Source organism: Gopherus evgoodei, chromosome 7 (genome assembly GCF_007399415.2).
Source record: "Gopherus evgoodei ecotype Sinaloan lineage chromosome 7, rGopEvg1_v1.p, whole genome shotgun sequence".
Lineage (NCBI taxonomy): Eukaryota > Metazoa > Chordata > Testudines > Testudinidae > Gopherus > Gopherus evgoodei.
Genome location: NC_044328.1, coordinates 97,912,125 through 97,981,099, shown reverse-complemented (window position 1 = coordinate 97,981,099; position 68,975 = coordinate 97,912,125). Strand labels below are relative to the sequence as shown.

The 68,975-nt window shown below is 56.6% G+C and overlaps 3 protein-coding genes across 29 annotated transcripts in view; all 3 read right to left on the bottom strand.

The window, feature by feature from the left end:
* NRXN2 (neurexin 2) overlaps positions 1-18,828 on the bottom strand; it is a 339,529-nt gene extending 320,701 nt beyond the window's left edge. For 24 of the 25 annotated variants that reach the window (XM_030569274.1, XM_030569293.1, XM_030569286.1 and 21 more), the window contains exon 1: positions 13,392-13,536. The gene's annotated coding sequence lies outside the window, so the exon portion shown is untranslated. Of the gene's footprint in view, positions 1-13,391; positions 13,537-18,740 lie in introns of those variants that run through there. The other variant, XM_030569276.1, reaches the window with a different exon arrangement.
* Positions 18,829-29,576: 10,748 nt separating this feature from the next.
* Positions 29,577-49,415, bottom strand: RASGRP2 (RAS guanyl releasing protein 2). Of its 3 annotated transcripts, none has more exons than XM_030569558.1 (17): positions 49,280-49,415; positions 46,111-46,314; positions 44,060-44,162; positions 41,145-41,207; positions 40,723-40,854; positions 38,150-38,300; positions 37,732-37,905; positions 37,425-37,541; positions 35,723-36,004; positions 35,350-35,427; positions 34,843-34,965; positions 34,353-34,468; positions 33,165-33,306; positions 32,119-32,155; positions 31,412-31,570; positions 30,591-30,659; positions 29,577-30,216 (listed from the first exon to the last, which is right to left on the bottom strand). In XM_030569558.1, exons 2-16 carry the CDS (start codon positions 46,181-46,183, stop codon positions 30,601-30,603), a joined length of 1,809 nt encoding a protein of 602 aa, XP_030425418.1. In that variant the 5' UTR covers positions 46,184-46,314; positions 49,280-49,415; the 3' UTR covers positions 29,577-30,216; positions 30,591-30,600. The 3 variants fall into 3 exon arrangements, with proteins under 3 accessions (XP_030425418.1, XP_030425417.1, XP_030425419.1); XM_030569557.1 differs by having other exon boundaries at positions 35,338-35,427; positions 49,280-49,414; XM_030569559.1 differs by lacking the exons at positions 41,145-41,207; positions 44,060-44,162; positions 46,111-46,314; positions 49,280-49,415 and having other exon boundaries at positions 35,338-35,427; positions 40,710-40,787.
* Positions 49,416-52,226: 2,811 nt separating this feature from the next.
* On the bottom strand, positions 52,227-66,972 carry PYGM (glycogen phosphorylase, muscle associated). The gene is made up of 20 exons (XM_030569920.1): positions 66,552-66,972; positions 63,753-63,854; positions 63,535-63,613; positions 62,561-62,664; positions 62,047-62,178; positions 61,316-61,427; positions 60,867-60,949; positions 60,149-60,292; positions 59,826-59,918; positions 59,554-59,700; positions 58,941-59,104; positions 58,076-58,190; positions 57,449-57,550; positions 57,178-57,325; positions 56,652-56,710; positions 56,407-56,548; positions 55,593-55,800; positions 54,963-55,097; positions 54,392-54,458; positions 52,227-53,677 (listed from the first exon to the last, which is right to left on the bottom strand). The coding sequence occupies exons 1-20, from the start codon at positions 66,792-66,794 to the stop codon at positions 53,525-53,527; spliced, it is 2,532 nt and encodes an 843-aa protein (XP_030425780.1). The 5' UTR covers positions 66,795-66,972; the 3' UTR covers positions 52,227-53,524.
* Positions 66,973-68,975: the final 2,003 nt, after the last annotated feature.

The following is a 68,975-nucleotide window of genomic DNA, read 5'->3' as shown; positions in this document are numbered from 1 at the left end:
TGCTGTTAATTTTAACTAACCTCAAATTATGTTTATGTCAGTAATAGAATTGCCTCCCTCAGCCCCACCCACGACTAGACTCTGAGCCCAGGTGATTCCGAAATCCAAATCCTGAACTCGGTAGCACTTGAACTGCATGAAAATGTAATGACCTGGAGTCCTGGCTCCCAGCCCCCTGGCTCCAACCCGCTAGACCCCACCCCCCTCCCAGAGCCAGGGATAGAACCCAGTAGTCCTAAGCCCTAAGTAAAGAACGGAAGTGGGAGCTAGGACTCCTGGGTTCTGTCTCCAGCTCTGGGACGCAGGTGGGGTCAAGGGGGATAAGGGGGAGGCAGGGTTGGAGCCAGGATTTCTGGGTTCTATACCTGGCTCTGGGAGGAGAGTGGGATCTAATGGGATAGAGCAGGAGCAAAGCGGAGAGTCAGGACTCCTGTGTCTTGGGGGATGTTGGTGAGGTGCACGGTCCTTGGGCTGCCCTAGTACTGGGTGTGAAATTCACCCCATCTATGCAGAGAAGGCATTAAACAGTCTGGCACCCCTGTGGGCTGCATCTGGCCATGAGCCCAGCCACCCAAGTTCAAAGCTACTGCCCCTCAGGGGACTCAAAACTGAGAGCTGGTATGTGCCCATGGAGGGGGGCTGTATGGTTGTCCAAGTGTGGGTGGGCACTGAGGTACCCCTCCCTGCTCCACGATACCTCCTCAGAGTTCTGGGCAAAGCCTAGGCCCATGGCGCAGCCAGGCTGGGGAACGGAAGCCAGGGAGCTTGAGGTCGGCAGCTTGAATTGATCCTGCCATGCGGCACCAGAATTAGCAGTGCAGCCAGGGCACGCGGTGGCAGACTGGCACCGGGGAAAGGGGGGATCCAGCAGCTCTGCAACCTTGGGGTGACTTCTAGCAGACAGAGCCCTGCGCCAGGAGTAGAATCCAGGAGTCCTGACCCCACCATGCTCTAACCACTAAACCCCACTCCCTTCCCAGAGCTGGTTTCCAAACAGGGAGCTGACTGCTTTTGACTCTCACAGACAGAGCTTGCAGCAAAGGCAGAAAATATAAATACTAATCAGTGCAGTCCCTTGGGGGAGCAGGCACAGCGGGGGGAGCAGCTTTGGGCGATCAATCAGCAGCTGTCATCGCTCCCATCACAGGCCAAGACACCAGCCTACGCAGCATGCACGGGCCACCGCACCAAGGGCAGGGGGGAAAAGCTAGTGTTCTCCCCAGCAGTCAGTGCCGGCCCCAATGCCCCAGCACAGCATTAGGGGGTGCTGTGCTGCAGAGTAGAGGGCTCTCTCCCCTCACAATCAGTGCTGATGCAGCGTGGCATTAGGGGGTGCTGTGCTGCAGGGAGTGGTGTCAGGGGCTCAGTAAGGGGCACTCTCCCCTGACAGGCCCTTAAAATTCCTCCATACAATGTGGCTGTTAGAAACCTGCTGAGTCACACCCCAGAGATGGCTGCATTTTATGGAAGATCTTGTGAGTACATGACAGACCTCAGAACAGAACCCAGGAGCCCTGCCTCCCAGTCCCTCCCCCGCTCTTACCCACTAGACCCCTCTCCCCTCCCACTCCAGGAAATCTGATATGTGTCACAATAATTCAGGAGATTAAAGGATTGGCTGTGAAAAGTCCATCCTTGCCTGGGGTCACTAGGATATGGCATTTCCACCCCAGATCAAAAAAACCCTGTCTCAGCTATTTCCCACCCCCGATCTCTCCCTAGTGCTCCCCCATCTTCCAATCTGCTCCCCCCAGTTAAGAGCCCCATACTTTAGCCCTCTCCAGCCTGGGACTCACAACCCCCTGCACCTCCCTCCCTGGCACCTGCCCTCCACTCACACCTCAGCTGGTCCATGTTTCTAGCCCCTCCCAGGCACTGCACCCAAGCAGGGAGAGTCAGCAGTGGGGGAGACAGAAGAAAAAGTGGAAGGAAGGGGGGGCTGGCTCACCCCCCCATCTCATTCCTGTGCCCTGGCATGGGGGTGTGGGGAGAGTCACACCCCTTCCCCCGGCGTACAGCTCATTTGGTGGGCAAACACAGAGCAGTCAGGTCCGGGTGCAACTGAGAGGCACCAAATCTCATTTCAGGGAACAAGGAACAGTGCCACCCCACAAAAGCATATTACCACCAGCCTGGCCATGCTGGGCCCAGAACAGACTTGGGGTGTTGCTAGGCCACCTTCCCATGCAAGCACACACACACTCCTCATATACACACACTCTTCACACCCCCTCCTTTCTCTCTCTCACACACACACACACACACACACACACACTCTGCCCTCTGCCCCCAAATGCCCTGCGTTCACCAAGAGAGAATTGTCCAGCCAATCTTCCAGAGCCTCAGAACTGACCCTGACCCATTCCCCATCCATGAGACAAGTTTGCTGGGTCTCAGCCTGGTCGGTCCCTAGCAGGACAGGGCCCACGAGTCCCCCATCACAGCAGCCCTCTGCACTCCCATCCCCCTGTTACACCACCTCCACCCCTCCCACCTTACTATTTGTGGATCTCAGCAGCAGGACTGAGTCAGCCACAGAGACAGCGCTTCCCAGTCCTCCCTGGGGGGATCCAGGGTTTAGGACTGACTCAGCCGTGTGGGGGGAGCTGTGTGTGCACGCACGTATGTGTCCCTGTCCAGGGGGGCCTCCCCCTGCCATTCCCCCCCCGGGGACACACACACAGAAATCAGGCTGCGTGACAAGTGCACAGACCAAGATTGTCCCCCTTAACACAGACCCCTTCCCACCCCCCAACCGTGGCCACCCCCTCAGCACAGACCTCTTCCCACCCCCTGACCGAGGCCACCCCCCAGGCATAGACCCCTTCTCCCCACCAACCAAGATTGTCTCCCTCAACACAGACCCCTTCCCACCCCGACTGAGACCACCCCCCCAGCACAGACCCCTTCTCCCCACCGACCGAGATCGTCCCCCTCAACACAGACCCCTTCCCACCCCCTGACCGAGACCACCCCCCCAGCACAGACCCCTTCCCCCCCGAATGAGACTGCCCCCCCCAGCAAAAACCCCTTCCCACTGCCCGACCGAGATCACCCCTGTGGTCCCAGCACAGACCCCTTCCCAGCCCCCGACCAAGATCCAGACCTCTCCCCTTCCCCAGTCCCAGCACAGACACCTTCCTCCCACTGACCGAGATCAGGTCCCCCATCCCAGCACAGACCCCTTCCCACCCCCCAACCAAGATCCGGACACACACATCCCCGGTCCCAGCACTGACCCTTCCCCCCAACCCAGATTGCTCCCCCATCCCAGCACATACTCCTTCCCCCCCAACCAATATCGGGCCTCTCCCATCCCAGCGCAGACCCCTTCCCCACACCGACCAAGATGGGGCCCCCTCCCCCCTCTCAGCACAGACCCCTTCCTCCAACTGACTGAGGTCGGGCCTCCTCCCCCTTCTCAGTACAGACCCTGTCTCTCCAACCCAAGATCACCCCCTTTGTGCCACACTGATCCCCCCTGCCTGAGATTGGGGCCCCCCTTGCACTATACAGACCGACCCCTCCCAACTGAGATTGCAACACAAGCAGGTGCCCACAGACCCCGCCCCCAACTGAAACTGGGGCCCTCTCTTACACTATACAGGCCCCCACACCAATCAGGATCAGGGTCCCCATTGTTCTGAGCACTACACACCCCCCGAGTGACTGAGCTGGGACCTTCACCACACCAGGCACAGCACGGATCCACAGTGAGGGACAGCCCCTGCCCCAAGAGCTCCCAGTCTGAACAGACAACGCTGGGGAGTGGGAAAGGACTTGAGCCAGGAATAGAACCCAGGAGTCCTGCACCTAGGGTGACCAGACAGCAAGTGTGAAAAATCAGGAGATGGAGTGGGGGGTAATAGGAGCCTATATAAGAAAAAAGACCCAAAAATCGGGACTGTCCCTATAAAATCGGGACATCTGGTCACCCTACCTGCACCCTACTTCCCTGCCCACCCCGCTGTGCCACGCTGCCTTTAAACCAATTCCTCATCTCTTATGCCCTTATAAAAGGCCTGAAGCAAGGGGTCCCCGCACACACACCCCTGCGCTGCCCGGCCAGCTCCTGGGCGTGGAAGCAGGAGACGCCTTTTTTTATATTTACACACACGAGGCTCTCTCAATAATTCAGCTGCAGTCAGCTCAGATTAGGGCTTAGCTTGTCCTGCCGGGATCAGTAATAAATAAAATATCACTGGTTAGCGCAGACGTATGGGAGCAGAGGGGAAGGTATCAGGGGTGAGGACGTTCTTAATGAAAGGCCTTTAAATCCAGCCCCGAGCTCCCCCAGCAATTGCAGATGAGACAGACGGGCCCTCAGGGTAACGAGATCAGTCCAGATCGGCCCCCAGGGTGAGGAAAGGGAGGCACGTCTTAACTGCTTCCCGTTTGATGGTAGTGCCTACAAGCCACAGCAGGAATTGGTGGGCCCATCCCACCAAGCACTGCACGGACCCCAACCAAGGTCGGGCCCCTGTTGTGCCAGGTGCTGCACAGACCCTGACCAAGGTTGAGGTCCCTGTCGGACCAGGCATCATACAGGCCCCTGTGACTGCTATCAGGGCCCCCATCGTGCCAGGGGTTGCACAGACCCCTTCAACTGAGATTGTGGCCCCCGTCATTCTGGGCACTGCACAGCTACACACACACCTGATCAAAGTCAGGGTCCCCACTGGGCATGGAGGGTGGCTAGACCCATTTCCTGGATTATGGGAGGGTTAAAAGTTTGCTACCCACATTGCATGGCAACCTTAACTCTGCCACTGCTGCTGGCAGCGGAACTGGGACACACCTTGCCCTCATCCAGCACAAGTCTATGCGTCCTGATGGCTGTATTGCCCAGGATCCTATTGCACCACGGGCTGTACAGACTCAGCCTCAAACAGCTTTGCGCCCTCCTCCCACTCCCTGCACTAGGCCTTCCAACCACACTGCCCCACCCACTGGGGCCAAGCTCCCTGCTGCATCCACTAAGCCACCTCTTGAGCCACGGTGGCTACACAAGACTTGACCACGGTGAGGCTGCTGGCGTGCAGAGATCACGGCCTGTCGCATCACACTGCCCTGTCCAGCTGTCTCCACCTGTTTTCTCTGGACTTACACTTAGGCCAGGTCCACCCTAGAAGTGCCATGCCAAGAGCGCCGCCTCAGTATGGTACCGGCAAAGCCCTTCCAGCGTGGACCCAGCTTAGCCCGAACACAATGGTGTATCCCAGCCCGTGTGGAACAAGCTGGAGCGGTAAAAGCTTGGCTCCGCCAGCCTAGCTGCCTCTGCACTAAGGGCGTTTGCTGGCACAAACGTGTCGGCTGGAGATCATGCTTATTCCACAGACATTTGTAGCATAGGCCAGGCCTCGGACTGCAGGCTCCCTAGGCCAGGGACCGTCTGTTAGTTCAGTACAGCACCTAGCGCGGTCCGGAGCAGTGGCCAGCAGGAGATGCAGCCAAGCTGGTCCTCAGTGCCCATCGCTGCCCAGTTTTGTGTTAGTGCCCACAGTGCGCTGGCCCCACAACAGCGTCATCAGCCCGAGCTCTGCACCTTTCATCCCTAGATCTTGAAATGTTTTACAAAGGAGGTCAGCCTCATTATCCCCATTGTACGGGGGGGAACTGAGGCACAAAGCGGCGGCATGACTCATCCCAGGTCACCCAGCAGGCCATGGCTGAGCTGGGAGTAGAGCCCTGTCCATCAGGCCACAAAAGGCAGCCCCTGAGGCAGGCACTGGGGCAAAGGGAAGTCCCAGTGCAAGGAGGACCGAATGGGGTTTAAGACCAAGTGACTGGTCTGGAGCTCCAAAGAGGCAGCACAGGCTGCTGGTTCAGCCCTTGACTGGTATGTGAGTCAGGGCGAGGGCATACCGTGAGCATGCCCTCTTCACACGGCCCTCAGGTCCCCAGCGGGGACAGGGAGATGGCAGAGAAAGCGCCACCATCGCTCTGCATTCGCTGCTGTCACCAAGTTTTTGAGTGGTGAATTTCCCTTGTTGAGGGGGAAGGGGGATGGTGGGGAGGGCACAGCAAGGGCACCCATGGGTGACATGAAGGGGCACGCTCTACCACTGCTCCCTTACCAGCTGGGCCTCCTCTGTGACCCTGATGGGACCCAGGAGAGGAGCGGAGCCGCAGAGCCCGGGCACTGAGCATGCCTGGTCTCCCCAGGGTGGGCCCATGCCAGGCACCGAGTGTGCCCAGTCTTCACTCCCCACCCCATCTCCAAGCTGCCCCGTGCAATCATTACTGGAGAACCGCCAACGCATCAGCTGTGTCTGAGCAGCAAGCAGGAGCTCTTCCATCCACGCAGTGTGTGTAATTAACCGCCTTGAAATAACTCGGAGCCCAGCAACTGCTCTGTTGCAGGCAGCAGATGGAATTCGTGGGGATTCCCCACACATGGCCCCCCGTACTCCTCCCTACAACTGCCCCCAATACAGCATCCGACTCTGCCTCCCCCTCCCCCTTCATTCCACACAAGCAGAAGCCATCCTTACCACCGCTGCAGTTGCCTTCCATGCTCCCAACAACCCTGAGATTCGGGTGCTGAAATGCAGCTGCCTCTGGGGTACAGCAGGGGGACTGTTCATACAGGGTTCCTCCACCCAGTGCTGAGATTCAGCCACGTTTGGGGTGGTTGGGCATGGGGGCTGTTTATACAGGGATCCCTTCGTCTGGGCTGAAATGCAGCCACCTCTGGGGTGGAGCGCAGGGGGGCTGTTTAACACACTGGCTTTACACAGCACTGTAAATCGACACAGATATTATAGGAAGTAAAGAGACATGCACTGCCCCCAAGAGGTCACAGTCTAAGGCCCTGATCCCTAACACTTACAGGAAGGATAACATGACTTTGCCAGAGCAGCCCCTGGTGCATGACTGAGCACTAGGATGGGGGGAGGGGGGAAATGCCTCTACATCAAACCTTCCAGGGAGGGAAGTGAGGTCTAGTGGGTTAGAGTAGAGAGCGCTAGGAGTCAGGATGCCTGGGTTCTATCCCCAACTCGGGAAGAATAGTGGGTTAGAGGTGGGGGGCTGGAAGCCAGGACTCCTGGGTTCTACAGAGGTCAGACTATGACTTAAAAAGTTGCTTTTTGGGGAACTCCTTAAAATAAACCCTGACCTCTGACCCCCTTGGGTCACAGCTCCAAGGACCCACCCCACTAGGATCAAAGATGGGTTATTAACCCATGTTAACCAGCAGCTTTTAACCCCAGGTCTTCGCAGGAGCCACTGCATTTGCACCCCCATTAGCCGGGCAAGACAAATCCAAGGGGGCCATGTTGGCTTCTCTATGCCCAGCCTTGACAGACAGAGGAGAGAGATACTCTGTGATCTTTTGTATTCATCCACTCCTGGGGTCTCTGCTAGTCCCCTTCCCCTTTGTTCTGCCCCACTGCACCCCCACCCCAACAGCATTCAGTCTGCTCCCTCCCGACAGGACTATCTCTTCTGGTGACACAAAATTCCCATGCTCCAGGAGGATTATAATCCCACACACACTGCAGCCCCATTTCAGTGCCCACTTCAATGCCAGGGGATTATAATCCCACACACGCTGCAGCTCCATTCCACTGCAATGATGCGGAATTATACCTCCACTCACACACACTGCAATGCCTTGCAAGCGCTCCATGCATCCCCCATTCAGATGTAGTATCTTCACTGCAGTGATATTCCAGTAAGAGTAGAGATCTCAGGGAGATTATACTCCTCCAGATGGGGCAGTTCCAAAGCCCCATGAACCTCCCCATTAGTGAAATAGGTAGCTTCTTGTAGTGCCATTCCAGTGCTATGATGCCCTTTCCAGTGTCAGCTGCCATTCCAGTGCCATAACTCCACCCTTGCAGTGCCCTTCCTCCTCATGGCATTGCTCTACCACTGCCAGACAAACCCAGCAACAAAATCTCGCTCATACCCTTTCAGTTACCAATTCTCCCTTCCCACACTGCGTGGTGGGCCAGGTTCTACCCACATGTTGTCCTCCGCACTCCTGCCACGAGGTGCCAGAGCGGAGGGTGCAGCCCATGCAGCTCCCCCTAATCACCCATCAATCCAGCCAGCCTGCCCTGCAACAGCCCCCCATGCCATCTGGAACAGCCAGGGCACGAGACACCCAAGACCCACTCTCCCATCGGTGCAGCCACAGGATAGACCCTAGGACAATTCGCCGAGCCCTGCCCACAATGCCTGCTGCCCCCTCAGCCACCAGGATGGGCGCAGACAGGCGCCACATTCTGCCAGTGTCATACACATGGGCAGAAATGGTCGCACAGCTCTAAGTTGGTCCTTAAGTGACTCTGCCAAGGTCTTGGAGAATCAAAGCAGCTGAGTCCCTCTCCTTTGCAGGAGATGAGGGCAGAGCCAGGCACTCGCTGGGGCATCAGCCAGCTGACGCCACTAGCAGTCATTAAATTAACTCCAGCCACAGCTCTGCAGAACCCCCTGAAGCCAGAGGTCTGAGGGGACTCCAAAGATGGGGTTCAAGCCCTGGTTCTCAGAGGGGATTGGAGTTTGATGGGTTAGAGCAGGGGAGGCTGGGAGTCAGGACTCCTGGGTTCTGTTCCTGGCTCTGCCACCGACATTGGGTAAGTCCAGGGCCGCCCAGAGGATTCAGGGGGCCTGGGGTCTTCAGCGGCGGGAATCCCCTGCCACCGAATTGCCACCAAAGACCCAGCACTTCAATGGCGGGTCCCAGAGCGGAAGGACCCCCTCCCGCCGAATTGCCGCCGAAGAACTGGAGCGGAAGATGCTCCGGGGGCCCAGAGCGAGTGAAGAACCCCACTCCAGGGGCCCCAAAAAACTCTCATGGGGGCCCCTGCGGGGCCCGGGGATAAATTGCCCCACTTGTCCCCCCCCTCTGGGTGGCCCTGGGTAAGTCCATCTTCATGCCTCTGTTTCCCTTCCCACTTTTTGTCTAAATAGACTGTAAGCTCCTGGGAACAGGGACAGTCTCTCGCTGTGGGTCTGTGCAGCACCTGGCATGACAGGGCCCCAATCTTGGTCAAAGCATCTGCATGCCACTGTCATATAAATACCAGGGTTTTTTGGCAGTAAGCCTTGCACACAGGAAAGCAATCACGCTGGATTACAAGGCTGCGTACAACTGGGAAGGTTTGGGGGGTGGGTTACAAATAAAGGATCACTTTTTAAGCCAGTTTGCAAAATCAGGTTCAAATCCATACTTGCAGAAACTACTGTAAATTAAATCTGGTGCTTTGGGGAGGGAGGGGGGAGCACACTATTGAATTAAGGCCAGAAAGGGTCTTTGGGATTTGTTTTTTTTGCTCCTTCTTTTGGCTGCAGGGAAAGAAATTATCCATCACATTTATCTGGGCCACCACTTTAAAGAAAGGAAAATTATAAAGAAATTACAAACCCGTTAACTACAAGGCGAGAGATTGCACAAGATGTGGGGGAAGGAGGGGTTTTCTTCCCTTCTATGCAACATTGAAATGTATCAATTAGTCACAGCCCTGGCTTTTGTTTTATAATTGGAGGAAAGGGGCAGCAGAAGGAAATTTAAAAGGAGAAAAAGCAATAGCCAAGCGAGCAGGTTTATAAACATGCAGGCACACGCGCCAGAATTTGGAGCAAATTAAAGAAAGTTGAACTCCTGGGTGGAACGTTGTAGCAAGACGATAAGGAAAAGCAACAGAAGGAGAATGCTCTCCAGGGCTTTTGTGGGGCTGTTTTATCTGAAGTGATAAAACTCCTCGAGTGAAATATTCCAAGGAGAACTCTTCTCAACTATTCACCGCAAGAGGGAGGGAGAGGAAATCAACCTTTCAGTAGGTTCTCTTCTCTGTCTCACTGGCGCTGTGTCTGGGCCCAATCGCACACCAGTTTGCACCTGGATGTCCAGGCGGAGTTCAGTTTTGTTTAGGCCAGTCGGGAATGAGTTTAGGCTACGCTGAAGCAAAGGCGCTAACGCCGAGGAAGGCAGCACAAGAATGGTTGGAAGCAGAAAGCCAGACACGTCCTAATTTAAAACAAGGCTCCAGTTTTTAAAAGGGAGGGGGATTAACCACTGGAACAAACCCCCAAGGGCAGGGGTAGGTTCTCATCTCCAGGCCAGATGGCTGCCATTCTGGAAGATGCTTTAGACCAATGGTTCTCAACCAGGGCTGCACGTACCCTTGGGGGTACACTGAGGTCTTCCAGGGGGTACATCAACTCATCTAGATATCTGGCTAGTTTTACAACAGGCTACACAAAAAGCATTAGCGAAGTCAGAGCACACTAACATTTCATACAGACAAAATGCGAAAGGAAGCAGTTTCTCAGTAACAGTGAGCTATGACACTTCTGTATTTTTGTCTGATTTGGTAAGCAAGTCATTTTTAAGTGAGGTGAAGCTTGGGGATACGTGAGACAAATCAGACTCCTGCAAGGGGGCCAGTCATCTGGAAAGGCTGATACCACGGCTTTAGATAAACACAAGGCCTTGAGCTCAGAGCAGGGGTGAGGTTCTCTGGCCTGTTGCGCAGAAGGGCAGATGAGAATATCTAACAGTCCTTTCTGGCCTTTCAGTCTATGAATCCAGGCCTATGAATCCCGTAGGCCCTGAGAAATCAGTGTTTGGGGGCTGGATTGCGTTGGTTCGAGACCAGCAGCAGCCAGCTTCATCCAGTTTTAAGCCAGTGCCGATATGCCCCATGCAACATTGAAACCACCCAATCTTTGCCTCCACAGGCACCAGGCTGAGAGCCCCCAGCTCTTTGCATCCAGCGATTGCCAAGCGCTCTCCAAAGCAGGCCTGTGTCACCAACTCCCTTCTACAGAGGGGAAACTGAGGCACAGGGAAAACAGTGACTTGTCCCACATAACCCAGTAGGCCCGCGGCAGGGCTCAGCATCCCGAGTGCCACAGCCGGGATCTAGCCTCTAGGCCAGGCTGCATTTGGGGTGTAAAACACTGCCAGTGGGACAGAGTGTGTGGGGAAGCCTCATCTGGCCCAGGTTCCATCCTTCCTGTACTTCGCATGGTTGCTAAGCCTCAGTTCAACCCCAGTGGGGCAAGAAGGGGTGAGGCTGTGGGTCTGGATCCACCCAACTTGATTTCATATGAATATTTCCAGCGCCCTGTCTCCAAAAATCATTTGGCAGGACAGAGCCAGCCCCCAAGCGAGTGAACATGCTGGAGAAAGGGCCTGGGTGCTGCAGGGGGTCGGACAAATCTACTGACCTACAACCCCGCTGCAACACCTGGCTTCTGCATCCAGACAGAGACAACTGCTCAAGTGGGCAAAGGGCCACACTAAAAATCTGCTTGGATTCCCCTCCATCCCCCAGAGCGAGTGCTGGGCGTGTGGCTGAGGCCAGAATGAAAAGACAGCTATAAAATAGACTCGCTGCATATTTGTATCCGATCCTGGAGTCCATTCCCTGGGGTGAAAGACCATGGCAGGTGTCTGTAAATCAAAGCCAAACACCTGAGACATAATAAGTGTGGGATGTAAATACATGGCTACATGAGATGGATAGACACAGACGCATTTCCCTCAGAACCGTATTCATCATTCCCTCTCGCCCTGACAGTCCAGTTCTGGGCTGAGCAGGCACAACAGAACTGGGCCATTCACACTGGGAAATTTGCCGTTGGTTTCCTAATAAAATTAATTACAATAGTTGAACTGAGTAGATACCATATACACACACATACACACGCACGGTGCTCTTGTCGGGTGGGGGCTTATTTTCAGGGTAGAAATCAGACATTCATTTCATTTGGTGGGAGAAAGGCCCTTGGGCGCCAGCCACATACAAAATCGTGGAAACGGAGATGCTATTGTTTGATTTATCTAGGAAAAATTCCTCCCTCTTCCAAAGGCAGCGGTACGTTGCCCCTGATGCTGCGATAGTGTCTGACAGAGGGTTGGAAAAGCGATAAGGTGGTGGGCTGGAGTAATCGAACGCACAAAATTAATAATATAAATGTTTGCAACATGCCAGCAGAGATATCTAACAGCCAGCCTGCGCTAACTAACAGCCCCTACTGCGAAACGCAAGCCAGGAGCTCGGCAACTGACTCCTATTTCCATGGCGGGGGGGTTAATTTTCTTTAAAATCCTATTTTATACAGGGCTTCACATACCACCACTTGTTTCCAAGGATGCCTTTCATTTCTGCTGGAAACCCTCCACTCATTTCCAATATAATTATTCTCCTCTCGTTCTCCAGACAAACTCCCCTTAAAGGGCACAACACAGCCTCCCACCCTCACTTTGCTAAGAGAAATGCTCCCCATCCCACGTCAAAATATTTCAAGAGATAGATGCTACAGTTAACTCTGGAAAGAGGGGTTCAGAGCTTTGAGCTAATGCCAGCAACATTTTGTCAGATTGTGCTTTCATCTCCCCCGCCATCCCCCCACCCCACACTGTGTAATTTCATAAGCTTTGGGGTGTTGTGTATTTATGTGAGAAACAACACTACAAAACACACACAAGAGGCACAATTAATGGAAGCCCTTATCTGCTCCAATCCGAATGAAACCATCCCATTAATATTAAATAACATCGTGAATAATAACAACCACCAATCTTCAGCCAGACCCATCTGGAAGCAGAATATTGCTATTTACGAATATGTTAATCCTAGTCTAATCGCAGCAGCAGTGCTGTTCTTCAAACCATGCTGGAATTAAAGAATAATACTAACATACGGCTAATATTCACGCTGCTTTCTTCCCTGCCTTCGTCTGGGCAAGATGTATTTTTTTAACTCAGCATTACAGATGATCTATCCGCCGGCGTTACTCCTAATGCAAAGATATCAACTCCAAATGCCAGTTGCTTGCTTCAGAGAGATAACCTCAACCTTATAGATAAGGTTCACACACGCGCACACACACACACACACACACACACCCCGTGTAAAATAAATATATAAAAGACAGCCCCAGGGAAAAAATATTTTGCCAGGTCCCCACCCCCACTGGAGAGCGCAGAAAAAGCTAATATGTCCTCAGCTCGCCTCGTTACACCCCCCTAATATCTCCTCACCGCCACCCCAATGCAGCAATGACTCCCCTGCTGCCCTCCCATCCACACACCTCAATGCCACCTCTGCCGGCTCTGTGTCAGCAGCGAGGCAACCCTCAGCCCCCACACATAAATCCTTAAAATAGATGTCAGGGTGAGACGGGGGTGCTCCCCACCCCTGAAATGTGCATGGATCGGCTTCAGCTCCACCACACCCCATCCCCTTGTAGTGATGCCCCCCACAACCCATCCTCACCACCTTGCTGCTTTGCAATACTATGGAAACCCCCACGGTTGCCACGGTTGCAAAGGGTGGGGGGGAGGCTAGTGCAAATGGATGCAGCGGTACCCCACCCCCTCCCATCGCCCCCCACCCCCAAGGGCAGTGATGGGCGCAGCATCCCGGTACCTGCTCCGGGGGGGGGGCCTTGTACGTCCAGCTGCTGCAGAGGAAGGCAGGAGACAATAGAAAGGTGGTGGACCCTCCTCCTCCTCCTCTTCTCTCTGCTCCCCCCTCCCTGCCTGGCTCCCTTGCAACAAGAGATGCTGCTGGATGCTGCTCCAGCAATCCGCCTGCAAATATGAGTGGCAGCATCAGCACCACAGCTACAGCGCCGCCCCTCTCTCCCCAGCAGGGGCGGGGGGGTTGTGCAGGGAATTTGGCACTGTGGGGGGGCATGCACAGAGCAAATACAGCCCCAGGCTGAGGAACCAGATTTCTACCACCACTGTCATGCACCAAGACAGGGACCAAGCCATGAAGAGCTAGGCAGCCTTGGCTCGTGGGTGGAGCATGGGGCTGGGAGGCAGGTCTCCATTATTGCAATGCCAGTGCAGCCTGGCCTAGTGGGTGGAGTACAGAGCTGGGACCCAGGACTCCATTATTACAATGCTGGGGCAGCCTGGCCTAGTGGATGGAGTATGGGGCTCGGAGCCGAGATCCCAGTGTTGCAATGCTGGGGCAGCCTTGCCTAGTGGGTGGAGCATGGGGCTAGGAGCCAGGACTCCATTATTGCAATGCTGGGGCAGCCTGGCCTAATGGGTAGGAGCCAGGACCCCAGTTTTGCAATGCCGCATCTGTCCACCATTTGAACAATTCCTCCCCAAACAGATACATGATAAAATGGGGGTGATACATTTGCAAACTCTAGGGGACAGGGACCTAGATTTCCTGTATCCCTCTCAAGTGGGAACGGGAGTGGAGTCAAGGGGTTACAGAAGGGGGTGGCTGAGAGTCAGGACTCCTGGGTTCTGTGGGAAGTCAGATTGGTGACCGTCCCTGCCCCAACAAGCTTACAGTTGAATGGACAGAGAGTGGGAAGGGAAATCGAGGCACCAGTGGGGGAAGGGACTGGTACTAGATGGGCCCATTGGTCTGAGGTGGGACAGGGAGAGAGTGGGAGAGATATTGGGCTGGATGGCCCGTCCAGAGGGGAGGGCCTTGCCCAATGTCAATGGCAGAACCCAGGAACAGAACCCAGGTAGGGTGACCAGACAGGAAATGTGAAAAATCAGGATGGGGGTGGGGGGTAATAGGAGCCTATATTAGAAAAAGACCCAAAAATCAGGACTGTCCCTATAAAATCGGAACATCTGGTCACCCTAAACCCAGGTGTCCTGAGATGCAGTAAATTATCAGACTTTCCTTCCATTCGGCTCATCAACCAGCCTGGGCCCCAGGAGGGAACAGGATTTAAGGGCACAAACAGATACAGTAAATGACAGGTGAGATGCTGCTGCAGCCCTTTGAGAATGTACCAAGTAACATAAAGTGCTGTTACAGTGGGGCTGGCACGGACATGAGGGGAGAGTGCCCCTACTGAGCCCCTAGCCCGCTCCAAGCACCACAGCATCCCCTGCTTCGCCCCCTTCCCACCTCCCTGCAGCACAGCACCTTCTACCAAGCCCATGCCCCCCCCACGGCATAGCGCCCCCTACCGACTCTGTCCCCACTCTGCATACAGCACCCCCTACTGATCCCTCCCTGCTCTCTGCAGCACAGGGCTCCCTGCTGAGCCCCACACCCCACCCTGCAGCACAGCGCCCCTAGTTCCACTCTCCCACCCCCCAGCTACTTCTCCAGCAGCCCACAGACTGAGCTTGCTTTGACCACACAGCTCCGTTCAGCCCCCGTCTGCACCCCCTGCCGTCAGCCCAGACAGATGGACCCCCCTGCTTGTCATTTGCATTACAGCGGCAGGCAGCACTAATGTGCTACTGATGGCCGGGAACCTGGCCAGGAGCTGACACCATCTCAGCTCACCCACTGCAGGCAGGGTGGGGAGCATGGAGGGACAGGGTCACAGCCCATTCACGGGCTGCAATGGAAGCCCCCAAAGGATCTGTACAGTCAGATAAATCTCTGCCCTGCTCCATACACAGAGAGAGCTGCATGGTCCCCCTTAGGGACCCCTGGACACCCTAACCCAGGAGTCCTGACTACCCCCTCCCCCTTCTCTAACCCACTGGACCCCAAGCCCCTCCCGGAGCCAAGAAGAGTACCCAGGAGTCCTGGCTCCAATCTCTTGCTGTCTTCTCGCATGTCTGTAACATGGAAGGGGAGTGGGTCTTGCTATTAGAGCAGGGCTGAGAGTCAGGGCTCCTGGGTTCCCAGCTCCACAAGGAGTGAGGAGGGGAGTCTTGGGAGAGTCTGGAAGTCAGGACCCTGGGACGTGGCGTAGCCAGGTTCTAAGTGTAGGGGGAGCAAACGTAAAAAAGGCGCCCCCCCTTGGCTCCTCCTCTGGCCACACACCCTCAGCTCCTCCAGTTTCCCCCCCAGATTAACCTCAGGGCTGGCTCAGGACTCCTGCAGGCTTCCTGGGGGTGCAAATACCCCCATCCCCTCGCTGTCCCAGGAGAGTCGCTCCTGCCCAGCGCACTCTACAGGTGTCCCCCGCCAGGTTGTGCCGCCCGGTCTCACCTGCAGAGTCCTGTCCCTACTGCCCTGGGTTCTATCCCAAGGCTGGGAGGGGTGGAGATCTAGTTGTTATAGCAGTTGGCTTTATGTCTCATGTGAACCCCCAGCTGCACAGCCCCCTTAGCACCACACTGGGGCATGGACATGAGGGGAGAGTGCCCCTACTGAGTGAGCCCCCAACCCGTTCCCTGCACCACAGCACCCCTGGGGCTGACTGTGAGAGGAAAACACCCCCTGCTGACTCCCCAGCTCCCCTTAGCACCGCGCCCCTTAGCACTGCAGCACTGGGGCCAGCACTGACTGTGAGGGAGACCGCTCCCTACTGACTCCCCAACTCCCCTAGCACCACACAGGGCCAGCACTGACTGCAAAGAGAAAGCGCCCCACACATGCCTTCCTGTAGGTCTCCCATCCCCGCTGCATATGCCTTGGCCAGCCTCTTGGCCCAGGCACCAGGACTGAACCAGGGAACCCCCCAGCTCTAAAAGTGGGAGCTCACACTGGCTGTGGACCCATGCCACACGCCGGACAGTGGGGACAACTGCAGCTGGCTGCGAGCTCAGGGTTACCTGCCCAGGCGCTCTGGTTTGAAGCAAAGGCAGGAGGGGAGGGGGGAGAAAAGATGATTCCCCAGCCCCCAAGAGACCCACCCCCACTCATGCCTCTATTTGCAATTCCTTTTAAGCCATGCTTCAAATTAAAGGAGCAGCCGCTGCGGAGATGGATTCCAAGTGGGGACTCCATCGCTAGCCTTATGGGCAACAAACCCACAGGTGGGCCCTGAGGACTGGTCACTGTCTTGGGAGATTTCAAATGCTCCCTGCCATCATCTCCCCTGCTGCACTCGCTGCTTCATCACTTGCCCCACTCCTCATGGTGCCCCCTACTGGGTGAGGCGGGGAATAGCCGGGAGCTCCCCCTCAGCCACCTCCTGCCCTGCTCCCCACAGCTCTGTGTGGAGTATGTCCTGGGGCCAGGACCGAGGGGCAGCACAGGGCCGGTGGGGGCCGAGGGGGAGGAAAACGCTGACTGTAGGACTAAAAGGGGCCCCTAGCGAGACCTAGGAAGGTCAGAGTGAGCCCATCCCATCCCCCACTTGCCGATAACAACCCAAGACCACAAGCACCTGGTCTCAGCTGAGCCACCCCCAACCAAAGGCCTGTGGGCCAGGGATAGAACGGAAGAGCAGGGGGCATGGGCAGGGAATGGGACACAGATGGGGCCTTTCCCCTCTAGGGGGCGCTGGCTCTGATCCGGCACCAGGGCAGGGGTCCAGCTGGGTCAGGGAACGAAACACGAGCCAGAGCCGGCTCCAATCCAGCCCCATATGCTCTGTTAGCTTCTAGGCTTTATTCCTCTCATACAGTGCAATGTGTTCAGCGTGGGGGGAAGGGTGACAGTGCCAGCTCAGCAGGCCCCACAGGTCCCTCCAGCTTCCCTGCCTCACACACAGCCCCGAACTCTCACAGAGCCTCCCCACCCCTCCACCCCATCACATGAACACAGCCACCCCCTCCCCCAACACTGACCCATCCCCCCACACTGCACTGCTCCTCCCCCCGCCCACAGGGACCTCTCCCTGGGGTCTGTTCACCCCTCGCCTACCATGAATGATGCGAGGGTCGTGGCAGCTGCTAGGCTGAGACCTGACATATTTGTTACACACACAGGGCCCCGAAGGGCTGGGAATGGAGTCACCCCACCCCCATTGCCACAGAAGAAGCATCGTCCTAGAGGATCAGGAGCCCCCACAGCTAATGGCTGAGGGTGGATGGGGATCATTTGTCCTGGGACACCTTCTAGACTAGCTCTCAGATCTGCTGGGAAAAGGGTCTCTGTGGGGAGCCCTGGGGTAACCTTCACCCTGGAATCCAATGAATCAGCAAGCAGGAGCAGAGCATGGGCAGCCCTGAGCCAATGTCCCCCCTTTGCCCCCAGCCAGCTTCTTTGCAAAACCATCACACACCACACACAACAGACTGTCTGCTGAGTAGGAGACCAGGGCTGGGTAGCAGGGGACTGCAGGTCAGGAGCGAAGGGCACCAGCAATGCTGGGGGGATGAGGGGGGGGGGCCCAGGGCTGGGCTAGCAGTGGGCTGCGGGTCAGGACGGGGGGGAAGCCAGCAATGCTGGGAGGGCAGGGCTGAGCTAGCAGGGGACTGCAGGTCAGGAGTGAAGGGCACCAGCAATGTTGGGAGGGGTGAAGGGGGAGCCCAGGACTGGGCTAGCAGGGGGCTGTGGGTCAAGACAGGGGGCACCAGCGATGCTGGGGGGGCGGGGCTGGGCTAGCAGGGGACTGCAGGTCAGGACTGGAGGGCACTAGCAATACTGGGAGGGGGCAGGGCTGGGCTAGCAGGGGACTGTGGGTCAGGACTGGGGGCACTAGCAATGCTGGGGGGCAGGACTGGGCTAGCAGGGGGCTGTGGGTCAGGACGGGGGGGGGCACCAGCAATGCTGGGGGGGCAGGGCTGGGCTAGCAGGGGACTGTGGGTCAGGACTGGGGGCACCAGCAATGCTGGGGGGGCAAGGCTGGGCTAGCAGGAGGATGCAGGTCAGGACTGGGGGCACTAGTAATGCTAGGGGGGCAGGGCTGGGCTAGCAAGGGACTGTGGGTCAGGACTGAGGGGCGCACTAGCAGAACTAGAGGGGGAGCCCAGGGCTGGGCTAGCAGGGGGCTGCGGGTCAGGAGCAAGCAGTCCCGGGAGGGGCACACACAGACCAATCCTTGCAGATACTGTGCAGCTGATGGTCAATGCCTAAGCTGCTAGGGGCTTGTCTGCCCCCCAAGCCACCCACCATCTGCAGGATGTGAGACGAGCACCCAGAGAACCTGTTACTCACCAGACTGACTCATGCCCGGTAGCCCATCCCCAGCAGTGCCAAGGGCTGCATGCCCAGGACCAGCTCACTGTGCAATTCGCTCTGATGGCTCGGAGCAGGAAGGCTGCTCCCCTCCAGGCCCCATTGCAGGCCCCCAGTGATGGGATGGGGGACAGCCCCTGTTGCAGCCCCCAGGATGTGCTGTGCCACCGCCTCACCCCCTCCAGGGCCCACTGCATCCTCCTCAGCAAAGAGGTAGGCCAGGGCACTGTGCTGCTGCCTCCTGTGCCCCACTACAGCCCCCCCAGCATGGCAGAGGAGGGCTGCCTTGTGCTGCCAGCCCCCCTGGCAGGGCATGGAACAGCCACTGGTTGCTTAGCAGCCCTGGAGCACACTCGGCTGCTAGGGGAGGCTGAGGAGGGGGGGGAGGACTGAGCGACCTTTCCTGCCCTTGCATGGCAGAAGCAATTAAATCAGTGAATGCAGAAGTGGGGGGGGAGTGTCTTGACAACAGAGCATGGGCTGCAACTCGGAGCCTCCCCCAGGGCAGAGGGAGAGAATGAGACAGACACAGAGAAGATGGAGGGTGATCCCTGGCCAGAATCCCTCTTTGGACTGGTATGAACTGCCCCAGGCCAGCACCTCCCCAGCTGCTGCCAGCCTGAGACACAGACATCCCTAGGGTGGGGCACGGGAGATCCTAAATGACGCTCCTGCCTCAGTCCCCACAGCGCCCCCTGCTGGGAGAGGCCAGGGCTGGAGTAGCTAGGATTCTCCCCACACAGCCATGCTCCCTGGAACATCTCGTTTATGAGTGTAAAGTGATTATTATCCCCTCCCAACCCCCCCACCACCACCACCACATCCTGTGGCTCCTGCTCCCACTGACTCCAATGGCTTTGCTGCTAAACGGATCTGTCCCTCCTGGAAACGCATCCTGTGGGCCAATTCTGAGTAGCCGCCTCCCCTGCTCTCCACTCAGAACTGTGGAGACCCTGCAGAGTCCCCTCACCTCGCAGTCAGGTTTGGGACCCGGGTATCCTGCAAGAGAAAGACATGCCCTGCCGTGCAAGCAAGGACTGTGCAGCAGGGAACAGGGCAGGGCCCCCGTCAGGAGCACTATCCCCTCACAGCCCCTGCCCCAGTGCTTCAGCGCAGTTCTAGAGGGCGCAGTGCTGCAATGGGTGCTGGCTTTTGGATGAGAACTAAAATTGATGATCTAACCCGCCCTAGGCAGTACAATTCCTGGGGCAACCTCCCCTCCCCACAACATTGTGGTTTGAACCCTCGAGTCCTGGGCAGGTGCCAGGGATGCCAGTCTGACTGAATATTCTCTGCTCTTCAGTTGGATGCAAGATACTTCCGGTCTTAAACTGTATAAATAATGACTGATTTACTCGGGAAGCCCAGACTATTGAGCTGAGTCCTGTAAATTAATAAAATTGCAGAAAACATTTTTAAAAAATGACAAAGCAGAAAAGTCTGTGTGTTTGTCAGAGCTGATATCTCAGATCCAGTGTGACAAGCAGGTCAGAGAGTTACAGACAAGACCTCGTTAGGAATCCAAGCCACGGCACGTGTAGGGGGTCCTGCCCTGACCTCACCCCCCACCAGGGCATACCATGTGTGTGTGCCAGGGGATTCGTCCTCAGACTGGTACATTCAGAGAAGTGCATGCATGATAAGAGCCATCTAGTGCCCTTCGCAAGACCCAGGGTGCCCAGCTACCGATCAAGGATGGTGGGAGCACAGGGCTACGGGGTGAGAGGAAAAGCAGCTGTGTGGTTATCATGGGCCTTGTGGGAAGGAGGGAGCGAGACAGAGGAGTGGAGCTGGAATGAGGGGGATGGAATGAAAGCACATGGAGGAACATGGAGGACAGACAGCTAGAAACACGGCCATAGGCAGCTGGAAAGCTAGAAAGCGGAAGGAGAAAACCAGCCTGAAGAATGAGCAAATGGACAGAACACGAAGGCTGAAGAAAGAACGAACAAGCAAACGGATGGAAATGCAGGAGAGCACCGAGGAGAATGAATGAATGAGAATAGGAGAAAACAGCCCAGAGGACACAAGAGCCAAGGAAGGCAGAGCTTGGCCAGGCCAGGCCGTGGGAGGCAGCCCAAGCAGTCGGCCGAGGGGATCTCTTCACACAGCTTCATTCCACGCAGCATCTCTCCCACCCAATGCCCACCACCAGGAATGTGGCACATCCTGTAAGCACGAGCGCTGCCTCCTGCATTTATCCAGCATTCCATCCCCCGGTTCTGAGATGCAGCTGCCTCTAGGGTGGGATGTGACAGGTGTTTATACAGGGATCACTTACTAATGCTATCTATGCCTGCTAATGCTTCTCACTAATACTACAATTACTACTACCCACTAACTACTAATACCACTTACTAACACTGCCCACTGCTTACTCCATTTACTAGTATAGATTGCTAATCCGCCTACTAGGATACGCCTTACAACGCTACCTATTACTAACACCGCTTCCTACAAACATCACCAACACGCTGTCTCCAAGGAAAAATAATCTGGAAAAACTGAAGAGGTGACTATAAATTGGATGAGTTCATCCAATTTAAGCCCCAGTGTGGACACTCTCATTTGGAATACACGTGGCTTGAATTCGGAGTTGTGCTTTTTCAAGGGTAGATAATTAATCTGGCGTCAGGGAGGTGGTGAATTTAAAGCAGATTGGCCATTCCCGATTCACTCCGGGTGTGGATGCTCTAGGTCTGGAGACAGAGATCCACCTATGGAGTTTCATCAGCCACAAATGCATTTGTAAACCAGCCTTAAAGCTAAACCAGAGTCAGGCCATTTTATTCCAAATGAGAGTGTCCGCACAGGGAGTTAATCCGGTATAACTAGACCAGTAAACTAGACAGAAACAGCCTTATTAACGCTACTCCCTCTCCCATAATACCTCTCCCTACTGCTGCAAGCAGTAGTGTTTACTTGTACTGTGCCACAATCACCTACTAATCCTGCATCCCAATACCACTCCCACCTGCTCATGCGAAAGCAATTGCCCACGCAGCTCTGGCCACTGGCTGGCGCACAGACCCCACAACCCAGGGTTCTCTGATTTTTCCAGTCTCTTTCCTGGGGGTGTTGGTGGGCTGCAGACTTGTCTGGCAGGCATTCATTTGTTCATCTTTCGATGCTTCATGTCCCTGTCTGTCTGCCACCCCCTAGCCCCCACTCTGCTGGTTAAATATTAATGGAGCTCTTGTCCCTCGCCTGTGGGCCCCAGGGCTGTGTCTGCCAAGGCCCTGGACATGCTGTCCCGGGCATTGCTCGGCTCTGCACCGCCTCCAAAACAGGAGCATAGCACCCCCTGAAGGGTTCCCCCAGCTCTGCACTGTTACCACACGCGGGGCAGGGGGAATCAGAATTCCCCCCCTCAAATACTGCATGCACAGAAGGAGTTGGAATAGTCCCCCCCTTAGCACCGACCCTCATCTGAGCCTTCCCTGGGCTCCAGCCCACACCCCATCACCCTCACGGGACACTCTGGTAACAGTTTTGTCCGGCACACAGAGGGGGTCCGACTAGCGCCCCCATCAGCATCCCCTGCAGGGGGCTCCACAGCACTGCGCTGTTATCACAGGCACACACACACACACACTCCGCTGTCGGGCGCTGCATTACCAATCCCCCACCACTGCCCCCTGCCCAGGCCCGCGAGCAACAGCAGGCTGCTGGAACACAGCAGCGGTCAAGGGCAAAACAGCAAAATCCATCGCCCTCAGTCGCCAATGGGCAACAGAATGTAAAGAAAAAACCTGTGGGCCTTAATCTCTCCCCTGAATGTCGGTATCAGCCTGATGCCAGCAGACAGCTCTGGGTGTGGGGTCCTCGTCACGCCAGGCACTACTCACACACCCCTGGCTCCCGCATTGCACTGGGTGCCACACACACACACCCCTCCCACAGCACAGACCTCTGCAGCCCCCTCATTGCACCAGGAACTGCTGAGACCCCTCCAGTCCTGACCGTCTCATCACCACAGCCCCCTCATTGTGCCATGCTGTGACCCCTCATCACTCTGGGAGCCTTGCAGACCTTCCCGATCATGCTTGGGTGCCCTGCTGTGCCAAGAACTGCACAGACCCCTGGCCAAGATGGGGCCCCTCACCACCATGCCAGGTGGCGCACAGCCCCCCAACCAGCCAAAATCTGGGGCCTCGCTGGACCAGATGTGGCACAGCTCCCACGACCAAGGTAAGGGCTGTCCCCAGTGCTAGTGCTGCACAGACACACAGCGAAACCTAGGCCTTGCCCAGTCGGCTCACAGGCCAGACGCAGGAAGGGTTCTTCTCCCTGTCTGACTGACAGGGAAACTGAGACACAGAACAATGATGTGACTTGCCCCATGTTTCACAGGGCATCTGCAGCAAAGCCAGGAACTGAACCCCATTGTCCAAGTCCCCCACCAATCCCTTACCCACCAGGCCCCCTACTGCCTCCCCATCACTCACCTCACCTTGCTGGCCTCCACTCCACCCGGCTGGGCCAGTCCTGTCCAGCAGTGACTGGCGCTGTCCCGTTTCAGCCGCTGGTGCCATTCCAGGGGTTGCATCAGCAGGTCCAAAGTTCTCAGCTGGAGTCTACAAGCCCATCCACACGCCCCCCCCACAGACGATGGGGCAAAGCAGGCCCCTGGTGCCAGGGCATCAGCAGCCGCCAATGTCCTTGGCAGAGCCTGTACCCAGCAAGTCCCAGCTGCCCCATCCCAGGCAGACAGCAGCACTCACAGAAGAGTTCCCTACAGACACCTCGCCTAAGCTGCACTACCTCCCTGCCCAGGGGTAACGGAACCCAGGAATCCAGGCTTTCTCCACTCCACCTCACGCCCTAGGAGCAGGGCCTAGGAGTCCTTCCTGGCTCTCTCCACATACACCCCCACCCCAGCCCCTAACCCCCCCTCCCCTAGATGAGAATGGGACCCAGGAGTTCTGATTCCCCTGTTGTAACCCACTAAACAATGCTTAAGGTGGGAGGAGAGATCACAAAGGGCACCAGACCTGCCCCTCCCCCCCAAAATAAAAGATTTAAAAATCAAGCTGGGTTGACCTTTAAGTGCCATTTTACTAAAGCTTCTGCTCCCAAATTTTGATAATTCCCCCCATGCTTCTTTCACCCACTAAGCACTGTCACGCACCCCACCCTGTCTCGAGGGTGAAGCCCAGCAGTCCAGGCATCTCCCTCCCCTGTTCCAACCCACTAGGGCTGGGGCCCAGAGCTGGGAACTGACTCCCACAGGTGCCAAATCTGCCAGTGTTTGCTGATGTGGTGAAGCTCCCAGCTGCTGGAGTCATGAGATAAATGTCTCAGGTTTTGGCTTACAACAAAGAAGCCAGGGCCTAGCCCACAGGGCTGAAGAGAAACCTGGAAAGTGTGATCCCCAAAGAGTCCAAACCAGGAACATGACGTAACAAATCCCAGCTTCCCCCCCTGCACTTTAACCCACTACACCCTACTCTACTCCCAGAGCTGGGCTAGAACCCAGGAGTCCTGATTTCCTGCTCTACCCTACTATAACCACCACACCCTATTCGCCTCCCAGAGTTAAGGGCAGAACCTAGGCATCCTGACTCCCATTCCCCACCTCAGTCTTTTCCACTAGACACACTTGCCACCCACATATGGACTAGGACCCAGGAGTCCTGACTTCAGCCCCCCCACCCTCTAACCACTGGACTCCATATCCAGTCTTGCAATCATACTTCCTTGCTGGGCTTTCATTCTGTGTCTATTAAATGCCTTCCCCCATCTCCGTTCTTGGGCCCTGGGCTCTGCAAGAATGCCACATTTATCAGCCATTACCAAGGTTACAATAATATACGAGTTTGGTGCGAAACCCAGATTGAGTGACTCAAGGACAGGGCCCCAGGGCTGTGAGAGGGGATGGGGAATTGGACATAGTCCCTTTCCCTCGGGGTGGGGAAACAGCTCCGATCTGGCCCCAGGATGTGGGGGCTGGTTGGCTGAAGGGGCGGAGGATGGGACATGGGCGGTACTTAAGGATGAATTATTGTTCGCTCTTAATGCTCATTGGTTTCTAATTTGTATTCGTACTGAATTCTGAGTCCAGCTAGTAGCTGTCGTCTATCTCAGCCCCATCCTGGTAACATGGCAGGACCCTGCCCCCCTTGGGCCTCAGAGCCATTCCACAAGCCAGCCGGCCAACAGGTGCTGCAGGAAGCAATCAGGGGAGGGACTGGGGATCCCATTGTGTACGTCACTAGGGACAAGGATAACAATACCCCTGCAATCCCATAATAGCCCTTCCCCAGCCTGGGTGCAGCAGGCTCAGCCAAGCTGATGCCATGGGAGCGGCCACCAGTTAATTGCTTGGTGGATTCAATACAGGGCAGAGCCGACTCATTCTTTCCATTTCATTGTCTCGTTCCATCGCTACTGGTCCGTCTCCCAGCACAGCACATGAGGGGGGCAGCAGGTGGGCTAGAGAGAGAGTGTTCAGAGGGTTTTATTTCTCTTTCCACAGCTGAGACTCCCAGTACAAACTCAGCCTTTCCCCTGTAGGGAGCGCCAGCCGCAGTCCCCAGGGCAGGAGGACTGGGGGCGTCTGGGGGCAAGGAATGGGTCTTGGGGCCTGTCCACTCTAGGGGACACTGGCTCTTATCTAGCCCCAGGGTTGGGGGGACTGGCTGCCTGTGGGTTGGGGGCGGGAATGGGATATGGGACTTTTTCCCACAAGGAGGGGACACTCCTATCTGGCTCCACTGTGATGCTACTGAGTGTCCCATCCCCTGTAAAACAAGTCTGGGTCTGAGATCAGGGAGCAATGAGGCAGGAGTGTCAACTGGCACTGTTTGGTTTTCCGGGGGCAGCATCACCGCCCAGGGCCAGGGAGAGAACTTTGACTCACAGCCACCAGCTCCCACTCCCTACCCAGAGCAGGGTGAGAGCATTGACAGGGTGCAGTTTAAAGGTCACATCTGATTTCTGTGTCTAATCCGCTTACAGGGGAGGCAGTGGCTCGTGTTTACCTGCCTGGTTAATACCAGACAGCACTTATCTCTCTCTGCAATCCATATTTCCAATCAATGCCTTTCATAATTCAATTTCTGGGCTGCCCCTGATTTGGGGAACAAATCCCCCTCCTTCCTAACTTCTCCACGCCCTTAAATGGAGCAGCCAGGTGCTCCCCCCCACAGCCAGCGCTCCTGCCCCGCTCCCCACAGCACTCCCTGCTGGGAGAGACCATTCTGGTAGTGCCAAAAGACCTCTTTGTACCAGGCTCTGCACAGCCCGATGGAGTGCAAGGCCCCTGGTGCTGCACAGAAGCACAGTGAGAGACAGTCGTTGTCCCCAAGAGCTCAACAGCTACACAGACAAAGGCAGGGAGAACGGCAGAATTACTCTCATTTTACAGATGGAGACGTGCGGGATCCCTCAGTATTGTTAGTTGACACTGCAGGCCCCTCCCCCCATGTTTAGGCTGGTACATTGGCATTCCCTGGTATAGCAAATTAGCCCCTAGAAGTGTTAGTTCCTGCTATTGCTTCACTGGGCCTTTGCAGCTAGTGTATTTTTGTGTTGCTACTTTAGACTAGCCTCGTATTTGTCAGATGACACGGGTGCAGCTTGAATGCTGAGGGATGTATTCCCTCAGCTAGTAATGGTTTGGTTGCTACACTAGAACCGCCTGGTATTTTTGAGTAGCACTGCAGTATACCCTAATAATAGAGGCTGGTACCTGAGTATTTTTGTGGGTTACTCTCTAGCACAACTCCATTTTTCAGCGCTGCGCTAGCATCCCTGACTACAGCTGGTGGCCTTGCAACAGCACCAGCTAATGTAGCAGCGCTACAATTTTTAGCAGGTACTCAAGCACTCATTAGTATTCCTGGATGGTACTGCAGGATCACTAGCATTTTTCCTGGGCCTCTAAACACTATAGTATAGTTACATGATACTGGAGCATCAGCCTTTGGTATTTTTAGGCTGGCTCTGCTTTGGAACTGAGTAGCTTTGACTGCTACTGTAGCAGGTCTTATTTTTCTGTAGCTGATACTCTGGTGATCTGCAGTGTTTTTGTAGCTGCTATTACAATGTCCCCTGCATTTGGGGGCTGGTACGCTACCATCCCTGGGTATATACGGGAAGGTACTGCAGCATCTCCTGGTGTTGTAGGATGGGTCTGCAGCATCCCCCGTGTACCTTTTTGGCAGGTACTGCAGCATCGCCTAGTGGTGTACTCTGGTACTGCGACCCCCTGCATCTGTTCTCCTGGTTCAATGCAGAGGCTGCGAGTGCATCTGGGGAGCAGCCTCTCTCCCACGAGCAGAGGATGAGCTCTACAGGCAGCTGCCACAGGATAAGCTTAGCAGGCAGATGATTTGTGGTAGGCGGCGACCTCAGCCCCCCAACATGTGTGGCAAAGGTGAAGCACCCCCTGTGTACCAAGTGAGGAGGCTGTACTGGGAGCCAGGCTTGAACAGGTTTGAGGGGCAGGAAAGGGAGCAGTGAATTGGCAGCTCACACAACAGTTCAGCAATTGATACCATCTCAGATGCTGGGGAGTGCGGTGGACACCACCCTCGGCATTGCAAGTGGAGAGGAGATACACACACATACACCCCACATGGACCCACACCACTGGGGCCAGAAATGAACAGCGCAAGGAGACAGATCTAACACACACAGTGCTGCCCAAAGCAGCCCCTGCTGGGAGAGGCTGGCGCTCGAGTAGCCGGGATTCTCCCCCTGCAGCCAGGGGGCCCTGGAGCAGCTCACTTATGGATGTAAAGTGATTTTTTAATCCCCGCCCAAGCCTCCCCCGCATCCCGTGGCTCTTGCAGAGAGGACTCCCACTGACTCCAGTGATTTTGCTGCTATATGGATCTGGCCCACCTGGGAACCAGTCCTATTGGCCAACCAATCGCTGCTGCTTCCCCCACCCTCCCTGCTCATCCATCAGCTGTAGCAGGGATATTAATCACTTTCCATAATGCCCCTCGCAGTCAGGTTGGGGACCCAGGTGTCCTTCAGCAGAAAGACATGCCCTGCCATGCAATCAAGGACTGTGCAGCAGGGAGCAGGGCAGGGGCCCCGTCAGGGTCGCTCTCCCCTCACAGCCCCTGCTGACACCAGTGCCTCAGCGCGGTGCTAGAGGTCGCAGTGCTGCAATGGGTGCTGGCTTTTGGATAAGAACTAAAACTGATGGTCTAACTTGCAATAGGCATTACAATTCCTGGGGCAACCGCCCCCTCCCCACAACACTGTGGTTCGAATCCTCGAGTCCTGGGCAGGTGCTAGGGCCAAGGATGACAATCCAATTCATGGCACCCTCAGTGCTCCCAAGCCAGGCGGCACATGCCCCTGGAAATAAATATATAGATAAAGGCAACAAAAATCTATTTGCAGAGACCAGATTGTTCCATTAACGTTGTCTTTGTCAGATGGGGGGAGGGGGAGAATGGTTCTAACATGGCAGGGCGGGGCAGAGGGGAGGTTGTAGCAGCATATTAAGGCCCAGCTCCTAATTTGAGGCCGGTATGACAGCAGCTGTGACATGTGCAATACAGAATGATAAATATAATCTGTCACCGGGGCAAAATCAATATTGGTTTATTTATTTATTTTTTCTGTCTCGCGTGTGATTTGACAAGCAACATTAGGGAAAAAAAATATATAATCATGCTACAGATTTGCTTCCCCCCACCTCTCTTCTGGTGTCTGGGCTCTATATAAAGAGATGCCCCACCCCAGAGGCGGCTGCATCTCAGCACCAGGAGGGGGATCCCTATATAAACAGCCCCCCATGCCAGAGGCAGCTGCATCTCCTGTGTTCAGCATCCTGCTAGCCATTTCTCTGAGGCTGGGCTGGGGCATTACAGAAATGTCTGTCTGCTGGGTGAAGCACTAGTTGGCTGGCGTGGAATGTGCTGACTCCGGGGCGGATTCGGCCAGGATGATCTGTCTGTTATTGATGTATTTATCAGAGCGATTTCCTCTTCCCATGTCACTGGGACACAAATAACCAGGCATGGTAGAAGGGCAGGTGTCTGGGTACAGGCACTGGGGGGATGGGGTGGGGAATGCTCCCACTCTTGCACTGACACACAGCAGGGCTCACCCTGCCAGCAGGGGGCACTGGGGACACACAGCTCCACTGAGCAGGGCTCCTTCCCTCCAGCAGAGAGTGACAGGGACACAGTCTCATTCCTCCACTAGGCACAACAAGGACACACACAGCATAGTCTCACTTCATCCAGCAGGGGCAACAAATACACAGACACGGGCTTCAGCAGAGAGGGAAGGGGACCCAACCCCTGACCCCTCCCTCAGCCAGTAACACATTAAGCCTCCAGCTTTGCAATGGGCTCCCTCCCCTAGAATCTTCCAGGGACAGACAGCAGGTCTCCCTCTCACATCTGGGAATAGAACCCAGGACCTGCAGCCCCCCCACCCACTAGACCCCACCCCACTCCCCTCCCCTCCTACTACTGGGAATAGAACCCAGGAGTCCTGATCCCCAGCCCTGCCCTCTAACCACTAGACCCCATTCCCCTCCCACCCATCCCTCAGCTCCAGAAGGCCTGTCAACACTGGTTCTCCACTTGTGAGGTAACTCCCTTCTCTTCAGCTGTCATTATATAATGCCTGCATCTGTAATTTTCACTCCATGCATCCGAAAAAGTGAGATTTTTTTACCCATGAAAGCTTATGTCCAAATAAATCTTAATCTTTAAAGTGTCACCAAACTCCTTGTTGTTTTTGTGGATACAGGTGAACATGGCTATCCCCTGACAGGGGACAGGAAAGATGCAGAGATGGGGCTGGGAGATGGACAGACAGACCCAGGGAGGGAGCAGATGGGAATTGGGACTACTGGTTTTATTATATTTATTACATCTCTGAATCCTGTTGTTAGGTACAAATATACACAGCAAGGAATCTGTACAGCTGGGCCCACAGGGGAAAGGGGTGTCCTGACTGTGATCCACATCCCACCCTCCTGCTCCCAAACCAACCCCCTTCACTCCCCCTCCATCATCAGCCACATGCATCAGCCCCCAGGCAACCTCCTCTTCCCTGCAGGACAGCGGGGATACCCCAGGCAGCTCCTATCAGAGATGGGGAAGTCCCCCCACAGACCCACGCTGGAGCGCATGAGGATGTGTTTGAGGGATTTCACACCCCCCTCCCCACATTAACTCATGTCTCCATTCCCCATTAATAGAACCCAGGAGTCCTGACATGCAGCCACCTCCCCGCCCCCTCAGCCAGTAAAGAACCCATGCAATTGCCCCCAGAGCAGCTTCTGCACCCACTGGAAGGGCTGTCTCTCCCCCTTGCCCTACGCCGTCTCCTCAGACGCCCCTTTGCCTTGTCTGTGTCACCCCACAGTGGGGGAGCCAGGAAATCAGCTGGCAGATTTGGGGCAGGGGGGACAGGAGATCCCAGCTTGGGAGGAGTGGGAGGAAGAACCACAGCTGGTGAGGAAGAGCGGACCCTAAAACACACAGAGCAGAGAGGTCAGTCTAGCTCTAACCACTACAGCCCACTCCCCTCTCAGAGCCCAGAGCAAAACTCTCAAGCCCTGCCTCTCCCCCCTCTCCCCATTCTACCCACTTGGCCACTTAAACCGGGGTCAGGACCCCTCAGGGGGTCACGAGGTTATTACGTGGGGGGGTCGTGAGCTGTCAGCCTCCACCCCAAACCCCGCTTTGCCTCCAGCATTTAGAATGGTGTTAAATATAAAACTGTGTTTTTAATGTATAAGGAGGGTTGCACTCAGAGGCTTGCTGGGTGAAAGGGGTCACCAGGACAAAAGCTTGAGAACCACTGCACTAGGCCCCCTTCCCTTCCCTGCCCTGCAGCTCTTACGTGCTTGTCTTTATAAATGGACATCGAAAACCCCGTCCTCCACATCCTGGACCTCCTCCTCACGGATCTCTGCAGAGATACACATAGCTCTTTGCCGCTGCAACCCCAACGGAGCAGCCCACACTCCCACCACATGGGAGAGCCACTCAGCTAGGATTAATGATGGCCAGTACTCCCAAGGCACTTTGACAAGCTCGGATCCCTCACACACGCTGAGATGCAGCCTCCTCTGGGGGGGGTTGAGGGGGGCTGTTTGTATAGGGACCTCTCCCAGCACTGAGATGCAGCCTCCTAGGGGTGGGAGTGCTGTTTATACAGGGATCCCTGACCTGGCACTGAGATGTGGCTGGCCCTGGGGTGAGGGCTGTTTATACTGTGGTCCCTCACCCAGCGCTAAGATGCAGCTGCCTCTGGGGTGGGATGTGGGGGCTGTGTAGATAGAAAGCCTGTGCGGAAGCAGGCTGGGATAATACAATGTGTTGGTTGTCAGGGGCCCATGATGGGGGTGTCTCAAAATAGCTGCCAGGGCTCAGAGCACCATTCCGCACCATCTGCAGCAACACAAACAGGAAGCAGCGTGGTGCAGCACTATGGGCCAGCGCCGAGGCCTCGGTGGGGTCAGGAAATCGCATGGAGGAGGTGTTATCGGGCTTGCAAGCTGGCTTCCGGCACAACACCAGGGCCATGGGGAAAGCGGGGGAGGGGCTAGCGTCAGGTCTCCTGGGTTCTCTCCCAGCTCTAGTAGGGGAGTGCTGGAGGGGTAGAGGGGGTGCCCGTGGCTCTGGGCTAGGTGGGTGGGGATGCCCCCCCAGTGGCCATACCTGTGTGGCGCGGGGATCTGCAGGCCGGGCGGGGCAGTGAGAAGCTGAAGGAGCGGGCGGGGATGTGGGCAGGGCTGGCCAGGCTGAAACTCTTGGCCCGTTTGCGGCACTCCAGGGAGAGGTGCTCCCGGCACTGCCTGTGGCAGTTCACACCGCAGCCTGGGGGGAAACAAGGGAGGTCGGGGGGGTGGGCCCTGCAGCTCCCCTGGGTGCAATCCCCCAAGTCCCCACACCTCCCCATATACCCTAATGCAGCCCAGGTGCCTCACACACCTCCCTGGCCCCAGGTGCCCAATTCCCCCTGCACTTCCAGCTCCTCCATGCACCCCCACAGCCCAGCTCCCCAGTTCCCCTGGTGCAGCCCCAGCTCCCCTGGTGCAGCCCCGGAGCCCAGCTCCCCCCCGAACCCCCACAGCCCAGCTCCCCAGTACACCCCCACAGCCCAGCTCCTCCCCTGTACCCCCACAGCCCAGCTCCCCAGTTCCCTGGTGCACCCCATGAGCCAGTGCCCCCAATGCACCGCTCCATCTTCTGCAAAGCACTCCCAGCTCCCCCACAGCTCACGCCTCCCTATATACTCCCAATGCACCCCTATCTCCAGAATACAGCCAGCCACAGCCTCTTTCCCACAGCGCAGCCACAGCTTCCCTCCAGGAACCCATAATTTACCCAGGCAACCCCCTCCCCCTTTTGCCCCCCATACTCACAGCGGCACTTTAACCCCTGTTTGTAGATTCCCAGTATCTGGGGAGAAAGATGCAAAGGGATGGGGTCAGCAAGGTAGGGAAGGGGCATGCTCAGTTACACTCCAGCAGTCGAATTGCTACAGTTGAAATGAGCTAATATCACAAGATTTCATTTCAGCTTTCTGTCCCAATTCAAAGTGTACGGTTCTCGGGATCTCTCATGGAACAGACAAGCCAAGCATCGACCAATGCTGGTGAGGGGGATGAGCTGACACTGGGACCCTTATCCTTGCTGTGATGCAGCTGACTGGGGTGGGGGCTGTTTATACTGCTATCCCTCACCCAGCACTAAGTTGCAGCTGCCTCCGAGGTGGGACACAGGGGCTGTGTATAGAGGGTTCCCTGAGCTGGTGCTGAGATGCAGCTGACTCTGGGGTGGGGGGTAGGGGCTGTTTATACAGAGATCCCTCCCCTGGTGCTAAGATGCAGCTGGCCCTGGGGTAGGGCACATGGGCTGTTTATACAGGGATTCCTTCACCGGGCACTGAGATGCAGCTGTCTCGGGGGGGGGGGGGGGCATGGGGGCTGCTTATACAGCAATCTCTTGCACAGTTCTCCTAGGATAAAGGTGCCTTCCCCCCATAGAATTCATCCTCTGAGAACAGCTAAGTCCTTTACCCCCATCTAACTGGGCCCTCTGTGGGTGAAGGGGGTTCTCCTGTTATAACTAGGCAGAGACAAGGAAAGCTGGAGAGCTGCTGTGTGCTGAGACGGGGTCTGCGTCTCTTCAGTCATCTCCTCTGCCCCTGCCCCAGGGGTCTAACCCCCCTTTTGCCCTCTCTGTGGCAGCAACACACCCCACTAATGAGGGGGTATTTTCCCTTGTGGAATCAACCCCCCCAGTCATTATGGGGGGAAGGGAACGGGGGCACCCATGTGGAACAAGCCCCCCAATCTATGGAGGGTGGCAACTTGGGGGGGTCCTGTGTTCTCATGGGGGGGGCAAAGAGGGCAGCCCCTAGAGCAACCAGCCTCCTGCACCCTCCTGTGGGGGAGCAGTGGCTCACCAGGCTCTTGCAGTGACGGCAGGACACAGGGTGCAGGAAGGTGGTCTCCTGGAAGCTGTGGATGAAGCCCATCTTCCCGTCCACCGCAGCACTGGACTTCATGAAGTACGAGATCATCTCCTCTCGGCTGATGCAGCCATCCCTGGGGGCACAGGGCTTCATAATGGCAGCCAGGGTGCCAGGTCTGCGCTTGGCTTTGGGCGGGGACTCGGGGCCAGGGGAGTAGAGCAGGGGACTGGGAGTCAGAGCGCTTGGGGTCCGTTCCCGGCTCTGGGCAGGGACTGGGGGCCAGGGCATTAGAGCTGGGGGCTGGGAGTCAGAGCGCTTGGGGTCCGTGCCTGGCTCTGGGCAGGGACTAGGGGCCAGGGCATTAGAGTTGGGGGCTGCGAGTCAGAGTGCTTGGGGTCCGTGCCCGGCTCTGGGCAGGGACTGGAGGCCAGGGGGGTAGAGCAGGGGACTGGGATTCAGAGCGCTTGGGGTCCGTGCCCGGCTCTGGGCAGAGACTGGGGGGCCAGGGCATTAGAGCTGGGGGCTGCGAGTCAGAGCGCTTGGGGTCCGTGCCCGGCTCTGGGCAGGGACTGGGGGCCAGGGGGGTAGAGCAGGGGACTGGGAGTCAGAGCGCTTGGGGTCCGTGCCCGGCTCTGGGCAGGGACTGGGGGCCAGGGGGGTAGAGCAGGGGACTGGGAGTCAGAGCGCTTGGGGTCCGTGCCCGGCTCTGGGCAGGGACTGGGGGCCAGGGGGGTAGAGCAGGGGACTGGGAGTCAGAGCGCTTGGGGTCCGTTCCCGGCTCTGGGCAGGGACTGGGGGCCAGGGCATTAGAGTTGGGGGCTGCGAGTCAGAGCGCTTGGGGTCCGTGCCCGGCTCTGGGCAGGGACTGGGGGCCAGGGCATTAGAGCTGGGGGCTGGGAGTCAGAGCGCTTGGGGTCCGTGCCCAGCTCTGGGCAGGGACTGGGGGCCAGGGCATTAGAGCTGGGGCTGGGAGTCAGGATGCCCGGGGTCTGCACCTGGCTCTGGGCGGGGCCTGGAGTCAGGGGGGTAGAGCTGGGGGCTGGGAGTCAGCCCCAGGCTCCAACAAAGCAAGAAAGCATTATGGGGGATGAGGCTTCTAGGAGGAGGCCTGGCCCCAGTACCTCACCCCTCCTTCTGGTGTGAGGGGTCCACGGGGTTCCCCCCTTCCTGTGCACTCACTGGTTCTCATCCAGGTCCCCAAATTTGCAGAGGTAGGGGAAGTTGTTGCGGATTATTTTGAACTCCTCTTGGGAGATGTGGCCGTCTCCATCCACGTCGAAATTCCGGAACACGGACTGAAGGGGGCAGCAGAGAGCGGAGGGAAAGTCAGCCCTAGCAGTACGGCCACCTCCTATACAGCCCCAGGCACAGGAACAAAGAGTACAGGGCGGGGGGAGAGGGTGCTGCAGCGCCCCCGGGCTGCCAGCCCCGCACCTGCATCTTTGCTCCCGGCCTCAGGCCACATGGACTGCAGGGGGCAGCAGAGAGCAGAGGGAGGGGTACGCCACCCTCTATGCAGCCCCAGAGGGCCCCACCACCACACACAGACTGCAGGGGGTAGCAGAGACTACGGGGGGTCAGTTCAAGGTACCCTGCTCTAACACACAGTCTCAGAGCGCCCCCCACCCACAGAAACTCAGAGCATGGTGTCCAAGGCCCCTGCTCTCACCTCTACCATCTTCTCAATGTGTGTGCGCACCAGCGTCTGGTCCGGTTTGGGTTTCACAGCCAAGGCCCACTCATCTATGTCAGCTGGTCGGCTTGGGGGGGAACAGGAAGTGGGGCTGGATGGCTGGATGGACATACAGAGACATATTCTCTGAGTGATCCCCTGGCCAGCTCTGAGATGCAACCAGCTCTGGGGTGGAGCGCAGGGACTGTTCATACCGGAATCCCTTGCCCGGTGTTGCAGCCCCAGGGGCTGGAGATCGAGGGTGTTAGTGAACATGTGGGACCCGGCAGCCCCCTCTCTCTGGACAGGAAGCTCAGCCTCCAGGGAGCAGAGCGGAAAGCAGCTGCGAATGCACCTGGGAACCAGCTGCTGGGGCTGGATGGGACAGAGACGCCATGGCCTGCTGCTCCCCCCCATTCCCCACAGGGGGCAACCGACGGGTCATGGCTCTGGGGGGCACAGGGCACAGGTCACACCGCGTTGTGCACTCACACACGCACTCACGGCCGACTTGCCACGGGGCTCTCTCTGCAGCGACAGCTGGTAGATCTCCTCCTCCGTCTGGTACTGATCCAGCGACACCTGGGGGAGCACAGTCTATCAGACAGTGGGGGTGGGGGGTTCACCAGGAGCTGGCTGACAAGGTTGGCATTGGCCTCAGAAAGCGGTTTAATGGTCCAGGGTGCAGGGAGATACAGCGGGGAAGGGAGCGCACTGCAGGTTGGGACGTAATGAGGGATGCAGTGGCGGGTCTGGGGGCTGGGATGCAATCGGGATGCAATGAGGTTCAGGAGTTGGAGTGCAGGTGGTACTATGGGGGTGCAGTGAGAGGTCCAGCAGTTGGGGTGCAATGGGGGTGCAGGGGGCGGGGTCTCACTGTGAGCAGGTTGATGAGGTCCATGTTGGCCTCAAAGGGCGGTTTGATGCTCTGCACCAGCACCAGCTCGTTGAGGATCCCAAAGAGCTGCTGCATCTTGGTGCCGTTGACTCGGGTGTGGGCCCGGTCCAGCCAGTCAGGCAGTGCAACGTGCACAGCCACCAGGTCCTTGAGGTGCACGCCCAGGATGGGGAAGCGGAAGCCGACGCACTCGGCCAGGCGGCGCCGGTAGCGGCTATAGTTCCCCAGCGAGGTCACCAGCTCCGTCATGGACTCCCACAGCTGGGAAGGATGGGGGGACGGTCAGGGGCTGGGCCCAGAGCAAACCCCCAGCATCACCCCAGAGCTCTCCTGACCCCCCAACCCTGTCCCAGACCCCAGCCTTGCCCCAGAGCTCCCCCGACCCCTCAACCCCGCCCCAGACCCCAACCTTGCCCCAGAGCTCTCCCGACCCCACAACCCCGCCCCAGACCCTGGACTCGCCCCAGAGCTCTCCCAACCCCCCAACCCCGCCCCAGACCCCAGCCCTCCCTGCTCATCCATCAGCTGTAGCAGGGATATTAATCACTTTCCATAATACCCCTCGCAGTCAGGTTGGGGACCCAGGTGGTGTTGGGAGCCTCGCCCCAGAGCTCTCTCGACCCTCCAACCCCGCCCCAGACCCCAGCCTCACCCCAGAGCTCCCCCAACACCACCCCAGAGCTCTCCCGACCCCCCAACCCCGCCCCACACCACAACCTCGCCCCAGAGCTCCCCCAACCCCACCCCAGATCCCAGCCTCACCCTAGAGCTCTCCAAACCCACCAACACTGTCCCAGAGCTTTCCCAACCCCCTCCAGACCCCAACCACGCCCCAGAGTTGTCCCAACTCACCAACACTGCCACAGAGCTCCCCAACCCCGCCTGAGCTCTCCCAACCCACCAACACCGTCCCAGAGCTCTCCCGACCTCATCCCAGAGCTCTCCCGACCCGTCAACAACACCCCAGAGCTCCCTTGACCCCTCAATTCCGCCCCAGGCCCCAACCTCGCCCCACAGCTCCCCCAACCCCCCCAACATCTCCCAGACCCCAACCTCACCAGAGCTCCCCTGAACCTCCAACTCCACCCGAGCTGTCCAGACCCCCCCAACACTGTCCCAGACCCCAACCTTGCCCCAGAGCTCTCCAGAACCCCCAACACCACCCCAAAGCTCCACAGACCCCTCAACCCCACCTAGAGCTCTCCCAGACCCCAACCTTGCCCCAGAGATCTCCCATCACCACCCCAGACCCCAATCTCACCACAGAACTCTGCTGATCCCCCAACCCCAGCCCAGAGCTCCCTTGACCCCTCAACCCCAGCTCAGACCCCAACCCACCCCAGAGCTCCTCTGACCCCACTCCAGAGCTTTCCCAATGCCCCCAACACTGCCACAGATCCCAACCTTGCCCCAGAGCTGTCCCAACTCCCCAACACCACCCCAAAGCTCTCCTGACCTCCCAACAGCACCCCACACACCTACTTCACCCCAGAGCTCTCCCGACCTCCCAACGCCAGACCCAAACCCTGCCCCAGAATGCCCCCAGCCCCCCAACACTGTCCCAGACCCCCCAAGACCCCAACCCCACCCCAACCGCCTGATTGTCATCCCATCTTCCAGCATTGCCCCAGCTTCTCGAGTATCACCCCGGCCCACATCCCCCCAGCCCTGCACCCTGTACCTTGGTGGTCTCAGAGCTGACGTAGCTGTGGGTCTCTTTGAGGCGGGAGATGGAGCTGTGACTTAGCCCTCCCACCACGGCCATCAGCGTGTTGAAATTCTGCAGCTGCAGGAGTCTCTGCAGGGATGGCCAGCCAGAGAGGGATCCAGCCGAGGGACGGTGGAGATGGGTGGGGGAGAGAGAGGTTGGATTAGTTCCAAGGACAGAGGAGTGGGGCTCTGGGGACATTCACACCTGGAGCCCAGCTGGGGCTCAGCATCCAATGGGCCAGCAGGGGGCTGTGGGTCAGGATTGAGGGGCCCCTCACCTGCGCCACCAGGATGAAGCGGGTGATGACCTGCGCCCGCTGCTGGGCGGTTGGCTTGCTCAGCACCATGAGCTGCACCCATTGTGAGACGCTGTTGAAAAGGGTGATGAACCGCTCCAGGATGGGGTTGTTCACAGTGCAGCCGTGCATGACGAAGCTGTGATAGTCCTGGAACTGGGATAGAAACAGGGTGTCAGGGCCTGCCCCACGGGGGGGAGGGGGAACATAGGGGCTGTGGCAGTGCCTGCCCCATGGGGGAGCATGAGGGTTCAGCGCCTGCCCCACGGACATAGAGGATGGGGAAGTGCCTGCCCCATGGGAGGAGACAAGGTCATTCCCAAAGCAGCCCTCCACCCCCAGCAGCCTCTCCAGCCCCTTGGCAGCCCCTCCTGGCTGCCGCAGGGTCTCCACCCCGCACCAGGATCTTGCAGAAGGAGCGGTACTCCAGGTAGGTGAGATGCTCTGCCAGCTCGGAGGACTCCAGGTGGTCAAAGAGCAGTGACATCTTGCGTTTCTTCGGGGCCACTGGGTTGCGTTGGGTCACTTGGCGCTTCCACTTGTAGGTCGGGCTGGGGGAGGCACAGCCACAGGGGGAAGGTCAGAGCCAAGCCAGTCTTTGCACCCAAACTGCTGGCACATGCGCTTCCTGCACATGTATGCACAGCCCAGAGACCCCTGCGAGCTCCCACGCCCCGTGCACATGCACACATGCCATATGCAAACACACACCTTGTGCACTCCTGTCATAAACAGATAGCTAAGGGTTAATGTCTCTTTCACCTGAAGCACCTGACCAGAGGACCAATCAGGAAACCGGATTTTTTCAACTCTGGGTGGAGGGAAGTTTGTGTCTAAGTCTTTGTTGTCTGTCTGCCTGCTTTCTCTGAGCTTTGGAGAAGTAGTTCTGCTTTCTAATCTTCTGTTTCTAAGTGTAAGGACAAAGAGATCAGATAGTAAGTTATATGGTTTCTTTTCTTTGGTATTTGCATGAATATAAGTGCTGGAGTGCTTTAATTTGTATTCTTTTTGAATAAGGCTGTTTATTCAATATTCTTTTAAGCAACTGACCCTGTATTTCGTCACCTTAATACAGAGAGACCATTTGTATGTATTTTTCTTTCTTTTTATATAAAGCTTTCTTTTAAGACCTGTTGGAGTTTTTTTTTACTGGGAAATTTTAGGGAAATTAAGTCTGTACTCACCAGGGAATTGGTGGGAGGAAGAAATCAGGGGGGAGATCTGTGTGTGTTGGATTTACTAGCCTGATTTTGCATTCCCTCTGGGTGAAAAGGAAAGTACTTTTTGTTTCCAGGACTGGGAACGGAGAGGGGGAGTCACTCTGTTTGGATTCACAGAGCTTGTGTCTGTGTATCTCTCCAGGAGCACCTGGAGGGGGGAAGGGAAAAAGGATTATTTCCCTTTGTTGTGAGACTCAAGGGATTTGGGTCTTGGGGTCCCCAGGGAAGGTTTTTCAGGGGGACCAGAGTGCCCCAAAACACTCTAATTTTTTGGGTGGTGGCAGCAAGTACCAGGTCCAAGCTGGTAACTAAGCTTGGAGGTTTTCATGCTAACCCCCAGATTTGGACGCCACCATATCATAACCTTAGTCCCAGATTTGGACCTTAGCATCCAAAATATGGGGGTTAGCATGAAAACCTCCAAGCTTAGTTACCAGCTTGGACCTGGTACTTGCTGCCACCACCCAAAAAATTAGAGTGTTTTGGGGCACTCTGGTCCCCCTGAAAAACCTTCCCTGGGGACCCCAAGACCCAAATCCCTTGAGTCTCACAACAAAGGGAAATAATCCTTTTTCCCTTCCCCCCTCCAGGTGCTCCTGGAGAGATACACAGACACAAGCTCTGTGAATCCAAACAGAGTGACTCCCCCTCTCCGTTCCCAGTCCTGGAAACAAAAAGTACTTTCCTTTTCACCCAGAGGGAATGCAAAATCAGGCTAGTAAATCCAACACACACAGATCTCCCCCCTGATTTCTTCCTCCCACCAATTCCCTGGTGAGTACAGACTTAATTTCCCTAAAATTTCCCAGTAAAAAAAAACTCCAACAGGTCTTAAAAGAAAGCTTTATATAAAAAGAAAGAAAAATACATACAAATGGTCTCTCTGTATTAAGGTGACGAAATACAGGGTCAATTGCTTAAAAGAATATTGAATAAACAGCCTTATTCAAAAAGAATACAAATTAAAGCACTCCAGCACTTATATTCATGCAAATACCAAAGAAAAGAAACCATATAACTTACTATCTGATCTCTTTGTCCTTACACTTAGAAACAGAAGATTAGAAAGCAGAACTACTTCTCCAAAGCTCAGAGAGAGCAGGCAGACAGACAACAAAGACTTAGACACAAACTTCCCTCCACCCAGAGTTGAAAAAATCCGGTTTCCTGATTGGTCCTCTGGTCAGGTGCTTCAGACGAAAGAGACATTAACCCTTAGCTATCTGTTTATGACAACTCCCACACACACACACCATGTGCAAATACATGTTTCATGCACTCCCACATACACACCATGCACACACATGCCTTGTGCACTCCCCCCCCACATCCCATGCTCATGCACACACACCATGTGCAGACACACACCTCGTGCACTCACACACACACCATGTGCACATACATATGTCCTGGGCACTCCGATGTGCATGTCCCGCTCATGCCCACACAAACATGCCCCATGCATTCCCCCACACACATGCACAGTGCACACACACAACAGACACATTCACAAGCGTGCACTGGAACACCCCCGTACACATGCTTGTGCCCCAGCTCACACCCCCTTCTCAGCCCATACAGGCCCCCTGCTCACACACAGGGTGCTGTTGGGGTGACAGTTGCTCTTGGACACCTCACCCCTATCCCTGACCCTCCCATTCCCTCAGCTCCCCACCACCTCAACCCCATCCCCACACTCTCTCAGATCCCCCCCAACTCCTCCACTCCCCGTGCTCCCACCTCCACCACATACACATTCTCAATGTCGATGAGGTTGCTGTGGCGCCGGTTCCCCTCACGGCCCAGAACCTCCTTTAGCTCCTTGATCTGCTCTGCTAGCTCTGGGTTCAAATCAAACTCCGCCGGGAATGCTGAGATCCAGTACCTAGGGGGGGAGGGGTAACGACAGCCAACACGCAGAACACAGCCGCCTCTGGGGTGGGGTGCAGGGACTGTTTGTACAGGGATCCCTCACCCAGCACCGAGATGAAGCCGCCTCTGGGGTGGGGTGCGGGGGCTATTTATACAGGAATCCCTCACCCGGTGAAAAGATGCCCTATGTTGAGTCCCCTGCTGCTCCCTGCAGCAGTGTGCCCTTGAATGCCCCACTGGGGCCAGCTCTGCCCCTGAGGTTTGATAATGCTGCCCAGAAATGTGGGGCTCCTCCAGACTCACCTCACCAGGTGGCAGGTTTTCACCTGCAGGGAGCTGCTTTCTGAGCTACGAGACTCTTGGTAGGTGCAAGGGCAGAGTTAAGGTGAATTCCACATTGCAGGCACAGGAGACTGGGGGAAGGGGGAGGAGTTGGGGGTGGAGCTGGGCCATGGCTTCAAGGCCCTTGGACCAGGCTCAGAGGAGTCAGTGTTCTAGAAACACAGCACAATGAGGGGCTGGAAGGGACCTCCAGAGGTCACCAAGTCCAGCCCCCTGTGCTGAGGCAGGGCCAAGCAAACCCAGAGCATCCCAGACAGGTGTTTGTCCAGGCACTTCTTACCACCTCCAGTGATGGGGAGTCCACAGCCTCCCCCGGAAGCCTGTTCCAGAGCTTAACTAGCCTGAGAAAGTGTTTCCTAAAAGCTAACCTACTTCTCCCTTGCTGCAGATTAAGCCCATGACATCTGGTCCTACCTCCAGTGCACGTGGAGAACAGCTGACCAGTCCTGAACATATTGGAAGACGATTAGCAGGTGTCTCCCCATTCCCGTCTTTTCTCAAGCCTAAACATGCCCAGCTTTTCAGCCTTTCCTCCCAGGGCAGGTTTTTTAGACCTTTTATCATTTTTGTTGCTCTCCTCTGTATGCTCTCCACTTTCTCCACAGCTCTCCTACAGCCTGGCCCCCAGACTTGCATGCCGTACTCCAGTTGAGGCCTCCCCAGTGCCAAGTAACATCTCCAGTGTCTTACACATGCCTCTCCTGTTAACACAGCCCAGATGATAACAGCCTTTTCCACAATGGCATCACTCTGTTGGCTTAGATTCCCTTGGTGAGCCAACCCCTACATCCTTTTCAAAAGGACTATCACCTAGCCCAGGGGCAAGCAACCTATGGCACGTGTGCCGAAGGCGTCATGTCAGCTGATTTTCAGTGGCACTCACGCTGCCTGGGTCCTGGCTATCAGTTCGGGGGGGTGGGGGCTCTGCATTTTAATTTAATTTTAAATGAAGTTTCTTAAACATTTTAAAAACCTTATTTACTTTACATACAATAGTTTAGTTATATATTATAGACTTATAGAAAGAGACCTTCTAAAAACATTAAAATGCATTACTGGCACGCGAAACCTTAAATTAGAGTGAATAAATGAAGACTCAGCACACCACTTCTGAAAGGTTGCCGACCTCTGACCTAGCCAGTCCTTCCCGTTTTGTGATTTCTCCTTCCTCAGTGCAGTCCTTTGCACTTGTCTTTATTGAATTTCATCTTCTTCTTTCAATTCTCCAATTTCTCAAGGTCATTCTGAATTCTAATCCTGTCCTCCAAAGTGCTCACAACCCCCACAGCTTAGTGTCATCCATCAGTTTTATAAACCTACTCTGCACTGCATCACCCAAGTCATTAATGGAAATATTGACTAGCCCCAGATCCAGAACTAACCCCTCTGGGACCCCACTCGATACATCCTCCCGGTTTGACAGAGAGCCACCGATAGACTGTCCTCAAAGAGCAGCTTTCAACCAGTTCTGCACCCACCTTCTAGCAATTTCATCTACATAATATTTCCCTAGTCTGCTTATGAGACTGGGTCAAAAGCGTTACTAAAATCAAGATCTATCATGTCTACTGCTTCCCCCCCAGCCACTAGGCCAGTAACCCTGTCAACGAAGGATATTAGGCTGGTTTGGCAGGATTTGCTCTTGACAAACCCACGCTGGCTATTTCTTATAACTCTATTATTCTCCAGGGATTTACAAACTGATTGTTCAATAATTTGTTCCGGTATCTTGCCAAGTTTGGAAGTTAGACTGCCTGATCTATAATCCCTGGGGTTCTCTTAGTTCCTCCATTTAGAGACAGGTGCTATGTCTGCCCTTTGCCAGTCCCCAAGGACCTCATCCGTCCTCCATTTCTCAAAGACAATCGCTAACAGCTCCTGGATTGCTTCAGCGCCTTCCTTAAGTATCCGCAGGTGAATTGCACCAGACCCTGCCAACCTGAATACATTGAACTCCTCTAAATACTCTTTAACCTGCTCTTTCCCTATCTGGCCTGCGTTCCGCCCCACTTGTTGTTAATATTCATTGTGCTGAGTACCTGTCACCATTAACCATGTTAGTGAAGACCGAAGCAAAATAGGCATTAAACCCCCCAGCTTTCTTGATACCGTCAACTAGCTCGCCTTCCTCAGGATGTAGTGGACCTGCACTTTCCTTCACCTTTCTCTTGCTCCCAATGTTTTTAAAGAACCTTCCGACTGCCTTTCTGTAACTCATTTTGTGCCTTAGCCTCTCGGATTTTGCCCCTACCTGCTGGTGCAATTCTTCTGTGCGCTTCTTGTTCACATCTGCACTTTTGGAGGGATTCTTCCTTCCTTTTAAGATTGTCAAAGAGCTCCAGAGGGAGCCACCTTGGCCTTTTCGTGTCTTCCTTTCGCATCTGCCTACTTTGCTGTTGGGCCTTTAACACTGTCTTGCTGAGAAACTCCCAGCTTTCTCCCTTCAGTTTGCTTCCCCTGGGACCTTAGCTCCCAGTTCTCTGATCTGTTGAAGCTCTTTTTCTTTTTTGAAGCCCATTGTCCTGATCCTGCTGCCCCCACTCCTTCCTTTCCTTAGAGTCATGAAATAGTGTCACTTTCACTCAGATTGCCTTCTGCCTTCACATGCACAACCAACTCCTCAATGCTGGTCTGAGGTGTTGTTGAAATGTATGTGGACTCCCCGGTCCTGCAGGGGTCCCCTGGTGAGCCCCAGCCGGGGAGACAGCTAGCTAGAAGAATAAGCTAGCTCTGTCCTCACCAGCTAGGGATACGTGCTTTGTGAAGGGAGGGGGTGCCCAGGAGGGAAAGGGGGGCAGTAGGGTGCCCCAAGGCAGGTGGGAGGGTGATTGAGGGAAGGAGGTGCAGGAAGGGGGGTGGAGGGCTCACAAGGATATATGTGCAGCAGCTTGGCGGCCAGCTGGGAGGAGGGGATGTACCAGGGATGCATCATCAGGAACATTCGCACCAGCTGGGGGTCCCGCACCTTCCCCTCATCGTCTGCAAGAGAGAGTAGGCCCTGCTCAGAGACCCCCTGCAACCCCTCACCCCGCTCAGAGACCTCCCACAACCACCCACCCCACTCAGAGATCCTGCAACCCACCACCCCCTCAGAGACTGCCTGCAACCCTCTAGCCCGCTCAGAGACCTCCCGCAACCCCCCAGCCCGCTCAGCAATCCTGCAAGCCCTCACCCTGCTCAGAGTCCCCCCACTACTCAGAGACGCCCCACAGCACCCTACCCCGTTCAGACCCACCCCATTACTCAGACACACACCCCAGCAACCCCCCCCACTCAGAGATCCGCCCTGCAACCCCCCACCCTGTTCAGAGATCCCACAACCACCCACCCCTCTCAGACCCCCTCACTACTCAGAGACCCCCCCACAACCACCCACCCTGCTCAGAGACCTGCCCCGCAAACTCCCATCCCACAATCTCCCACCCCACTCAGAGACCCCCTGTAACCCCCCACCTCGCTCAGAGACCCCCTACAGACTCTCAGTCTGCTCAGAGACCCATCCCACTCAGAAACCCCCAACACTACTCAGAGACCCCACCCTCACAACCCCACCCCCTACTCAGAGACCCACCCTGCTCAGAAACCCTCGCAACCTCCCACTCTGCTCAGAGATCCCCCACCCCACTCAGAGATCCCCCACAACCCTTTAACCTGCCCACACAGAGACCCACTATAACCCAACCCACTCAGAGACACCCACTGACTCCCCAACCCAGAGACCCCAGTGATCCCCTCCCTGACTCAGCACCCCCTGTTGACCTCCCCAACCAGAGGTGAAAGTAAGATGGTCCAGTCCAGTCCGGCATACTGGCAAGAGCCAGTACCCTGTGCCAGACCACGCTGGCTTCCACAGCGGGGATTTAAAGGGCTCTGGGCTCCCCACCACAGTGGGCAGCCCAGAGCTCTTTGAATCCCACCCACAGCTTGGGCGGCCGGGCTGGGGCCGGATTTAAAGGGCTCAGAGCTCCCGTGGCTGCAGGCAGCCCAGAGCCCTTTGAATCTCGCTGGAGCTGCGGTGGGGATTTAAAGGCCCTGGGGCTCCCAGCCACAGCAGGTGCCCCAGGACCTTTAAATCTTGAGAGGCCACGCCTCTTTTGGTTGAGGCCATGCCTCTTCCAGATGAGACCACGCCCCTTCAGGACTCCGGCAGTCTTGTAAATTACTTTCACTCCTGCCCCCAACCCACTCAGATTACATTTGCACAGCCTTTGGCAGTGAGGCTTAGAGCTTGGGCGGCAGACTTGCAGACATTGCTGGGCAGACATCGCTGTGTGGACATTGCGGCTCGGGTTGTGAAACCTGGGGGCAGAGGTCTCCAGCCCAGGTCACAGTGTCTACACAGCTATTCTTAGCCCTGGGGCACGAGCCCTAGGACCCTGCATCTGTTGCCCCAGTCTCCGAGACTCGCTGAACGGCTGCCACAGAGAGACCCCACCTCACACATACCGCTCAGCAACCTGTACTGACCCTGCTCCCTGCAGCACAGCACCCCTAGCCCCTCACCAGGGCACTGGGGTCAGCACTGATTGCAAGGGAAGAGCGCCCCCTGCTGAGCCCCCACCCTGCTCCCCACAGCATGGGGCCCCCAGCCCCTCACTGGGGTCAGCACTGATTGCAAGGGCTGAGCCCCCATCCTGCTCCCCACAGCACAGAGCCCCCAGCCCCTCACTGGGGTCAGCACTGATTACAAGGGGGAGAGCGCCCCTGGCTGAGTCCCTGCCCTACTCCCTGCAGCACAGCGCCCTCTAAGGGTCAGAACAATTGACCCTATAGGTTGAAGAAAATCCCAAACCCCTTGGGCAGCCCCAGCCCTCCATATGCCACCTCCCTAGGCTCACACCCCACCTCACCCCTTACAGCCACCTGCACCAACAACCCCTTCTCCCCACACATGCTCCTAAATAACAGCTCCCCCCCAGCGCATTACCAAAGGCCTCAATGCAGCCCTGCAGCAGCTCCTCAACCGTACAGCCCTTGTCCAGGTCCAGTGTCTCGCTCATCTCTGCTCCGCCCGTGCCGGACAGCTCCCCCTCTGCCAGCCTGGGGTCCCACCACAGACAAGTGCTGCCTGGCTCAGAGGCAATGTGTCAGCGGCCCCCTAAGATCTGGGATCCCTGGCGAGAACCTGCCACTGAAAGAGGAGATGGGGCTAGAGTTCTAACTCTTACGAGATGCAGCCGCCTCTGGAGCAGGGGAGCTGTTTCTACAGAGATCACTTGCCTGAGGCTGAGGTGCACAGGGGTCAGCACTGCCCAGAGGGGTAGTTGCAGAGATCAGCCAAGGGAGGCTGTCCAGGGTCTAGGGAGTTTCTATTCCCTTCGCTCTGACGTTGTGAATACTGGGGGAGGGAAGTTTGTTGCAAAACAAAACAGCTAGAGAATTTCGGGTAAAGTTGCAAAATGTTTCCTCCATCCTGGCTTCCTGTCTTGGCCCAGGTCAGAGACGGGCCCTGCTTTGCCCCTGGGAGTGTAGAAGTATGTGGGACCTTTCCCCTCCAGGGAGCACGGGCTCTGATTTGGTTCCGGGGTAGGGAGACTGGCTGGCTTGGGGATGGGAGGAATGAGACATGGGCCTTCCTCCTCTAAGTTACAGCCTCCCACTTTGACCCTAAAAACACAAAGCATGTGCAACCTCCCAGCAGGAAAACCTGCAGCAGAGAGATTAGCCCATGATCCCAGAGTGGGGAAATAGAACCCAGGAGTCCTGGCTCCCCAGCCCCCCCTGCTCTTCTCCACTAGACCCTGCTCTCCACCCAGAGCTGGGGACAGAACCCAGGCATCCTGGAACCCAGCCCCAAGTTCTTCTGACCTTGCACAAAGCCCAAAGGAGCAGCCCCTGCAGCTGGGGCCCGCTGAGCTATTCTGAGCCCTGTGGCTGTTAAAGGACTGGGATGGAATTTATAAGTGGCCTTTTTGCATAGCAACATTGCTTGGAGGGTGAGAGGTGGGGGACTGTCTGCTCTTTGGTTGGGGGGCTGTAAAGAGGGGGTGATCCTAAGTGGAAAGCAAGTTCCCAGGCTCTATCCCCTCGGTAAAGGTATCTGAGGGTTAAACGTGACAACAGGGGATTGGGTCAGATCCAGAACCAAGGAATGTTTGGAGAAAGATGAGGGACCCAGGAATCCAGCCACAGTGACTCAGGCTGAGAGATTAATTTAGACAAGGGCTTACATCTCGAGAATTCGAGCTCACTGTGTGCAGAGCTGGAATCTAGGGAACAGCTCCTGATGGATTAGCAATTGGGAAGGAGGGGGCGGATCAGGGGCCTGGTGCACAAGGTGCCATGCGTATCTGGGATCCAGTGGGAATGGGTTTAGATCTGTGTTGTAAATCCCTGCATAAACAGCACCTCCCCAGAAGTGGCTGCATTTCAGCACCAGGCAAGGACTCCCTGTATAAACAGCCCCCATATCCCACCCCAGAGTTGTCTGCATCTCAGCGTCAGGCAAGGGATCCCTTTGTGTAATTGCTCTGTAGTAAGACAAAATTATTATTAATCTTTTAAGACAAGCTTTTGTGTGTGCAACATACCACGCTGTAAATTGAGGGTTGGGGTTTCTTGCAGTGTTATTTTTAGGCAGCTTTTTGTTCATGGTTAGTTAGAAGAGGAATAGAAGCAACTCTGAGTGAGTGAGCTGAGGTGGGAGGACTGAATGAAAGGCGTTTGGGGGGACAGTCCCTCTTTTCCATCTGGCTGTTTGTTTGCACAGCACCTCCTACTAACTGCATGTCTCTCACACAGGCACCAGCCATGTTGCAAAATATCAGTCAAAATACAGTGTTGCCAAATGTCAGTTGCCTCACAGTCATCTCTGGGATAAACACACGCCACCACACACACATTGTACACACTGTATGCAGCATAAACACACAGTCGCACTGCACACACATGCACTATCACACAGCTTTGCCAAGACACAGCTCTGCTGCACACGATACCGCACTCCACACACCTGGCCCATAACTGTACTGTGCACACACAGACACACACACAGAGCCATCCTGCATGCACTATACTGCACTGCACACCCCTCAACCATAGCGTACTGTGTGCACAGACATACACACAGCCATGCTGCATGCACTACACCGCAGTGCACACATCTGGCCCATAGTGTACTGTGCGCACACAGGCACAACCATACTGAACCCAAAATGAAAACCCATCATTGCACAGCCTGTTGGCACCCATATACACCCCTGGGCTGTGGGTCCCAGCTGCATGGGGGACAAGGACCTTTTCTATCCTCTTCCTGTATCTCAGACAGGCCTCTGAGCTTTTATTAGCTACAATACAGTGGGGGGGGGGGAGGTCACCTCACCCCAGTGATATGAGCCCCACTCTTCAGTCAGGACCACTAAGCTATGGCTCTGAGGCACCTGCTCCCTGCCCCCATCACTGCCTTTAGAGCCCCCCATTAGCCACCCATTGTGCCCCACAGTGCACCCACCACCCTTCCAATCCCATTCAGCCCCCCCAATTAATTGGGGATTATAACCCAGGGCAGTGCCAGCTCAGCAGCCCTCAGCCATCCCCAAAGTGGGGGTGGCACAGGGAGAGCCCCCATGTTCCTCCCTTGTGTGGGGGTGGGAAGAGGGAAGTGCAGTCCCTTCCCCACCAGCCAGGGCGCCAGGGGTTGGTGTGACAGTGGAAGGCGGCTGATGTGATGGGGGCAGGGGAGGGGGTATCGTGATGCGGGGAGTGGGTGGGGGGTGTGCCAGGGCAGGGGGAGCAGAGTGACAAGGTTGGTGCGATGGATGTGGGCAGGAAGGGTGGTGCGGAGGGGGCAGGAGGGTCGGTGCAACAGGGCAGGGGCAGGGGCATGGTGCGAAGGGGGGTCGGTGTGATGGGGTGAGGGGTGGAAATCGGTGTGACCGAGGCCGCCCGGCTAGAGACGGGGCTGAGCACCAGTAAACTCGTCTCACAGGTGGGAGTGACTTTCACTCCCTGGGCCCCTGCGGCCGATCGAGGCCGGCGCCCCCTAGAGGGGCAGGCGCAGGCCCTGTCCCGCTCCCCGGCCCCCGAGCAGCCAACCCCCTGCCCCGGGGTCGGCGCCCCCTAGAGGGGCAGGCCCGGGTCCCCCCCGCGCGGCTCACCCGGCTCCGCTCTGCTCCTGCGCTGGGCGATATTCAAACGCGGCCGGGCTGCACAATGCGGCTTGTGTCTCCTTATCACCCCCCCGCCCCGACTTCCTCCCGCTGCCGGCTCGGGGAGGGTCGTGCGGGTCCAAACGCCGCCTGCTCCGCCCGCCGCATGGAGCGCCCCGGCCGGGCCGCCTGCCCCGCAGCTGGGGGGCGCCCCGGGCCAGGGGGCTGGGCGGGGGGCTCAGCAGGCGGGGAACTACAGCGGACCGAGGAGGCTGGGCAGGGAGCTTAGCAGGCGGGGGGGGGACACAGCAGGCACAGGTGCGGGGGGGGGGGCAGCGGACCGAGGAGGCTGGGCGGGGATCTCAGGAGGCTGGGGGGGGGACGCAGCAGGCACAGGTGCGGGGGGGGAGGGCAGCGGACCGAGGAGGCTGGGCGGGGGTCTCAGCAAGCGGGTGGGGGACACAACAGGCACAGGTGCGGGGGGGGTGCAGCGGACCGAGGAGGCTGGGCGGGGATCTCAGCAGGCGGGGGGGGGGGGGCTGGGCAGGGGCGCACACACCCTTCGTTCACGCCGATGGTTGCTCGCCCCTCTATCTGTCCCGCCCCAGGAGAGCCAGAGACCGCAGGTGCCACTGCAAATTTCTTAACCCCTCCTGTGCCAGGTGCGCTGTCCTCACCCTCACGGGGGGGGGGGGGCTCAAAACCAAGCGGGGAGCAGCCCCCGCCAATTCCATATGCACCAGTTACTCTGGGAAGGGGCAGCTCTGGGGACCCCCAGCTTCTCCCCCAAGTCTCATATGCATGAGCTAATGTGCGGGAGGACTAGGGGGTAATAGAGCAAAGGAGGTGGGGTGACTGGAACTCTCCCCTCAACCCACACTGAGGGGCACACACAGCCGAGGGGGGGTGGTTCCTGGGCCCTATGTTGCTCAGCCATGTACAGGGCAGTCCCAGGAGGGGGCAGGTGCCAGTGGGTTACTCCAGACCCTGATGCTCTTTCATGGGGTGGAGGGAGCCTGAGGCTGCAAACTGCTCCAACAGTAGCCCCTTGTCATGGCAACCAGCCCCACAGGAGGGGGGAATGGGGACCCAGGAAGTGGATATGGGTGCTGGGCTGAGCAGGTGGGGGATGGGGAGAGCTGGTCTCAGCCTCCAAACCCACCCCCAGCCCAAGGAGTCTCAGTGTCACCCTCTCCCCTTCAGGCCCAGCCAGCTGCATCATCATGCACCCCTCCCCCTTTCAGGTCCAGATTGTCAGCCTCTGAACCCCTTTTTAGCGCCAGCAGTGATCATGGAGAACAGTCTCCGCCCCTTTGCTGGGGCACCTTGCCGGACAGGGTGGAGCAGGCTGGGTGGGGGGGAAGTGGTCTGCGGTTGAACAGAAATGCCATGTGCATTTCTCTAGTTGGCAAACAGTCCTAAACTCTAGGGCAGGGTGGGGAACACCCTCTCCTCCCTCCTACCTGCCCCACCACTGCACCCCAACCCCTTTCCCATCCCCCTGGATTGGGTGTATGTCTCCCCAAGAGTCAAAACTTGCTTACTCACTAACCTGGAAGAGCAGGTGCAACCTCAGTGCATTGGTGGGTGTGCGGGGCTGTCCTAAGATCCTGAGCCCCACCCCCAGCACATGGAAGTGGGGGGCAGCACCACCATGCTTGCTAGGGGGTTGTAGCCCCATCTGTGCAGTGGAGGCATTTGTCAAGCCCCAGGCCTTCTTCCAGTACAGAAGAGCGGACTGGGGGGCACTGTTGACTGGTTGGGGGGATGGATGTATTATGCACAGTGAGTTCTATCCCCAGCTCCGGCAAAGGAGTGGGGTCTAGTAGTTAGGGCAGGGGCTGGGAGCAAGGACTCCTGGGATCTATTCTCAGGCATCTGTGAGATCTTGGGCAAGCCAATGGCTGAGTTCCCCTTTGTAAATGGGGCCAAGCCCCTTTGGGTCCCAGCCTTGCAGGGAGAGGTCATATGGGGTCACTGTTAGTTATTCTATTGCTCTCTGGCACCCCCTTCTGTGCACATCAGGAATTGCTGCTTAACCTGGCAGAACATGTGTACAAGCATGTGTTTTTCTGTGTGCACCAGATCAGTGGGTGTGAGTGTGCACATGCACAGGAGCCAACTGAGTGTGAGCTGGCAGAGCATGAGTACAAGAGTGTTCAGGAGTTCTGTTTGTGTCCACACAGTGGCTGTGTGTGTGTGCGCGCACACATGCTGGCTGAGTGGGTGTGCATGTGCACACACTGGCTCTGTACATATGTATGTGCACACACATACACACACTTGCTGGGTGGGTGGGAGGGCTGCTGGCTGGTTGTGTGTATCTCTGTGGGCTCAGTGCCCCGCTGAGATGCCAATTAATCACTGTGGCTCCCAGCAGCCTTGGAACCAATTATGGTAAGTGCAGCGCCTGCTGCCTGAAGGGAGGGGGGTGTCAGTGCCTGCCAGCTTACTCACCCCTGGGGGGGGGAGGAGTAGTGCTAGGGGGATGCTACTGGAGCTGTGATAAAAAAAGAACAATCCTTTACATTCATGATTTATAAGAATACCATAAACCAAGGAACTCAGGACTCCTGGCACCAAGCCCCCCTGAAAACTGGAGATAAAACCCAGGAGTCCTAGCACCCAGTCCTCTGCTCTAACCCCATAGAACCCCACTCCCTCCTGCCATTAGGAATCTCCTCCCCCACTGCTCCAGTGTTTGTGTTGGGGGAGCTATTTTTAGCACCAATTCCCCGTCCCTGGGTGGTAATGAACAGCTGCTGTGGCCTCAGTGGGCGGGGGAGGGGGTTCACGCACTCTCCCATCTCCCTAACCCCCACTGCCCTCCCAGAGCCAGACAGAACTCAGGAGGCACCACGCATGGACAGGTGCAGGGTTGGGGGCAAGACCCCAGTTTCTGGGTGAGGTTGGGGAGGGGAGAACCATGAGGGGGAAAAAAAGCAACACAGCCAGAGTATGTTAAGTGTCACCTTTACTGCTGGCTCACAGCCCCAGAACCAACACAGCTGGGGAAAGTGGAGGGTAGAGCAGCATACTCCACAGCTCCTAGGGCTCCCAGCCCAGTCCGGGCAGTGGCTGAGACACACACGTATGGGGCCATCATTAAAATTAGCAACAAGTCCCCAGCCTGTTCCATTGCACCTGCCCCACATTAAGAGTTGAAAGTCATGGGGTATTTGCACAGGTTCCCTGCCATAAAGGACCCCTAAAAATAACACAAATGCTCCCTGAACAGCCAGCAAGTATGTGGCAGGACATATTCTGGGTTCGATTGGCTGTGGGATAGGAGTCTCATGGCCCAGGTAAAACAGTATTCACTGAGGTACAGCAACAGGGATGGAACACAGGAGTCCTGGCACTCACACCCACTGGCTTCCCACAAACCAGGAAGGAAAAAAACAAACAAACACACAATGCTCCAAGTGGTAGCAATAGGCTATATGGGGGTTAGCACCAGGCACTGAGACCGCCTAGTGGGGAAATGCAGGACAGGAGGACAGATGTATGGACAGAGATGTAAGCCAGGACGGGGGTGAGGGAGGGAGTTATTCTGTTTATTTTAAAAGTCAGCAGTGGGTAGAGACTGATCCCCCCAAATTTAAAACCACATCAGGTTAGCAGAGGCAGGGCACCCCACCCAGGATAATCACACGCTAAGGGGTAGGGTGGAGCGGGATGCAAAGATGGTGCGCTAGGAAGAGGGTCACAGTGCTGGGGGCATTGTGACCCACACCTCCGCTCCCCCCCCCCAGGGAACTGACACACTTTCTGCCATGTTAGTAGATAGGGGACCATGGAATTTTAACCTACAGAACGGGTGTGCCCCAAAACATAGCTAGGTGTTATAACTCCCCACCCAACCCACTTGGGGGTAGAATAGGGGGAATTTCTCACCTTTAAATAAATAATATGTTATGGGGGGCAGAGGGAGGGGGAAGTTAACCCCCCACATCCTTTTTCTCTGGGTTTCTTCATCCCCCAACCCCATGGAATTGGGGGGGGGGGAGAGATAAGGGACAGGAATCCCAATGTCCCTCTGCTTATTCTCAGCTAGGCAGAGGCACGAAGTAGTGGCCAGTTCTCCCTGGACAGGGTGCAGGGGAGATCCCTCACACAGAGAGGACGGGAAGGTCCCCACACACAATGTGGGACATGCTGAGCATCTGGGGGAAGCCAGCGCAGTGTCTGTTTGCTGGCACCCGGTGGTGCTTAGTTGGTGATGGGGGGCAGGGGCAGGCAGGCCTCGGGGGGCTATTCACGGGGATCATCAGGCGCAGGGATTTTGTGGTGGGTGGGCTCGACGCCCCAGATCTCACGGGCGTACTGCGCGATGGTGCGGTCACTGGAGAACTTGCCCGAGTTGGCGATGTTTTTAATGACCTTCTTGGTCCATTCCTTGGTGTTCTGGGGAGAGAGACGCAGGTCAGTGGCAATCACACATGGACTGCTGGGGGATGGGGCTGGGGAAGCCAGATGGGATGGCTGGGTGAGTGTCAATGGGCAGGCCGGCCATGTGTGGGGATGGATAGAGGGACAGCATGAATGGAGGTGGGGGGGGGTGGCTAGATAGAGGAGTGGTTATGGATAGATGAGTGTCTGCAGATGAGGGGTGAGCGCTGGGATGGATGGATAGGTAAAAAACAACAACATGTACAGGGATGGATGGGTGAATCCAAGTGACTACCACTGACTAACATAAAATTTGAACACCTTGAAATAAAGGTGAGTAGACAGACAGACAGACAGACAGACACACACACACACACTGCAGCCCCACCCTGAGCTCCCCTTTACATACCTCTAGCATTGTGCCTGGTTCTCATCCCCTGGCCGTCAGGACGCCACAGAGTTGAGCTTGATGGGTTTTTGATCTTTCCATTTCTCCCTATGAAGTTTCATCCTGCCCCCTTTCCAGCCCCCTGCAGGGCTGCATCTCTCATCTGAGCTGGTCAGTGTTTCTCTGGGATTGAGGGGCCTGGAACTGAGCTAGGACGCCCAGGAATAGAACCCAGGAGTCCTGCCTGACAGCCTGTCCCGGTCACTCTAACCCACTAGACCCCACTCCCGTACCAGTGCTGGGTGCAGTACCCCAGGGAGGCCACTAGGGTGCACACTCACTTTGTAGAGGGCGCTGACATTCTCCTGGCATTTGATGTAGGCTTCGTAATCCGCAAACACTTTGAACCTGGAGAGGGAGGGGAAGCAAGAGGGTATCAGGCTGGGGGTCCTTGTGCATGCTGCCACCTGCTGCCCACAGACAGGAGCGACACCCGGAGCCTCTCCCAAGAACATAGCCAGCAGCAGACACCCAAAGCTCTGGGGAAACCCTTCCCCCAATCCCTCAGCTGCCCTTCACTATGGGTGCACTCGTGGGAACAGAACCCAGGAGTCCTGGCTCCCAGCTCCCCTTCCCATAATCCACTAGACGCCCCTTCCCTCCCAGAGCTGGGGATAGAACCAGTGCTTAATTTGTGCCAGGGATGAGCCCCAGCACCTCTGGGCTGGGCAGTTCCTAGCCCCGGCACCTTTGGGCTGGGCTAGGCAGGTCAGTTATGAAAGTGAAAAAATTTCTTGAGCCCCAGCACCTCTTTCCTTACAAATTAAGCACTGGATAGAGCCCCCTTCCTCCATCCCACACCAGGCATGTTGCCTCTGTCCCTTATGCCCTCTCCCCAGTGCCTCCTCCCACCTGTCATTGTTCATCAGCATGTTGACAATGTCCTTGAAGAGCTGGGGCTGTTTGGGGGAGAAGAAGCCGCTGCTCAGCTGGTCAATCACCTGTCTGAGCTCTGGGATGCGGTCATAATAGTCCTTGGCACAGTAGCTGGAGGGGAGGTGAAAGGGGGCAAGTTACCTCAGGATCATGGCTCCACCCCAACCCAGCGTGGCCTCAGGGGCTCCCCCCAAACCAGAAGCACCCAGAGGACTCCCCAAGCCCCCTGCCCCACCAGTCCCCAAGAGGGACCCCAGCGGCATGAGGAAGGCATGCTGAGGGAATGGGGGCAGGATCCCAATAGGAGAGCAGCCAAACAGTGTGAGGAACCCAGGTGGGGGAGAAACTGGGAAGGGATCCTAGCAGGAGGGGAGGCAGGCAGTGTTGGGAGGGTCCTGGCAGCAGGTGATGGGTGCGAATCTGGCACTGGGTTAGGGGGCACCATGGGTAGGAGATCCAGGCAACGGAGGACAAGATTCTGGCAGCTAGGTCGGGCGGAGGTAGAGAAAGTGGAGCAGGAATCCAGCAGCAGGGAAGGAGGCACGGGAGGGAGGCCTGGCAGAGGGGTTCCCTGCATGAGGGGGGGGGCAGGGGTCTGGCCCACACCCTTTCCTGTCCATCTCTTCCACGTCTTCCACCCGCATGCCGAAGATGAATAAGTTCTCCTCGCCCGCCTCCTCTGCCATCTCCACGTTGGCACCGTCCATGGTGCCAATGGTCAGCGCCCCGTTCAGCATGAACTTCATGTTGCCAGTGCCCGAGGCCTCTGTGCCGGCTGTGGAGATCTGCTCCGACAGGTCGGCCGCTGGGATCACTGTGGGAGAGACGGGATCAGCGGGCTGGGGTGGGAGGTCAGAGGTCGCCATGTGGGGCCCATTTGCCTGATCCAGGGCAATTGCAGGGGGTTTGGGGGTAAGTAATGTGGGTCAGAAGCTGCCATGTGGGCTAAACCCAGCCCTGAACCGGAGTGGAAGGGATGGAGGTCAGAGGAATCTGCAAGGAGCAGACAGCCCCATTGGCCTGATCTAGGGTGGGAAACGGGAGTGCCAGAAGTGGGGGGGGAGCCTGGGAAGCCAGGCCCCCCCACTTTTTACCAGCCGTTAGGGCGAGCAACAGGGGGTGAGGGGTAGAGACGAGTGAGCAGGGGGTGTGGTCTTGTGGGGAGGGTAAGAGGCAGCAGAGGGGCAGGGTCTCGGGGGAAGCGACAGTACGGAGGACGGGCCTCAAGGAGAAGAGGCAGCATGGGGGGTGGAGCCACCCTTTGGGTGCCAATGGCACTCCTCCAACTTTTAGGGACCTTCTGACCCTACTATTTTCCCACCAGGGGTGGCAGAAATTGCTATGTGGGGTAGATTGCTCTGGGGCAGTGGTGGCAGGTTTGTGGGGCGGACAGCAGGGTCAGAGGTCACAGCCTCCCTACCCTTCTCAGCTAGGGAGACACGGTAGTTTTCCAAGAAGATCATCTTGAGGCGGTCGCCGATGACGGGGTCATTGTTGATGACGTCCCCGATTGCCGTGACCAGCTTAATGATCATCTTGGCCATGTGGTAGCCAGGGGCGGCCTGCGGGGGGATGGAGGGTGAGACTGCCGTTTAACCCCCACCCGCTCCTCCCACCAAGGGACAGCAGCACCGAGAGCAGTGGACCCTGGCCCCCAGGTCTCACCTTGCCGCCGATCATGACAGTGCGTGGCACAAAATGCTGGTTGGGCTCCTTCTTGATCCCTGCAGGGGGACAGGGAGAGACACAGGGTCAGGGCCAGTGTGCCAGGGAGCAGGGCTAACAGCTGGCCAGTCCCTGGCCACCCGGTGAGCACAGCTGGCCTGGAGGTTGGCCTCATAGCTGGGAAGAGTCAGCAGACCAGCTCTGACAGCCAGCAGCAGTGCAGCAGCTGCTCAAAGCCTTTCCCACTGGCAGTGATAACCCCTGCCTTGCCCAGGCCCTGTCCCCGTCTTGCCCCATTCCAGAATACCCAGTCCTAACCTCAGCTCCGATTCCAGGCTACCGACTCCTGCTGCAGCCCCTGGGCCTGACTCCTGTTCCAACTCTAGGCATGGCTGCCCATGTCCCGGTCACTGACAGCGCCACCGAAGAGGTGAGTGGATACTAGTAGTTAGAGCAGGGGGGCTGGCAGTCAGGACACCTGGGTTCTCCCTCTCACTGTGGCATGTGGCTGGGGGTCAGCACTCACGGTTGTAGAGGGTGATGACGTGGAGGCAGTTGAGCAGCTGCCTCTTGTACTCATGGATCCTTTTCACCTGCACGTCGAAGAGGGAGTTCGGGTTGATCTTCACCTTGTACTCCTTCTCCAGATACGCAGCAAACTTCAGCTTGTTCTCCTGGCATGGGAGAGCAGAGATGGTAACCTAGGCCTTGCATCCCATCCCCTGCCTTGGGGCCAGATCACAGCTGGCGCCCCCTAGAGGGAAGAGGCCCTGGATCTCATTTCCCTACCCTGGTACCTGTTTAATTTTGGCAACGTCCCGGATAAATCCCTCATCATCCACGTAGGCCAGAAGCTTTTTCAGATGGTCAAGGTTAGAGATGTATTCGTCTCCAATACGCTGGGGAAAGAGAAGGAAGGGTCAGAGCCAGGCATGGCAAAGGAGAGTAGGCAGACACTCCCTCGCTCTGCCCTTCCAGGGGCAAGGCAGAGGAGAGGGATCCAACCTATGAATGCCCCCACATCCCTGCATGGCAGCCTGCTCCCCCCCCATGCCTGTCTATATCTAGCATCCCCCACCCCACAGAGCCCTCCATCCCTGCATGGCAGCCTGCCCCCCAATGCCTGCCTATATCTAGCATCCCCCATCCCATAGAGCCCCCAATCCCTGAATGGCAGCCTGCCCCCGCAACGCCTGTCTGTATCTAGCATCCCCATACCACACAGAGCCCACATCTTCATATGGCAGCCTGCCCCACAACTCTCCCCTCCCTGTCTGTCAACCCCACAATCACTGAATGGTGCCCCCCAAAGATCCCGCACTTATCTGTCTGCCTTTTGCATCCTCCAACCCAACCCCCCTGCATATCACCACCTAGGATCCTTCCCGCAGGGACTCCACAGGCTCCCCCCTCACTGCACTCACCTCAGCAATGACCTCAGCCAGCCCTGGGTTGCACAGAACCAACCAGCGCCGAGGTGTGATCCCATTGGTTTTGTTCTGGAATTTGTGCGGCTCAAACTCATAGAAATCCTTGAAGCTGGGGGGGCGGGGGAAGGGGAGAGAGAAGGGGAACAAAACAGGAAATAAATGAATGAGAGGACCAAGGAGGGAAAGAAAGAATCAAAGCAGGACTAAAAACAAAACTAGAGGGCAAAGGAGTGGGAAGAGAAAGGCAGAATATCTGAGAGAACAAACACAAGAATCGATGATGGAGAAAAGAAGGGAAAGAAAGGATAAAGAGAAGAGTGAATGAATCAGGGGAAATGAAGGGAAGAGAACGAAAGAGGAAAGAAGAGACTAAACAAACAAAAAGAGAAATGAATTAGTAAAAAATTAAGGTCTGAGAAACAAACAGAAAAAGAGGGAAAAGAATGAAAGAAACAGGAAAATACAGAGGGGCAAAAGTGGAGAAAAAAATAAGGGAACAAATGGGAAAAGAAGGACAAAATGAACGGAAGACAGGAAAACAGAAAGAAGCGAATGAACGAAAAAGAAAGTAAGAGACAATGAAATCAGAAGGACCAAGAGAAGATAAAGATAAGGAATAAGAGAATGAATGAAAAAGGGAAAGGTGGGGAGAAAATCAAAGGAACGAGAGAAGAGGGAGGGAAGAGGGAAGAATGAAATGGGAAAAAATGCAAGATGGAAACGAGCCGTGCAGACGAAAGAGGAAAGGAATGAACGGGAAGAGAAGGAATGGGAGTAACAGGGGAGTGATGGACAGTGAGGTGCAAGGGAGTGTAAGGACAGTGAGGGGGCAGAGCATGGCAGGGGGAAGGGCACATACACAGATTTCTTGATGATGTCAGAGTGGATGCGGGCGACCCCGTTGATGGCATGGGAGCCCACGATGCACAGGTGCGCCATATTGATCCTCTTGATGCTGCCCTCCTCCACCAAGGACATGCGCCGCAGCCGGTCAAAGTCTCCGGGGAACATGGCATTGACTTTCTGGGGGGGGGCGGGGGAAGGGAATGGCAGAGTCCGGATGGAGCAGGCACCCTCAGAGAGCAGCTCCGCAACTGAGCACCCCCCAGGAGGAAAATGGGGGGTCCCCACTGTCCTAGCCAGAGGACACTCATCCCCCCAGCACCCACCCTGCCCCCCAGTGGGAGATAATCCCAAATGCCCATGATTTCCTTCCAAGCCATGCACCCCAAATTTGGTTCCCCACCCTCACCCCAGCAACAGCATGTGTGAATCAGCTGCAGAGCCAGGGAAGAGACCCTAGAGTCCTGACAGCACCTCACAGCTCTAAACCACTAAACCCCATTCTGCTCCCACAGCTGGGGACAGAACCCAGGAGCCCTAGACTAACACATTCCAGTTCCTGCCACGTATGGAGGGAAAGGGATTTCTCCACTGGATTAACCCCAGCCCTTCCTGGGGGTGGAGCTTACATCAAGGAATCTCTGGTTAATTTCATAGATGATCTCCAGATGGCGGGGCAGGAGGGTTTCCAGGAGATGGACGGGCCAGCGCTCCAGAGCTTCAGGCAGCACCGTGTGGTTGGTGTAGGCGCAGGTCCGAACTGTGATGTCCCAGGCCTGGGAGAGATACAGCACATGAGGATCCCCAGCACAGCCTGAAATGCAGCAACCTCTGGGTGGGACATGGGGGCTGTTCAACAGAAAAATGACGACACCCACTCCCTACTACACACACCCCTTACCTTGTCCCAGTCCAGTTTCTCGATATCAACCAGCACCCTCATGAGCTCAGGGATGGCCAGGGAGGGGTGAGTGTCGTTCAGCTGGATAGCGACCTACAGGAGAGGGGAAGAACTCAGACCACCAATGACAGAGGATGCATGAGCTTATCTGTGAGAGAGCAGGGCTGGAGTAGCTGGGAGCTCCCCCCAAAGCCAGCTCCTGCCCACCTCCCCACAGCACCCCCTGCTGGGAGAGGCCCAGGCTGGAGTAGTTGGTCGCTCCCTGCACAGCCAGTGCTCCTGAATTGCTCCCTACAGCACCCCCTGCTGGGAGAGGCCGGTACCTTGTCAGGGAAGGCATCAAAGGAGGTGCGGACGGGGTCCCGGCTGCCGAACTTGGAGGATTTGAAGCGGCGGATGATGTCCTGCAGGGTGGCTGCCACCGTGAAGTACTCCTGCTTCAGACGCAGCTCCTTACCTTCAAAAAACTGCAGAGAGGAGGGGCAGGTGAGGATGGGGCATTCACCAACCCACTCCTGGCCTGTACAATCCCAACCGCAGAATGAACTCGTGGCTTCAGATGTAGCATGGGCTCTCTGCAGCCCCTGCTCACAGCATAGGGAAAGTAGTGGCAGACCTGGGAATGTAACCCAGGAGTCCAGGCTCCCTGCTCTAACCACTGCATCCCCTCCCCTCCCAGAGCAGGGGATGAAACCCAGGAAACCCAACTCCCAGCCTCCCCAAGCAGTAGACAGGAGGTGTCTCACACTCCCACATGGCTGCAGAGACCTTGAAGGGAGTAACATTTGGGACATATCATGAGGGCAGGGATCTGCAGACAGAGGGAAATCCCAGTTTTGCCCAAAGGTGAACCCTCCTGGCTAGTGAGATTTAGACCCACCTGCCCCCTATCCCTGCTGCTGGAACCAGGGGCTGGGTGTGGAAGCAGAACACCCCACCACCACACACAAAATGTATAATCCCTACCCCAGGTCTAACAGGCTCCCCCCAGGAAACCCTGCAGTGGACACAGAGCACTGGAGTGGGTGGGGGGCTACTCACGTTGTCATTGGGGTACAGCACTCGAGAAATGTTCTCGGCCAAGTTCCTGTCCAGCACGGCTTGGATGTAACCACCAACGTTAACTGAGGGGGAAAAGAGAGAATGGGGCCTTAGTTCACACAGGATCCCTTGCCAGGTGCTGAGATGCAGCCACCTCTGGGGTGGGGTGCAGGGGCTTTTTGTACAGGGATCCTTTATACAGCAGCTCTGGAGCCCGCTCCAGGGTGGGGCCTGGGAGGGGCTGTTTATACAGGAATCCTTCATGGTGGGGCTTTGGGGTCAGCAGGGGAGGGGAGGCTGCCTCCTACTGAGCCCCCATCCCCGGTTACCAGTAGCTGTCTCCCAGCCCTGCTCAGCAGAGGGGGTCTGACACCTGGCCCTTGCTTGGTGCAATGAATCCAGCAGAGAGACAGACCCTTGCCTGGCCTGAGGGCCCCCCATTCACTCACAGTCCTTGAGGTTGAACTCGTTGGGGGCCCGGGCGGACCAGAGGCGCATGGTGTTGACAGTGTTGTTGCGGTAACCAGGTACAGGTGTATCATAGGGAAGAGCCAGGATCACCTGACAAAGGACAGCAGGGTTAGTGCCAGCCACAGCACCCCAATGAGCATGAAGAGAGAGAGCCTAACCCCAACCTCTCCCAGAAGGCCTTTTGACCTCGCATCCTATAATACTCTCCCCTCCCCCTTTTTACTGGTGGGGAAACTAAAGAACAAGGTAACTGAATCCCCAGCGAATCAGGGAGATGACCCAGGTATCCTGGCTCCCTGCACACATACTCCCAGGCTGCTGAGCGTGCTGACAGACTCATGCAATGGACCTGTGCTTCTGGGCAATCGCACGTGCATGGAGGCACTTGTGCAAAGTTACATGTGAGCACGCACCGGCCACTAGTGCACAGGGATCTCACACTTGCATGGAAATGCCCACTTGTGCGCTTGCAAACGCACGCACTCAGGCATACCTACACGCTCGCACTATCATGTGCAAAGGCCTGTGAATGCACCTCTCCCCCATGCATATGGCTTGTGCACCAACGCTCCCGCACACCCAAGGGCGTACAATCACCACCCTCTTATGCAGGGGTACATGCATGGCTGCCAGGCCCTCATGCAGATATACTCACAGCCTCTCTTGTGCAAATGCACACTTACCACTCACTCAGGCCTCCCGGACTCACCTGCGTGTCGACCCACTTGGTGCCATCGGGCCCATGGTCCACATGCCCATAGAAGTGTACTGGGATCATGTACTCAGGCCGGGCCTTCTCCCAGGGGTTGCCATAGCGCAGCCAATCATCAGCCTCCTCCACCTGCCGAGGGAGGGCAGGAGGAGGAGGGGTTAGTGCCATCCTTCTCCCTGCCCCCCCCCCGGGATCCCTTCACACACACACCCAGGGTGTCCCACCTACCCAACACCCCATCTCCTGCTGCGATCACCTGCGCCACGCAGCACCTGCTGCCTCCCCACCCAGAGCACCCCACTCTGGCCCCTGGGCAACCTCTCTGCCAGGCCTCTCCTGCCCCAAACTGGTGGCAAATCGTGGACCTTCCTACTCGACACTGCCCCCCCCCAGATACACATCCAGTCCCCCAACACACATCCCATCCCCACAGTGCCCTGTCTGCTCCCCTGGGGGAAAGGAGCCCACATCCCAGCCCCCCCTCCCCCGCATCATGGGGGGTGCGACCCACCTGCCAGCCCCCAGAGATCTTCTGGTTGAAGATGCCAAACTCATAGCGGATGCCGTAGCCGTAGGCAGCCAGTCCCAGGGTGGCCATGGAGTCAAGGAAACAGGCTGAGGGGGAAAAGGTGGGCAGGGGTTGGGCATTACAGCCAGATCAAGTGGTAACATAGTAACAGCCAGGCCAGGGGGGCAGGAAAATAGATAGAGATGGGGGGCAGGTAGAGGAGATGTGGAAGAGGGAAAAGCAGTAGGGTCACAGTGATGGGGTATGAAATGGAGGAGGGGCCAGGCGTGGAATGACTGTGATGCGAGTGAGGGAGGGGTCACAGTGATGGGGGTGGGTTGCTTTGCATGGTGCCTGGGGCAGGTGCTCACGTGGGTGCAGATGCTGAATGGGGCCCTTGGATTCCTTTCTTCCTCGACTGCTGGACAGAGCCATGGGTCTTGGGGGGCAGTGTCAGGGGACAGTGTCGGGGAGGCTGGGTGTGTGTCTGGATAGGCAGTGTCAGGTGTTGTCTTGGGGAGCCAGGGTGCTGGGTGTGTGTCAGGGGGGCAGTGTTGGGGGGCTGGGTGTGTGTCTGTAAGGGGGCAGTGTCGGGGTGATTATGTCTGGGGTGACAGTGTCAGGAAGCTTTGTGTGTGTCTGTGAGGGGTCAGCGTCAGAGGTTGTTCTGTCTCAGGGGGCAGTGTCGGGGACCATGTGTGTATGTTTAGGGAGCAGTGTTGGGGGCTGGGTGTGTGTCTGGGGGGAAGAGTCAGGGGGCTGTGTCAGAAGTTTTGTCTGGGGGGACCATTGGGGTGCTGGGTGTGTGTCTGTGGGGGCAACGTCAGAGGTTGTTTTGTCTGGGGTGGGGAGTGTCGGGAGGCTGGGTGTGTGTTGGGGGGGAGTATTGGGGAGCTGGGTGTGTGTTGGGGGAGCTCTCCTGGCCCTGGGCAAACAGAGCAGTCGGGTTCCGTAACTGCCAAGCTGGCTCCCCTCACCTGCCAGGCGCCCCAAGCCCCCATTCCCCAGCCCAGCGTCCTCCTCGATCTCCTGCAGCTCCTCCATGTCCAGGCCCAGCTGTGGGGGAAGGAAAAAGGGGGAGTTAGGGAAGAGTAGCCGGCCCCTTCTTGTTCAACCCATCCCCCCCGTAACTGCCTCTCCCTGCTCCACCCCCTCTCCTCCCTGATCCCCCTACCTCCCCCTGGCGCTGGGGTACCTGGTAGGTGGCCTCGTCGCAGGCGTTCTGCAGCCCCAGGTTCACCATGGTGTTCTGCAGGGTGCGGCCCATGTAGAACTCCAGCGACAGGTAATAGATGCGCTGCAGAGAGATGGGGCAGAGATGGGGAGGGGGAGGGTTGGGGAGTCCATCAGCCCCACCCCCAGGAAACAGCTCCATGCCCCGTTCCCTGGCCCACTAACACTGGTCCCCCCACCCCGAGGCTGGATTAGAGTCAGCGTCCCCTACAGGAGAAATACTCCATATCCCATTTGCCACCCTGCTTGGGCAGGACACTCTGTGGAGGGCAGAGGGGGAAGGTGGGGTGTGTGCCCATGTGGCTGGACACTGGGGCCCATAGATCCAGCCCCTGCTGCTGAATACAGCCCCTGCTGCTGAATACAACAGGCCATTCAAAGGCACTCATTGCCCAGCTAACCTTTGGGGGAGGGTGGGTGAGCACCCATCTTGGGTATGCAGCCGCTCCCCCTATCCAGTGTCCCAGGCCCTCTGCACCAGTCCCCCACCCCATGGGCTTACACAGGCTCCTTCCCAGATTAAATGGCAAAAGTCAACAGCAAATGTCAGGCTAGGCTAAATTTATCCAGACTCTGTCCCCTCCCAGGATGCTGAGATAGGATCAGAACCAGGGGTCTTAAGAGCTGGGATTCCTCCCCTACTACCTGTCACTTCTGGTGAGAGACCCCATGTACCACTGTCTGCCCCCCTGAGCCAGCCAGTCCCCCTGCCCTCGTGCTGGATCACAGCCAGTGTGCCCTAGAGAAGAAAGGTCCCGTGTCCCATTCCTGCCCCCCTGAGCCAGCCAGTCCCCCTGCCCTGGTGCTGGATCACAGCTAGGGCCCTTAGCGGGGAAAGGTCCCTTGTCCCATTCCTGTCCCCGCCTGAGCCAGACAGCCCCCGCACCCTGGTGCTGGTCCTGTTTCCCATTGCCTGCTTCCTTCATCCTTCAAATGTGTTCCCCCCAAACCTACTGCCCTCTAATCCTAAACCTCTCCCCCAACCCTAGCTCCCCCCTTGCAGGTCCCCCTATCTCCCAGCATGCCAGTCGGCAACACTAACTCTTCATATCTACCCACACTGGCTCAAATGTCCAGCCACTGCTACCTCTGTGTTGCCCCCGCCCCAAACAGGAAGGGGTTTAATGGCCTGCAATCCCCTCATACTGCCCCACTGTAATTCCCCAGCCCAGGTGTTCAGCCCCCAGTGCAGGTCTCTGAGAGGCAGTTTGTGCTGACTACTTGGCTCACACACACCCAGGACTTGGGGGCTAGCCAGGGATTGGGGGAGGGTGGCTGGGAGGGGTGAATCATGGCCAAGACACTCGCAGAGAGGCATGGGGCCTGGGAAAGAACAAGGGGTGATGGGACAGGAGGACACTGTGGAAGAGCGGTGAAGATAAATGGGGGACAGAAAACCTGGGGGGGAGCAACGAGTACAGGCCTTACGGGTGATGTGGGGGGAGAGGGGAAGGGCAGGGGCAGCAGAGGGAGTGGGGGAAGGGCAGGAGCAGAGGTGGCTGTGGGAGGGCAAGTGGGTCTGGGGTTGCATCTGGGTCTCTGGAAGAACCGCCCCATGAGTTACATCCTCCCTCTGCCAACTTCCGGGGGGAGGGGGGCAGAAACCAGGTTCAGATGGTGACAATGGTGTGCCTTCCCCCAGCCCTCCTCACCCACTACAGAGCGGGCCCTGAGCACACTGTCCCTGTAGCAGGCTGGCCCAGTGGATAGGACTCCAGTCTTGGACTGAGGATGCTCAGGTGAGAGGGGCAGGTCCCATCCTTGTCCCAAGGAAGGAAGCCTACTGGCTCTGCTCAGTTCCCATTGACCCCCACAACTAGCCAGGGGTGCTGTCCTGTGAACCACCAGGCACTGGGCTGCATGGGCCTGACGGGAGCTAGGGAAGGAGAGTACTGGTCTGGATGAGCCTGTGGGTCTGATCCCAAGCCCTTCAGCACCAATAGCCCAGGCCTTTACTCCCTGAGCTGAAGCGTCTGGGGCAGCTGGTGGCAACAATCCAACTGATATTTATACCCTCTATGGAGCATGTGCCAAGCTGGCCTGGCACAAGGGGGGGATCCCAGCACTTGAGTCTGGCTCCCAGGTGTTAGGAGAAGGCTAGAGCATGGCGCATATATGGGAGGGGGGGGTTGATTTGTGAGCCATCCACTGCTCATGTCCCCATCGCCCTAGAACAAGGGGCCTGTCCAACATCAAGACATCCCTGGCCCCACTATTTCCAGCAGCAGCTCTGACTTGTCTGGGTAGCCCCTTTGCTGTCTGCTCCCCCCTGCCCCAAACATGCCCTGCCCCAACGTCCCTGAACTTTGTCCCCTCTCCAGCCTCACTGCCCTTTTCCTGGTGGTCCCGATGGCTGCAGACCCTGCCCAGGTGCCCCCCTGCTTCTGACCCTTCCTGCACCGCTCCCGCCTAACCCTTTGCCCCTCGCATTCCCTGCCCCTTGGAATCTCTCACGTAGCGCTGCTGCTGTGCCCAGATCTTTCTCCCGGTCGGGGCCCCCTGGCAACCCCTCCCCAGTGCCCCGTTGCCCTTCCCCTGGTTCGGCTGTTGGGTGTTATCCTTCCCTGCCCCTGAGTACTCCCACCTCCCCAACACACAGCCAGCCCGTACCTCCCCTCATGAGTACCCCAGTGCACTCTCCCCTAGCCCTACACACACACCCGGCACCCCCTCTCCACTGCGCACATGGGCATCCCTCCACTCCACCGTACCCCTTCTCCGGGGCCGGGCGCCCTTCTCCAACGCTCCCGCGTGCACTCACCTTGGGGTCCTTCTCGTAGTAGTACTGCTGGGTGCGGATCCACCTGCCCACCAGGTGGTCGCGCACCGTGTGCGCCAGGGCGAAGTAGTAGTCCCGGGGGGTGGCCACGTTCCGATCCTTCACCAGTGTGAAGTGCAGGTGCCGGTTGAAGTTCTTCTTGAGGTCGGAGACATTCTCCACCCCGGCGAGGCCCCGCACACTAATCTGCTTCCTTTTCTCATAATCCGACAGCGGCAGAGACATCCTGCAGCCTCCGGCGGGGCCCTGGCTAGTCTGTGCGAACAGCGGGGGCTTTCACGCGGGGGGATACAGGCCCTGGCACCAGGCAGCCGGGCGGGCAGGAGCTGCCAGGAGGAACACCAAGGAGCCGGGATCTCTGCTCTGCCCAGCCCGCTCGCTGCAGCAATACGCCCTAAGCCCCGCCCCTCATGTATTATTAATCTAACCAGATTGGTGCATTATTCATAAGCCCCTCCTCCAGGCCGGAGGGAGCAGGGGAGGCCCGCGCCCGACCTCCTGGCTCATTAGGCTCCTCCCCTTGGCTTGTCAATTATTCATCTGATCCAGCCCGCGCCTCTCTGGGAATCCCCCTTCGCTGGGGGCCCTCTTGGCTGAAGAGTTGTAGCGGTGAAAACAACAGAGGGCAGAACCCGTGCTGGGCATAAGCAGAGTAAACAATTGCTTAGGGCTCTGAGCAGCTTGAGAGGCCCCTATTAATTATTAGTGGGGGGGGGAGGAAATGTTCCTGCCTTTGGCCCCCGATTGGGCTAGCATCGACAGGGACAGAAGGGGTTAATCACAACAGTAGGAAGTGCTGGTAAAGGGCTCCTGCTCTTGTTATTACATGGACTAATAAATATTAAGCAGTGCTTTAACTAATCTCTCCAGCCCCAGACTCATCTGTCTGTCTGTGAAACCCTCACTCTCTGTATCCATCCCCATACTCACCCTCTAGCCATCTAACATTCCCTCCCAGAACACGACTTGTAAGTTGCTAGCTACATATATAATTCTCTATGTATTCATTGCCATACACAACCTCAGTCTATCCCCTTACATGCATCTCTCTCTCTCCATCCCTCACCCTCTTAGCACCTGAACGTAGGAGCTGGTGTTTCCAATCCTGCACATGAGCAGCCATACTGCAAAATTACAGGGCTTGGACCGGAGTCACAGCAGAATTTAGGTTCTGACCCACCTCCAAGCAGGCCCCACAACCCAGGTTCTGATTGGTTGGTGACCAAAATCTGACTGATTTATGCGCAGATGGAAGGGGGCCTTCGGTTCAAACCTCAGCCCACACTCAGGCTTAGAGTGCAGGGGCAACATACATACTCTCAGAATCACTTTGCTCTTGGTGGCTGGGATATTAATTTTTACTGTTGTGTAATGATTTTCAAATTAATTAGCAGCCAAAACAATGAAAATTAGTGGGTAAGAACGACAGAGTAATTCAGTTAGCAGAAGGCAATGGAACAGCAAGAAGTCAGGCTGAGAATGTTATGGAGAAATTAGAATAATAATAGAAGGGAATGAATGGAAAGAATCATAAAGCAATAAGATGTAATTAGACTAGGATGCAATTAGATTAAGGATGGAGTCAAATAAATGATAGAGGAAGAATTCCATGTAGCCAAAGCATTGGCAATCTCAAAACATTTTATGTCCTAGACACTCAGACAATAGGGGCTGACTTGATGTTTTTATCACTGTATAACTGTATTACTAATCTATTTGTTGTTGTCTCTAGTTTTTTTTTTATAAATGGCTTGACTGGGGGGACTTTGTTCCAATGGTTACAGAAGGAGGGGACTAAGAACCAGGACTACTGGGTTCTATTCCCAGCTCTGGAAGGAGAGTGGGGTCTAGTGGGTTAAAGCAGAGAATGCTGGGAAGCAGGATGCCTGGGTTCTCTCCCTAGCCTACCAAGTACATCCTGCATAACCCTGCACTTCCCTTCTCTATGCTCTAGTTTTCCTATTGACAAAGTGTTCAAACCCCAGGAAAGGGCCCCCAAACCCCATGTGCTGAGTACAAATTGTCTCCATTTCACAGCACCATGCACACAAACTCCTGATGCTGAGGGCAGGAGGAGATTACAGGATGAGTGCCTGCCTGGTCACTTAGGGTATGTCTACACTGCTGCAAGCAGCAACCAGCCCAGCCTGGACCAACAGGCTTGTGCTAGTGCACAGAAAATAGCCATGTGGACATTGCAGCTTGGTCAGCAGATCAGGCTGCTGGGCCCCACTGGATCAGAGCTCAGGTGGCTAGCGCAAGTTTCCACTGCAGTTGCAATGGCCACCCTGCTATTTTTAGTGTGTGAGCTTGACCTCCACTATTGTGAGTCTGGCTGGCTGGCTGGGCTGCTTGGTTCCTGCTGCAGGGGAGCCAGGCCCTTAGACAGGACAGTATCCCACTGTC

What these genes read in the sequence shown, in the direction of transcription:
- PYGM (XM_030569920.1), bottom strand. Translation starts at nt 66,794, where the DNA reads ATGTCTCTGCCGCTGTCGGATTATGAGAAAAGGAAGCAGATTAGTGTG. An exon ending in ACTACGAGAAGGACCCCAAG is followed by an intron (nt 63,855 to 66,551) that starts GTGAGTGCACGC and finishes ATCTCTCTGCAG; the next exon opens with CGCATCTATTACCTGTCGCT. An exon ending in TGGCTGAGGTCATTGCTGAG is followed by an intron (nt 57,551 to 58,075) that starts GTGAGTGCAGTG and finishes CTCTTTCCCCAG; the next exon opens with CGTATTGGAGACGAATACAT.
- RASGRP2 (XM_030569557.1), bottom strand. Translation starts at nt 46,183, where the DNA reads ATGAGCGAGACACTGGACCTGGACAAGGGCTGTACGGTTGAGGAGCTG. An exon ending in GGGCTGCATTGAGGCCTTTG is followed by an intron (nt 44,163 to 46,110) that starts GTAATGCGCTGG and finishes TCTCTCTTGCAG; the next exon opens with ACGATGAGGGGAAGGTGCGG. An exon ending in ACCTCATCAACCTGCTCACA is followed by an intron (nt 35,428 to 35,722) that starts GTGAGACCCCGC and finishes GTGCTCCCCCAG; the next exon opens with GTGTCGCTGGATCAGTACCA.